This window comes from Podarcis pityusensis (assembly GCF_964106645.2).
Source record: "Podarcis pityusensis genome assembly, chromosome: 8".
Taxonomy (NCBI): Eukaryota; Metazoa; Chordata; class Lepidosauria; order Squamata; family Lacertidae; genus Podarcis; species Podarcis pityusensis.
Window position 1 is genome coordinate 33,515,999 of NC_138033.1, and position 61,840 is coordinate 33,577,838.

The 61,840-nt window shown below is 44.9% G+C and overlaps 1 long non-coding RNA gene across 1 annotated transcript; it reads right to left on the reverse strand.

Moving 5' to 3' along the window:
• Positions 1 to 39,048: 39,048 nt before the first annotated feature.
• Positions 39,049 to 40,536, reverse strand: LOC308482966. The gene is made up of 3 exons (XR_013989525.1): positions 40,506 to 40,536; positions 40,096 to 40,140; positions 39,049 to 39,135 (listed from the first exon to the last, which is right to left on the reverse strand). It is a non-coding gene; the product is annotated as an uncharacterized lncRNA (long non-coding RNA).
• Between the last annotated feature and the right edge of the window lie 21,304 nt (positions 40,537 to 61,840).

The following is a 61,840-nucleotide window of genomic DNA, read 5'->3' on the forward strand; positions in this document are numbered from 1 at the left end:
GCCTCCTGGATCCGGCCCATGGACAGTCCGGGAATCGCCGCGTGGATCGGTGTGGGGATTTTTTTTAAAAAATATTTTTTATTAGGAATTTCAACATAACAGTTTTAACAAATTTTAACAAAAATACATCATCCCCATTCACCTCCCATTTTTTCATCTCCCCCCTCCCTCCCACCCCCCCGAGACTTCTCTCAGTTCCTCTCTCTGGTTTTTCGACACATAGTTTTATCTGCATATTATAAAATTGTAAAGATCCTCAGTTTATCTGTCTGTATATTACCAATAAAGGATTTGTGAATGCTTATTCAAAACCTGCCAAGGAGTCCCATTCATTTTGTTGTTTCTTCAAATACTTTATAAAAGGTTCCTATTCATCTTTAAAGTAACAGTCATCCTTGTCACGTAGTTTGTGTGCCAATTTTGCCAATTCCGCATAGTCCATCAATTTTTCTTGCTACAGTTCTTTAGTCGGTGTTTCCTCATTCTTCCATCCCTATGCCGCGGTGTGGGGATTCTGATCATTCGGGCTGCGCCATTCCCCTCCCTCTCACACACACACACCGGCGGTGCCTCCTCCCTCCCTCCTCCTGGCTTCTCCCTGCCCTGCCTAGAGGAGGAAGGGGGCTGGGCTTTGTTGAGCCGTGATTGGCTGAATGCCATTTTAAGCATCCCCTCTCTGGAGCCAGCCCTTTTGCGCCGCTCATCGTCCCTCCGCTGCTGCTGCCAGCCCCTGCCACTCTCAAGGCACAGGTAAGCAGCTACCGGGGCTCATCCGGTGCTCTGGAGAAGGGAGGGGAGAGTTGGTGGTGGTGGGGATTCCCCCCCAATATAGTCCAGCCCCTCACAAGGTCTGAGGGAGAGTGGACCGGCCCCCTGCGAAGAAAGTTTGCTGATGTCTGTTCCAAAGGGTCATCTAGTCCAACTTCCTGCAATGCAGGAATCACAGCTAAAGCAGCCATGACAGATGGCCATCAAAACTCTGCTAAAAAAAACCCCTCTCATGAAGGAGAGTATACAACCTCCCAAAGGAGTCCATTCTATGGTCAAACAGCTCTGTATAAATTTTATGTAGTATTTGAAATTTATTTATTTATTCTTAATGATTTATATCTCACCTTTTTGCTGGACGCAAACGCAGCTTAACACAAATTAAAATGACACAGATAGAATATGAAAAGCTAAAAAGATATATAAGGCAATCATTAAGAAGTAATTTAATGAAAACCATATATAACAAGGTATTCAAAGACAGATAATGAAAATAACACAGTGCTATTAAAAGCCCTTTCCTTAAAAAACAGTCGGTTCAACATTTCTAAGCGGTGCATCTCTCCATACTATATTTTGGTAAGGAAAATGCTGTCATGCTTCAGTTCTGGTCGCTGAAAGGCAGCTGCAACAACTGCAGCGACAAGACAGAACAGCAGGCAGGCGAGTGAGCAAGCAAGTGGTGTGGGTGCTGGGCAGCCCAGGTGAGCAGCTGAGAGAGATGTTTAAAGATAACCAGTGGTGGTGTAGTGGTTAGAGTGCTGGACTAGGACCTGAGAGACCAGGGTTTGAATCCCTGCTCAGCCATGACGCTCACTGGGTATGACCTTGATTCAGTCCCTGCCTCTCAACCTAACCTAGCCTACCTCACAGGGTTGTTGTGAGGATTGAATGAGGAGGGGTGTACCATGTTTGCCACCTTGAAGGAGGAGGAGGAGGAGGAGGAGTTTGGATTTGATATCCCACTTTATCACTACCCTAAGGAGTCTCAAAGCAGCTAACAATCTCCTTTCCCTTCCTCCCCCACAACAAACACTCTGTGAGGTGAGTGGGGCTGAGAGACTTCAGAGAAGTGTGACTAGCCCAAGGTCACCCAGCAGCTGCATGCGGAGGAGCGGAGACGTGAACCAGGTTCACCAGATTACGAGTCCACTGCTCTTAACCACTACACCACACTACACCTTGAGCTCCTTGGAGAAAGAAAGGGGGGATAGAAAGGCAATGAAATAAATAAATAAATAAGCATAGAAGTGGATCATCTTCATTAAATTTTGCTGCAGTGGCATTTAAAGGAGGGGAATTGCTTCAGAGAGGGGGTTTGACAAACCACTCTCTTAACATTTCCCCTCCTCTGTTAATGAGCTACAGAGGGAAGGGGACGGGGTTTGGGGTGAGCTGTGGGGTGGAGGGGTATATGGTGAGCAGGGACAAGAGTTCCAAGCATAAATTACAAAAAAGTCTCTTACAAAGAATAAGCACAATTAAAATCCATCCTAGAAATAGAAAACTACCTTAAAATTCCTGCTGAAACAGGGAAGCCTTTGTCAAGCAACTGGAATGCAGCAGAGACAATGGGCTCACCCATAATCTTAGTCAGATATGCAAGATTCCAAAGCAGAACAACAAAAAACAACAACACAACCCATATATTGGGGCACAAGCATTTTTTATATATAAATAATGCCAATGTGTAGATCAGAGATGGGGAACTAGCAGCTCTCCAGATGATGCTGGACTAGTGGGAGCTAATGGGAGTTGGAGTTAAAGACTTTTGGAGAGTCAGAGGTTAGCCATCCCTGGTTTGCATACTATGCATGCGAAGTTCAATAATTCTTGCTACAGAATTAAAATTTCATCGGGTGCAAGGTTATCAGTAAATGGCTTGGGATTCCGATTCTTATTACTAATTCAATTTATATACCACTCTTTATCAAAAGATCCCAGGTACAAGATTAAGAACACATTCTGACTTGAAGGAAGCTTTTTTGACAGTATAAAAGGGTTGCCAAGAGCTGAACACGCAGTAGCATGCAGGCACTGGGGTTTTTTTCTGCTCCATCCTTTCCACGCAGCTCTCTGCCCTTACTGCAAACCTCTGCTGCAGACGGAGGGACCCTCAAGACCAAAAATGCGACCCGGAATGTGAGGAAGGGTGCATCAGGATGGGAAATTTGCAACCACTTGTGCACACCAGTAGATGCTTCCTGCTCTTTGGTTTGTAGGCTTTGTGAACAACACTATCTGTTGATTGGTTCTGTTTCTGGACAGGCAGAAGACCCTGGTAACTGCCATCAGGCGAAAGTGAAGCATGAAGTTGCGGCCTGTGGCTGCATGTTATTTCAGAGGAAGCTACATGCATCCGAGGCATTGCAATTCTAACATGAGGATGCATATGTGAGGGGTTGAGCTAATGCTTTCCCTGCAGGAAGTCCCTGTTTCAGTCCCCAGAAGTTCCAGTGGAACAGATCTCGTAGGTAGGTGGGCTGTCCTTGGAGAGTCACTGCAAGTCAGAGCAGAGAGTACTACACTTGATAGTCCAGTGGTCTGATTCAGTATAAGGCTTACTAAAAGTCATCTGTTTATGAGACAGCTTGTCTTTGCACAGAGTTGCTGGTAGGCCTGAGCTGAGGTTGCAGCTGAGGTTGCCATTGACCAAAGAGCAATCTGGTGTTGCCATAAACTGAGAAACTCACTAGTAAACAGAGTTGCCACACACATATACACACAAAACGCACCTAAAGGTAAATTAAGTGGGGAGTTTTTCGTCAGATGAGAAAACAACATTTTTAAGTCTTTCCCCAACATGCTGTCTCACTACAAGCCTTATTTCTCCTTGGTAAACCAAAGTAGCATGCTTTATTGCTGTCACCATTTTTTTTTTAACTGAAGGAAACTGTAGTTTGACTAGACTTTGAAAAAAATATGGGGAGTCGCTTAATGTATCATTTCAAATTGATTTCTCTGGGCTCTGAGAATATTGCATCCCTCCCCCCGCCCATTCCAAAACATCAATGTGATGCCTTCCAGATGAGATCAGTTCATTATTTATAAAAGCAAAACTCCCTGTATGTATTAAATATGAAAACATTGTATCAGTGGTGGAGGGGAGGGGGGCAAGAAAGAGATTCACAAGGATTAGGCTCAGATGTCTTGATGCTTGTCTCCTAATGCATAGCATTTGCATTCATTATAGATCCTTCTGTACCTCTAAACATGCAAACTGATCCGCTGAATGGATGATCAAAGCAGGGAAATGCAGATCATAAACCACGCTGTGTTCGCTTAGGAACTAAAAACTCTCAAATGAAAAAATAATTGTCGGATGTCCAGGAACATGAAACTTGGAAACGAAAACTTGCCAGAGAAGGCGTGAGGGTGGCGGTGGTGGGTGGGATGAAGGGGGAGTCCCGATTCTCGTCTGGAGACAAACACAACCACCAAATTGGCAGTGAGCAGATCTGAAACCAGCTCAGGGAAATGGTTGTCCTAATGGGACAAGGCTTGCATCCATTTGGAACCGGAGGCCTCAGCCTCTCTCTCCTGGTCTAGGTGTGTTTCAGAGGCCCTGGCATCTTTTCTTGCTTGTCATTTATCTGATGGTCTAATGTGATCCTTAGGATGTTTTGGAGATTTGCCCTTCTGTGCCCTTTCTCTGTGCTTTCCGACCTTTCCCAGTCAGATACAAGGGCACTGGGTCAATTTGTTTTCCTTGTACCGTTGAAGTAGATCTTACGTGTCTTTTCAAGATTACTCTCCCCCTCCATCCCATTGCTTCCTCTACTGCTCCTTTCTGGGTCCCATGGCTGCCTCTATGACTGATGACTTTCCCATCTTTTTCACGACCCTTTCAGTCCAGGGGTCGGTGCCAAAAAAACACCTCATAAGGTACAAAAGGTTTGGATATCTACATCTTATAAAAGTTGTGGCATTTCCAAAACTGCTAGTCTTGTGAGCTGCACTAGTGGGGCATTTTCAGGGTGGGAGATTTCCACCAAATCCCTTTCCAGAATCAACAACCAGCAATTAAATCATAGGTACATGGATGAAGCAAACTGTATTTGTTGGGGAAATTGTGAACATAACTATGAGATGCATATTTTTAGGACACACCCTATTTTGTGATAAGTTGTTTTTAATGTTGTATTTTAAATAGTTGTAACCTGCTCTGGGACCTCAGGGTGTAGCCGGTGTGGGGGGGGGGGAGGGAAGCAGTTGTTGTGGGAATGTTAAGGAAGATAGAAGAGGATATATTGTTTTGATATTATCCCTTCTCACTCATGCTAGTGAATAAACAGCAGAGCACATTCCCTTCACAACTTATTGGAAGTATTATGATTCATTAGAATCCTTTAATTAAGCAATCTACTCTGGCTTGTCGAGTCTGGATTGTACCCGGTAAGTTTCGGCCTTACAGGGGCGTAGCTAGCTGCTCTGGCACCAGGAGCAGTGGAGGCGGGGCAATCCACCAATGGGGGCGCTGTGGTGATCCGCAAATGGGGACGCAATGGTAATTCGCCCGGGGGGGTGCAACGGCAATTTGCATATGGGGGCAGCGTGGTGAGCTGTCCACAGAGTCCACCTGGTGGATGCAAGCCCCATGCTGCCGTTTCAGGCAGCACGGGGCCCGAGCCACCATGTCACTCCGGCATGCTGCAAGCCAGGCCCCACGGTAAGTGCAACCCCCCACGGTGTGCCATTTTGTCACCCCCTCAGGGATGACAGCTGGGGCGGACCACCCCCACCCCACCCCCTTCCTATGCCCTGCCCCTTTGTTTCCCTCTTAAAATAATAACACAGCACAGTCTTCTTTAAAATTAAGAATAAAGTTTTACTCACATTCCGTTCACAGCAGTAATCTGAAAGCAGGCTTTATCTTGTGGCTACAGTGAAAAAAGTCTGAGCTACATCTCAGACTTTCTGCTTGTGGGCTCCATCCTATATGAAGGTTGAGCCAAGTGCTGGCCAAGAGCCAGGAGAGCGAAAATCCAAGACCAAGAGAGAGATACTTGTGTGGCCAACCATTTTAACTGGTCAGCTAGATTCATGACCATCCACCTGGTCACACACAGGGGGAGGACGCTCCAGAGCAGGTATGACAGGAAGTCCTCCCTGTCTGGAGCCACAAACCCCTGTGTGTCCATTCTAGGCAACAGGAAAATGTTGGACTTGACTGCTCTAGTAATAATACATCCCACAGCTGCCCCCCCAAACCAATAAAAATCAGTAAAAATCATACAAATTTGATATTCTGCCCTTCCTAACAAAAGCCTGCCCCCCAACAAAAGTCTGTCCCCCCTCCGCTAACAAAACCCCTGGCTACGCCCATGGTGAAGGGCAAATAAACAACAAGAATAATTTCAGATTATGCAATCTGGCCGACTTTGATGGGGTTTACTTTTTTTCTGAATGGGAGGGGAGAGAATGGGAACATGGTTGAAACTGGTCCTACTAGGTAAACGATGCCTTTCTGCACCATAACATATTAAACCTGGCTGTTCTATGTGGGGTCAATCCCAAATCAGACCATTTAAATTACAATTATTATTATTGCAATTGATACAATCATAATTCTTCTAAACCACCATCTCAAGGTGATTTACACGTAAGATAATTAAAGAAACAGTTTAAAGACACAAAAACAATAAATATCTTTAAAACAAGACTAAAATCCTAACAACTGGACCCTTGTGATAAAGACCCATTTATCCAGCTGAAGTCAAAGTAAATAATTATTTTCTTGCTTTGGGAATACTGTTGTGTTTATTTTTTATCAGTTGTGCAAACATTTCAAAAATTAACATATGAGCTCCAGAAAATCCCAACAGGGATGCTACTCCTGATTCCAACACCAAGCCACCCATCATTTCTCAACCATAATGTGTGTGTGCATGTGTGCATGACAGAGAGAGAGAGAGAGAGAGAGAGAGAGGGAGAAATAGGCTGGGATAAGAGGAAGTGCAAAATGATGTATGAGGAAAGGTTGAAACAAAAAAATAAAAAATAAAAATAAAATAAAAAAATCCTTCCAGTAGCACCATAGAGACCAACTAAGGAAAGGTTGTCCTTCTGTGAGTCTTGTGGGATGTACAGTGGTGCCCCGCAAGACGAATGCCTCGCAAGACGAAAAACTTGCTAGACGAAAGGGTTTTGCGTTTTTTGAGCTGCTTCGCAAGACGAATTTCCCTATGGGCTTGCTTCGCAAGACGAAAACGTCTTGCAAGTTTGTTTCCTTTTTCTTAACACCGTTAATACAGTTGCGACTTGACTCCGAGGAGCAACTCATAGAACGCGGTGTGGTAGCCTTTTTTTGAGGTTTTTGAAGACTTTGGTGATTTTTGAAGCTTTTCCAAAACTTCTTTTGCAGCCATTTGGTAAGTTAAACTTTTAAAACTTTTTTTGGGGTTTTTGGATTTTGGGTTGGGGTGTTTGGAATTCAAGGACTTGGTGTTGGGGAGGGGTTTGCAAGAATCTGGAAGCTTGTGTGGTTTTTTCCTGCATTTTTATGATTTTCTGTGACCATTGGGCCACTCTGCTGTTTTTTAAAAAAATTTCTGGATTTGAATTTCTGTGTGGTGGGTGGCTGGGGGAACAGTTGAGGAGGGGTTTGCAAGAATCTGGAAGCTTGTGTGGTTTTTTCTGCATTGCTATGATTTTCTGTGACCATTGGGCCACTCTGCTGTTTTTTAAAAAAAATTCTGGATTTGAATTTCTGTGTGGTGGGTGGCTGGGGGAACAGTTGAGGAGGGGGTTCTTCAGCAAGAAGCAAAGAGTGGAAGAGGAACCTTCTTCGAGTTGTCCCCCAGAGTCTTAGAAAATGTACTGTACACTTTGTTGATTTTTAAATGTTTTTCTGTCATGTTTAGAAACTTAATTTATTGTTCCTTCAATTTTTGAAATGCTCTTTACAGTATGTGTGACTTTAAAGAGCACTTAATAAACTCTTGTTGTACCAAATTTGGCTTTGTTTGGACTTTTTTTGACCATAGGAACGCATTAATTGAATTTCAATGCATTCCTATGGGATTTCGTGCTTCGCAAGACGAAAAATTCGCTAGACGAAAAAACTCGCGGAACGAATTAATTTTGTCTTGCGAGGCACCACTGTATTCATTTTAGCATAAACAGATCCAGCTTAGTCTGCGTCTGTGGTACATTGTGTAAGCAGACAAATGGAAATTGGCAGATTGCAGACCCCACCTGAGCTTGTTGCGCTGGAAATGCTGCTCTTTCCTTTCTGCTCGCTGCTTGCATTTTCCTGCATCCGAGTCTTTGAAATGCAGCTGTAGCCTCAAGACGTTAGCATAGAAGCCACTTTCAAAGACCTTGTAAGGGGACAAACTCCACAGAATGCTGCTGGCAACAAGAAGGGGAGATCGTTTAAAATTGAAGCAAGGCTCTCTTTCTCCCTCCCTCCTCCCCAATCTATTTATTTGCAGAACGCCCAAGGAAATCAGTTAACTCAGGAGAGAAAAGAGAGCAGTTGTCATTAGAATGTACATTAACCAGGAGTGGGGACGTTGCAGTTTCTAGATGAAATGCATTTGGGAAAAAAATAAAAGCAAAGACTGGCACCAAGAGCACCCCCCCAGCACTCTAAAACCGAGGGTTTTTGACCTCTGCTTGGAAATGAAGAAGTTGTAGGGGAGAGAGGGAGTCGTGTAAATTATTTCTATTCTCTGCTCTGTGACAAGAGGAATCAGCGAGAAGCTGGGTGTGGAATTGGGCAGTGAGATATTTTGCCTCTGGGAAGCACCAGAAAGTTGAGTGATGCAAGATGGTGAACTACAAGCATGCCCCTTTCCTACAAACGATTTCTTTCTTCATTTAGCCTCCTCCTCTCTGCTGCTGATTTTGCCCAGCAAACATCTCTGGCAGATGCTTAGAAGCGTCAGATACTCGGCCACCTTGATGCAGGTGGGTGGCACCTGGCCAGGTAAGCTCCGCTGGGTGTCGCAAACCCCGCCCACCTGTTGGGAGGGGGTGAGCAGAACTTAGAAGCGTCAGATACTCTCTGTCTTGGATGAATTATATCTAAATTGTTGAAACTCAGAAATGCCACACCAAAATTTCTTTCGATGCCCAAATGAAACACCCATTCATTGCAAAGAGATAACAAAGAGATTTTTAATCACAAATTAATTGATGTGGGTTAGCACACACATAAATTCATTTAATCCTAACACCCTAAATAGATAAGGGTATCTATCCTAGTAGGTGAAATAGAAGTGGTGGAGTAGGACAATTTGTAATGAGATAAAGACTGCTAGGATACCTCAGTTGAGCATGAGATTCTTAACCTCAGGGTCATGGATTCAAGCCCCACATTGGGCAAGGGATTCCTTGGCCCTCATTATCCCTTCCATCTCTACAATTCTGTGATTCCATGATTGCAAAATTTACCTCTTCTGGCTCTAGTTAAACTGGTCCTGCAGCTTTGTGAGTGTAAGTATGTGATGAAGCTGGGGCAAGAAGTTAGGATCAGGAATTATGTGCCTTAAAGTGAATCCAGCTCTTTCACACAACCAAACAATGGAACCCTTACCTAGACTTCTTGCTCTGCTAAAGATGTTCCTGGAGAACATTGTATAGATATGAAAGGAGCATTGAAGCCTGGATTGTGGAATAACAAGATACTGCAGGATTTTGAACTAGATGAGCCTTTGGATCCCTTGCAACTCTACAGTTCTATGAAATTCTATCCCTTAAATAAGTTTTTTCTTAATTCTCACAGGTGTGCATGGGAAAGGGAGGGAGTTTGGTGATGCAATGAAAAAGGATAAGAAGGTGGGATAATCCCCTGATCTCTTCTGGAAAATGTCCGAATTCAAAAGGCTATGCAAAGTGGGTGTCTGAGATGCCATCCTGTTTACAATCACGATCTATGTGTGGTTTCAGTTCTCTGAGAACCTGGGCTACTGTTGTGCTCTTAACTAGCTGAGTTAACACCTAAGTGGCATCTGTATTTGACAGAAGAGATTTAAAAAAATATTATTGATTATTTTTTCCATTTCCAGACTGCTTGCTTTCTGAAATACTTTGAAGCTGTTTGCAGTTGATAAATACATCGGCATATATACACAGTAGGTACAATGAAGCCATGTCAAATGATTCACATAGCAAAATATACAATGCCCCTATCCATAAGCATAATATCAAAGTGCACTTCTGCCTGCCTGTCCAAATACACCACTTGGTATGCCAAGCTACCCATTCAGACTCCTTGTTCTCACTATGTGACCAGCGACACAAACGTGAAATGGAGAAAAGGGTTTGCAGCTCCACTGTGTACTCTGCCGTAGTCGAAGGATGCTGTCCCTGGATATATTTTTTTTACAAAAAGAGAGTTTGCCAGTGTGGAGGTAATGTGCCTAAAAATTTACCCCACTACTTACTGGTTTGCCCAGACTATGAGGACTTAAGAGCAGCCTTGTGCAAAGATGTAAATCTCCCAGTTGGGAGATCGTTTGGGCATTTGATTAACTTTTTACTAGGGGACAGGTCCCCCTACACCTCTGCAAAGTGGCTTGTTTTTCCTTCAGAACAGCAGTTTTAAGGAGAAAAGTGAGGTGTGCGCGCAATAAGTTAAATTATACAGGGCAGAAAACTCTTACCTGACAGAATGCCTCTTTTTAATAATTATTTTAGCTGTGTAATGTATTTTATTCTGTTTTATGTATATTAGCTTTTGTAATGACTTTGGCTATACAAAATAAAAAAAATAAAAATAAAATAAAATAAAGAAATACAACCAGAGAACCCTGCAAGGCTGTATAATATTAAATTTCAATCAACACACCTGCCTACAATCACCCACCTAATCTCACACACCATCCATTTCACAAAACCACTACAGCCATTCACCACCTCAGAGACTACCTCTGTCAACCACGCTACATAAACTGCTCTCATACCCAACAATATTATAAACCACATGCAAAGGGCCACTGCCAAGCTTCTCCTAATCTCTGAAACATTAATGGACTCACACCTCACATCCTCTGAACTATGTCATCTCCTTTCCCATCTCTCAGCTGAGGAAGGTCCAGACCTATGCTAGAGCAAGGTCTTGCCCCTAGAAGGTGTAGGACGTCTTCCACCTACTCACTGTCCAAACTACATTGTCATAGTTAGGACCTGATCAATAGTCAGCCCTGGTAGCAAATATCCACCTCACACTCAAGGTGGTGCCTGTGAAGGTCACCATAAACTCCAGCTTTTGGAGCCAACCAGATGCTGGGCTCTCCTTCTCCACCAGCAACTTGGTGTGCTCAGTTTTATGCTCTGTTGCTGCCTTGCTGGTGAGTGTGCCATGCCAGGGCTGCCCACCCTTGGCTGAAAGCTGCAGGATGAGAGTCCTTTTGCTGTGGCCCTGTGATGCGAAGTTTAAGAACGTAGAATCGTACAATTGTAGAGTTGGAAGCGCCATCTAGTTCAATCCCCTGCAATGCAGGAATCAAAGCTAAAGAGTCCATGTCAGATGGACACCCAACCTCTGTTGAAAAACGTCCCATGGAGGAGAGGCCGTCACCTTTTGAGAGAGTCCACTTTTTGAGACTGTCCACTGGACAGTCAAGGAGGAGGAGGTAACAGTGGCAATGGTGAGGTGGTCCCAGGATTTTGGCCATTCAATAACCATGGCCCAATGGGAAAACTTATGGAAGATCAATTGGAAATTCACAAATTGTTACATGATTAGAGAGAACTTTCAAAAAATGCAACATCGATGGTATCTAACACCATGGAAACTTTCAAAAATGCATGAAAATGTGTCAAGTAATTGTTGGAGATGCGGAGACTCAGCAACTTTCTACCACATGTGGTGGATATGTAGGAAAATACAGGTATTCTGGGAGACTATCCATGCAGAACTGCAAAAAATGCTAAAGATCTTTTTCAATAAAAAACCAGAGGCCTACCTCCTGGGAATAACAGATTTGGATATTCCACAAAAGATGAAGGGTATCTTTTTATATGCGACGGTGGCAGCAAGAGTTTTGATCGCAGCAAAATGGAAGAGTAATGAAATCCCCTCTATACAAGATTGGATCCAAAAGCTGACAGAATATGCCGAATTAGATGGTCTATCAGAAAAAATGAAGAATAAATCAAAACAGGAATTTGTTTCAAAATGGGAGGTTTTCAAAGAATATCTGAAAAATAAATATAGTAGTTTAAATTCTGTTGCAGCATTCGAGGAACTTCAGTAATAGTTGCAAGGTAGATATAAGAAATTAGATTTATTGAGAATAAGTTTAATTATGATAAAAGTGTGTATTGGCAATAAGTAATATGAAATTGAAATATGGAATAGATGGGAGGTTGGGTCTTTAGTGTTAAGACCAATATATGTTTTATTGTTTGCTAAGAAAATTATGTGTCTATAGTTATTCTTGTGTGTAATTTGGTATTTTTTTTCTTTTTTCTTGTTGTATCAATAAAAATCTTTTTTTTTTTTTAAAAAAAAGAGAGTCCATTCCACTGTCATACCGCTCTTACCCTCAGAAAGTTCTCCCTAATGTTTAGCTGGAATCTCCTTCCTTGTCATTGGAATCCTTTGGTTGAGGTCCTACCCTCTGGAGCAGCAGAACACAAGCTGACTCCATCTTTCATGTGGCGGCCCTTTAGATACATGGGGAAGTGACAGATAGGTAGCCGTGTTGGTCTGCCATAGTCAAAATAAAAAAATCCTTCCAGTAGCACCTTTAAGACCAACTAAGTTAGTTCTTGGTATGAGCTTTCGTGTGCAAGCACACTTCTTCAGATACACATCTGTGTATCTGAAGAAGTGTGCTTGCACACGAAAGCTCATACCAAGAACTAACTTAGTTGGTCTTAAAGGTGCTACTGGAAGGATTTTTTTATGGGGAAGTGAGAGAGAGAGGAAAACCACAGTCTTCCATCAGGAGCCTAGCTGAAGGGAGATTCTCCTGTGGGGACAGATAGGACTTTTAATTATCCTTTGTGTGCTGAGTGGTTTATCAATTTATCTGCTCATTGCAGCTGTTAAGACTGTCGAGATGTTGGTCATGTAGCATACAGCAGAGAGGTTCAGAAAGGAAATAGGTAGCGTGGGGGTGGTTATCCAGCATGCCTCACTGCTGATGCCAACTGTTTAGTCCAGTTATGAACCAAAGTGCAGGCTTTTCACATTGTCACATGGCATGGGGTTAGTTGGGGACTGAGAGGAGGGTGTGACACAAGGATTTAAGGCAGGGGCCTTATGTGAGCACCCCCAGGCTCACACTTTCACACAAGTCCATGCAAACAGCTTCATATACAGTGGTACCTCGGGTTACAGACGCTTCAGGTTACAGACTCCGCTAACGCAGAAATAGTACCTTAGGTTAAGAACTTTGCTTCAGGATGAAAACAGAAATTGTGTGGCAGCAGCAGGAGGCCCCATTAGCTAAAGTGGTGCTTCAGGTTAAGAACAGTTTCAGGTTAAGAATGGACCTCCAGAATGAATCAAGTTCTTAACCCGAGGTACCACTGTTCTGTTGAGAGACTTCTTCTCATCCTCTTCCTGCACAATTTTGTCTGATCCCCCTTAAAAGGCAACAAACCAAAGAAGTACATAGAAAATGAATTTTGAGGCACCCCTGTAAGTTTTTCTGGTGATAACCCTCCAGTCCTTGAGTAAACGTTCTCTGCAAAATTTCCTATAAGGTATTTGTTGTTGTTCCTAAAATACATTTAAAGGAACAAACAGAAAACTGAATGTTGTCAGTGTAAAAGTTTTGGGCTATAATGTTCACATTTTTAGCTCAGCGTTGGTTCTGGAGGGTTCAAAATGAAAGTAGGGCCGGGTCCACCATGAGGCAGAGTGAGGCCCTCCTTCAGGTGGCAGATGTTGGAAGTCAGCAGCAGCCCACACCAATCATCTCTTTGAGACCCCACCCTCTGTTGAAGACCAGAAGTATTTCGTGCATCTCCTAAATTAGCCTGCTGCTTTCAGGTGCACTGAAGCATAGGTGCCAACTCCATGGGGCCCTGGGTGCCCGAGCACCCACAAAATTCCCCATGAAGGGGCTGAGCACCCACAAATTTTGGTGTTAGGGCCATGCACACTGCATGGCACCCACGGCCCCAGGCACCCACAATGGCGGGGCCAAGTTGGCACTTCTGCACTGGAGGAACATTATCCTGTTTCTAATGTTGAAGGATGATTCAGTTGCCAAGCCATTTAGCTTCTGTCTGTGGAAGAAGGGGGCATTAATTTGTCTCAGGCAGCCAAATTTCTTGAGCTGGTCCTGATTGAAAGAGATTCGTAACAACATTAAATAATTTGTGGGAGCATCATGGAAAAGATTCAGAACTGAAGGTGAAATGCGTAGGGGGAAAAACCTATATTCAGGTTTCACTGAAGAAAAATATGGCTTCTAGGCTCCTGAGGCTTGGTCCTCCAGTGGCATTTTATACACCAAAGTGTTCTCCATTTATCCTGCTTTCGGAATCTATGCAACCATCCGACAATGTGCTACTGGGCTAAAAATGCTCTACACCCAACCTTTCCTACAGCTAGTAACGCTCACTGTACCTTTCTGGCAAATGTCTGCTTAAATCTAGTGTTATGATAGAGGAACAGAAACTTCCCTCTCTCTGTTTTCTCTGCACCATGCATAATTGTATAAACCTCTATCATGCCCCACTTACCTTCTCCCTCCAAATGAAAAAGCTCCATATTTTGGTCACTGTTCAATCACACACACACACACACACACACACACACACACACACACCAGTTCACCGAAACAGGGACCTTTCATGGGGGCAAGCTTCAAAAAAGCCCCCTCTTCCATTTCAGTCTGGCCAGCCCATCCCATCACCCCCTCCCCTGTACCCATTGCTTTGCATGTTCTAGTCCATAAGATGGTCCTATTCTCTTTTTGTGTGACAAGCCACCTGATTAATGTGGAGCTATGGCCCAGCAATCTGTCAGGCCCAAGTGCAGGGGAACTGCCTTCTCCCTGGACCTGTTGGCTGATGAGGGCAATTTAGGTTGATTGAAGAGGCCATCAGCTGTATCAGGGAGGCTTTCAAATAGATTTGACTGATGGGATGCTAATGGGCATTCTTGGAAGTTGCACTGCCTGCAGATGTGGGAGGGGGCACTGGCAAAAAAGAGAATTTTGAGAGCATTCTGAGGATCTCACTAAGCAAAGTCCTGGAGCTGGGCATGACTACCAGCACCACCTGGAAGGCGCACTGCAATTCTCAGCTATGGGCTTCTTGAGCAGCATAGTGGCTCCTACAAGTCAAGGACGATAAAGGCATGGTCCCTTAACCTCTTTGGGCCTCTTGACTCCACCCCCACCCCACCCCTAAAGATAAAAGTGTTATTCACATAGTTAAACTATGGAACTCGCTCTCACAGGAGGCAGTGGTGGCCATCAACTTGGAAGACGTTAAAATAAGATTAGATAAATTCAGATAGGAGAGGGCTGTTCAGAGATGCTACTAACCATGATGGCTATGCTCTGTCTCCATAGCCAGAGGCAGCAATGCTTCTGAGTGCCAGTTGCTGGAAACCGCAGGAGGTGCTTGTGGGTTTCCCATTGGGGCATCTGACTGAGCACTGTGAGAACAGGATGCTGGACTAGATAGGCCATTGGCCTGATCCAACAGGCTCTTCTTCTTATGTTCTTATTTTGCCTCCCAGATAGGACCACTTCCAGGTAGGCAGGAATCTCTCTGGGTTCCCAGACTGGATGGTCCAGTACCTGAGCCAGCTGCGGGCTGGTGGCATCTTCACAACATCCCTGCTCTGTGGCTATTATTGCCAGCCATTTCACAGAGACACACCATGGATCCATAGCCAGGATCTGAGGGCCAAGTTGGTGGGTGGATGTGGCCACCAGGCAGTTGACTATGGTTTTAGCATGTTGCCTGGGTAGATTTCTCTGACAAAGACTCTTGAGGCAAGCAAGGTGCAAGATGACTCAGAGAAGCGTTGAAATGGGCACAGAGCCGGAGCCCTTCTTTTGCAGGGGCTGCAGCCTCCCAGCTCTGACTGGCATACCCGGTAAATAATCACGCCCTGACTACCCAGCAATGGAATTACTTTTGGATGCTCTGTCAAGCACAAGATATAAATTGTGTGATGCTTTTCTAAATGTGTCGGAGAGATTGCCTCTTGAGTGACACCCTCCATTTAGAGATGTCCACTAAGGTGTAGAAAATTAATTTGCATTTTTATTTTTTTTATCTGCTTCCTCTCACCAAAACGGGGTTGGGAGGGGTGAGAATTCAGTCATGTGGATGAAGTCAGAGAGCTAAACCTTCCTCCACTTCAAGATGATAAAGTTGATGTTTTCTCTCCTTTGCTTGTTCTCTTTTTCTGGGTCTGATTTTCCCTCTCCTTTTTCACTGACTACTTTCTTCGTCTCGGGACTTACGGAAACATCCCTGAGAATTAAAAAAAGAAAAAATACAGTTGGCCACCTGTAGCTCTGTGAAACCTTGATGCACATTTGACAGCTTTCACCCCATATATTCCCCTCTGTAAGCATTTACATTGCTGTTGCTATCTCCAAAAATATGAATTATTGGATGTTAAGCATTATAATTCCAATCCACTAGAAACATCTCCTGTGTAGGCACGGTGAAATGAATCAAGCCTGGATTCATTCTTCTGAGCCACGGCCTGTGAGTAAAAGACAATCCCAGTGGGTTGTACTGTACAGTTGTACCTTGGTTTTTGAACAGCTTAGGTCTCGAACGTTTTGGCTCCCGAACGCCGCAAACCTGGAAGTGAGTGTTCTGGTTTGCGAACTATTTTTGGAAGCTGAACATCTGATGGGGCTTCCATGGCTTCTGATTGACTGCAGGAGCTTCCTGCAGCCAATCAGAAGCCATGCTTTGGTTTTCAAATGTTTTGGAAGTCGACCGGACTTCCGGAACAGATTCCGTTCAACTTCCAAGGTACGACTATACTTGGGATCCAAAGCCCATATTCCACAAGGCCAACCTGGCGACCTCCAGATATTTTGGACTACAACTCCATGACAGTACTGGCTGGGACACATGAGAGCTGTGGCTCAAAATTCTGGATTTGTGAGGGACTAACTTCCATGGTAAGAGACCTAGAACTTGAAGTGCCAACAGGACCCAAGATGGGAGGGAAGATGAGTGACGTTTGATGGTGTCTTCTTTATTTTTTGAAGAAAGGCTGGCCTTTAAATTCTGAGATCTTCACTGTGCTTCAACCTGGCATTCTAGTTATTTGTGTATAAAAGTGATATACCGCTTGGGGGGGAAAAACCGCTCTCAAAGTGATTTACAAAAAGAATAAAATTATCAGTAAAAACTGCTATATAAAACATTCAAGTAATAACTAAAATCAGCAATAGGCTGAAAACAGATTAAAAGCCATGTCAACGTTCTACGTATCTGGGTGGGCTTGTCTAAACTAAAAATTTCCTTTAGCAGGTGCCAGAAAGGGTACAGTACAGGGATGGCAACTACCAATAGGCAGGGAGTTCCGAAATATCACTAAAATATCAATTTCTTACAAATGCACTAAAATATCAATTTCTTACAAATGCAGAACAGATATTATTACAGCGGCACCTGCAACTTCCAGTTTTGCAGGTCTAAGTGGTTGAGTGGGCACATACGGGGTCAGGTGAGGTCGTACATAAACTGGTCTCAAGTTATTCAGGGCTTTATATACTAACAGTAAGACCTTGAACTTGGCTCTAGCATGAACCAGGGCATTCTTAGCATAGTGAGTGGAGATCTGCTTTTACTGCTGGTCTTTGCCTCTGAGTCTACACATTTTTTGAAAGCAAGAAGCTGACAATGTAACAAGAGTCCTGCTGGATCATCCAGCTAAGGGCCCACCCAATCCACCATCCCGCTTGCATCCAAAGGCTGCCAAGCAGCAGCCTCCAAGAAGTCCATGAGTCAGTTGAGGAAGCCCCCTTCTGCTTATGCCCACGGCACAGCTGCCATTTAGACAAAACATATACTGCTTTTTGATCACAGAGGGTCTGTTTAGCTGTCATAGGTAAAACAGACAGCATTGGTCTCTACCCTATGGCTTTGCTGGCTTGTATAATTTATTAAAATTAATAATAAATATTTTTTGTTTCTGCCTTATAGCCATCTAAATTCATTTCCCCAATTTTGGGGCCAGTGAACTACAAAAAGACAGAGAGATGGTGAAATGGTGTAAGATGGGTGAGAATCCAGCAAAGAGAGGCAAATCCCAAATCAAGATGGGCTCCCGATAGAGTCTGCTTTTGCTCGCAGTTTTCTCTGATTAAAACCAGCTTGTTGTTGTTTTCACATCGCCAAGGATCTCCTGCACGCATCTAATAAATCGCAGGCACACCATACGGTTTCCCAGACTCTAGGGTCTCTCTGGGTAGTCTGTTGCTTCCCATATACTGCTGGAATATATTTGCCAGCATTTCAATTAGGTCATCAATAACCCGGTACAGCTGCTGAGGGAAGAACTCAGATGTTCATAAATGTTATAGTCCATTAAGTTCAGATACTTCAAAGGCAGTTTGGAAAGAAAGTAATTTGTTCAAGTCGGGTGTCAGGATTGCTGGATGCAAATTGCACTGATCCCCACCCCAAGCCAAAGACTGGTGGAACAGAGGGACTGAAAAGGTCAGGTGAAAGCAAGGTGACCAGTTGTGACAAACAACACAGATCAGAGGGTTTGAAACAGAGTGTGATTAGAGATCAGTTTGCACAGGCAAACACAAAAACACACACAAAAGTTGTTCAGATGTTCTTGATCAAGACCTTGCCATGGAGCGAGGCAGGGAATTCAAAGCCCATGAGCCAGAACTGGCCTCACAAGCCATTTCTGACAGCCAAGTAGCCCCCTGACAATGGTCCATGGGGTCACGAAGAGTCAGACACGACTAAATGACTAAACAACAAGAAAAGTTAAGATGGGTGATAAAGTTACCAGTAGCTACTAGCCACGATCAGGGCTATTCAGAGGGGGCCAATTGGCCTGGGGTTCCAGCTCAGAGAGGCCCCTCAGACATGGACATTTATTTTTTTTACATTTGATGAGCTTCACAACTTGCTACTATGTGCATCGAACCAAACATTGGACTAAACATTAGGAAGAACTCTCTGGTGGCAAGATCTGTTTGAAAATAGAACAAACTACCATGGGAAGTGGTAGACTCTTCTTCCTTGGAGATCTCTAAGCAGAGGTTGGGTTGCCTTCTGTCAGGGATTCCTGAGCTGAGATTCCTTCATTGCTGGGTGCTGGAGTAGACGTCCCTTGCGACTCACCTCTACAATTCTATGAAAATGTGAAACCCTCTCTCAGCTCAGAGTTGCACATGTAAGCAATTAAGAGATGTGATTTGGGGAAAAGGCTTGACCCCCCCCCCCTATTTTTGCTACCCTATATAAAATTTGCCACAATAAAGAGTTTAAAATGTTCAGGAATGTTAATAAAATATATTGGTTCTGATGGCACAAGATGGAAGTGTCCTCTCAGACCAGCTGATTATATAAACAACCCACCCCTCCCTCTCTTGCTGGTGCCTTCTTTTGTTTTCAGTGTATCACCATTTTTTTATTTTCTTGTGGCCAGGGGCCTCAAAATCTGGAAGAAGTTCAGGCCTCTCTGGACTTCTGAGAGGGCCTGGCTAGGATGGCTGTCTTCTCTGTATGCTAGATGCTGGGAATCACAAGTGAGAAGAAATCTGTTGCATTCAGGTCCTGCTTGTTAACTGCCCATAATGGGTATCTGGTTAGCCACTGTGAGAACAGGATGCTGAACTACTTGGTCCTTTATCCTGATCCAGTGGGACTCTTAAACTGGTGGCCATCACCACAGCTTGCGGTAGCAAATTCAACAGTTTAGCTATAGCTGAATGAATTACTGAATGTCTGTTCTTGGACACAGTTGCTTGGAGCACCTAGAATTTTTTTACTGCTTCTTTGTGACCCGAACAGTCATCTACCAAGCCTGGGGTGGGTGGGTGGGTGGGTGGGTAACTGAAGTCACCCATGACTACAACATTTTCTCCCTTGAGGGCCACCTTCATTTTGCTTTCTGCCTGAAGATTAGCCTGAGCATTAGTGGGTGACACTGGTGGATCTTAAAGATGATGCTTGATGCTTCTCTATGGCATCTTTAGGCTAGTCTGGGAAGCCCCTCCTGCCTGAAACCCTGGAGAGGGACTGCCAATCAGTGCAGACAACCCTGAGTCAGATAGCCCAATGGTCTGACTCTGTATAAAGCAGCTTCCTACGTTTCAAGCAAGCAGCATGCATTGCCAGCCCTCAAAGATGGCTTCTTGCCCACCAGCTACAATCGATGCTTCTGTCTCCTTCACTGGTCATGTTCCAGTTGTCTAGTTGTTCCCATCAGCCCCTGCCATAGGTAGATGGAGGTAAGTCTAGTAGGTAGTTGCCACCAGCCATCACATTTTATCAAAGGTAAAGGTTGGAAATGGCCTCTCTAAGATACAGTGGGCCCATGGCACGCCATGATTTAGTGGCCTTACCAGCAGCACCATAAACTGATTCCACACATTTAGCATATATTTTTGCTGGGGGGGGGGGGGCACTTACAGTTTTGGAACTTCAGTATCTCTGTGCTTACCTTTTTTCTTTCTTTTACAGTGCTATCCAGCCATCAGCTTTCAAAATATTCCAAGAGATGAAATGATGGCCTATGGGGCATGTTATAACCACACACCCACCCCTCGTGTGACTGATCAGCCTTGTGAAGAAGGGGGCTGGCATTAGTTTGTGACAGAAGAGCATCATAGAAGGATGCTGGCATCTGGCGGCTGGAGTGCCTGAGGAGAATCCTGGCTGACTCGCCTGAGCAGAAGGATGGCACCAGGGGCTGAAACGTCTCCAACTGTGTGAAGTTGCCAAGAAACAGCCAAGAAACTTCTGTGGCAGAAGGAATCTGGACAGGGTGTGGATGCAATCTGAAGAAATGGCACATCTGTCCTAAAACTCAGGTAAAGGAGTCTGGGTCCTTTCTAGACATGAATGACCTCAATATTTCCATCTCTCTTTCCATCCCTGCCACTGTGACTGCAAGTCTGCCCCTAGCCTTTGGATCCTGGAATTCCCCACACTGCTCAGAAAAGAGGACAAAGCAAAGCATAACTTTTGGACAAATTTGTGGAGGAGAGGGCTATCGATGGCTACTAGCCATGGTGAGCTATGTTCTTCCTACATGATCAGAGGCAGTAATGCTTCTGAAAACCAGTTGCTGGAAGCCACAGGAGAGAAGGGTGTTGTTGCCATTGGGGCATTGGGTTGGCCAATGTGAGAAGAGCATGCTGAACTAGATGGGTCATTGGCCCAACCCAGCAGAGCTCTTCTGAACAACTGTGGCTTTCCAGCCAAGACATTGGTAGGATGTCTGACTTTCTAAACATTGGTGAGTTGCCTTTTTCATGCTGTGAGGGATTGCGCAAAGCTGGAGACTTAGCAGAGTTGGGTCCCAGTGATGCTGCAACGTGGGAGAGTCAAAAGGGGGTGGGGAAGAGGCAGTGAAAACTGGAAGCTGGGAGTCTGTGTTACATGGAGTTGACATGACATAGGATTTTAAACAGAGGTTGGATGGCCACCTGTCAGGGTTCTTTAGCTGTGAGTCCTACTTTGCAGGAGGTTGGGCTAGATGACACTTCGGGTCCCCATCAAATCTCTACTTCACTGTTTCTGTGACCCAGGCAAGCTTAGCTTCCAGAGGTGTGGGGTTTGGGTTACAGAGCAAGAAGGCAGATTTATTGAGCTGGGGAATGGGCCTAGGGAAAGCTTTGCTTCATCAACCCTCCCTATGCCAAGACTGAGGCTGGGAGATACTTAGCTCCCTTGAGCACTGCAGAGACTCTGTGCAGTCTTATCAGAAAGGGAGTTTTTACACACCCTGGTTGAAACGTTAGGTCAATGACCTATGCAACTTAAAGCTTATGAGGGACCCAAAGACTCTCCTTGGATAAGCTTCTGTGGAGGAGAGATCTTGACAACTGTTCTGGTCAAAGGTGGTTTGAAAGATGTCAGCTTAACCCAGAGAGATCAGTTTGTAAATTTCATGCTATCACTCTGTATGGGGTGGGGTGTGTGGGAGGGGTGGGAGGGAGGATGGGGTGGGAGTGGGTGACTGCTTTATTACAAAGTGAAGCCAGCCAGCCCAGCTATGCCCTGGGCTCCTTTGGGTGGAAGTGAACAACAACAACAACAACAACGGTGCCCAGAACCTGACAGTATTCCAGGTGGGGTCTGACGAAGGCAAAATAGAGCAGTACTATCCAGTGTTTTTTTCCCCCTTAAAAATGTTTAGGGGTACTCTCATTTTCCTACTCATATTGAAATACTGTCCCTCAATGAGGCCAAACTTATTCACAAACTGTTTAGGGGTATGCGTACCCCCGTATACCCCCAGAAAAAAAGCACCGGTACTGTCACTTTCCTTGATCAGGACACCATACTTCTGTTGATGCAGCCTAGAATTTCATTAGCTTTTTTTGCTGCTGTGTCATGCTGTTGACTCATGTTAAGCATATGGTCTGATAAGACCCCAAGAACCTTTTCACATGTACTGCTGTCAAGCTAAGTGGCCACCATTCTATATTTGTGCATCTGGTTATTCCTGCCTAAGTGTAGAACCTTCAGGTTGAGGAAGACTGGTCTAACGCATCTCCTTCACAGGAGCACAGCTGGCAGGCTCCTGGGGAAGAGAAAATGATGGTTAAACCAATTTGAGGTGGTGGGTTTCTGGACCCAGTTCAAGGTTCTCACATTAGCGTCTAAAGCCCTATATGACTTGGGCCTCAAATATGTGAAAGAGACTCCTTTGAGCATTAAGATTACCAGGGGGAAGGATCCCAAATGACACAGGCCTCTATGTGGCGAGGTTACCTTACTGATACATGACTCTGATTTCCAAGATGTCTCTTTGCAGAATCTATTTTATTATGATGTCTTGCAAAAGTGCAGGGAACCTGTTCATTTCCTTCCAACTGCAATAAACGTTCCACACAGTTGGTGCTCTTACTTGCTTTACTGTTTATTTTGCTTGTACATTGTTATTTCTGAAAACGCAATAAACACATCTTTTTTTATTTATAAAAAAATCAACAGAGGGGCCCCTCTTTCCTGTGGCAGTAAGTTGTTTTAAACTGTTTTAATGCTGCCATTTAAATTTTGTAACCCACCCTGGAAGCTTATGGGTGGGCAAGAAATCAAATGACTAATAATAATAATAATAATAATAATAATAATAATAATGATGCGTGGCTGTTATTAAGGTGTTTAATTTTAAAAATGCACCATCTTTCATTTGAAAGTTAATTCTTGCTTTCTTTACAAAAGGTGTATCTGAATTGGAACTCCCCCCGCCCCCATGCTATCCTTCCAAATGCAAACAGGTTTGCCTCCTCTTCTGTTGTCTGCTCCTTTGTCTGGTGCAGCAATTTGAAGTGAGAGAGAAGGCGAGGCTGGCTCGAAATGCACTTATTTAAATGCCTGGTTCATCAGTGTCACTGGTAATATTACAGTGCATCTGTTTGTGTGTAATTAGCAGACAAAAGTAGCGAGGAGGATGCTTTGGAAATGACTCATTAGCAGACTACTAACGAAGATATGAGCCCGGCCACGCGGCTTGCAGCAGAGCGCAAACAGATGGGCTGCTCCCCCCCCTGCTGGAGAGGGTAGATTCAGAGGTGAGCAACTGAAATGGGTTGTTCATTATCGGCAGCTCCAATTTGGCTCGGATTCTGCAGCGCTCATCGGAGAGGAGGGCCTTGATGTCCAGCTTCCAGTACGATGCAAGAGTTCAAGGAAGGCACGTTCCAAGTTTTGCAGATGGGGGGGACTGCATCAACCAGAAGTCTTTCAATACTGCTGTCTACAGAGACAGCCCACTGATGAGGCAGGCTGAAGAACATGCCTCAGGCAGTAGACGTGCAAGAGGTGTCACCCCTTTGCCCCACTGCTTCCGCCGCTGCCAGAATGCCCCCCTCTCGCAGGCAAGAGGGAGGGGTGGAGAAGACAAATGGCAGCACCTTGAGGAGCACCCTGGCTCTTGCCGGGTTCAGCAAAATCCAGGGCACTCCTGTGCACAGATTTGTTGCTCGTCTCCTCCCACCCAGAGTGGAGTAGACAAGTGGCAGTGCTTTGAGAGGTGCCCTGGCTCTCACCGGGTTCAGTGAAAGTTGGGGTGTTCCTGCATGCAGCTTTGTTGTTTTTCTTCCCTCATCCTTTGGAACGAGAAGACAAGTGGTAAGGCTTTGAGGAATGCCCTGGCTCTTGCTGAGTTCGGCAAGAGGGAGGGGCATTCAAGTGATGGTGGAAATGGAGGTGACAGCAGGGAGGGCAGGGAGAGGCACATTCCCATTTTGCCTCAGGTGATGATATGGGATGGGCCACCCTTGGCTGTAAACTAAGCCAGCATTCCCTGATCAGACATCCTACAGCTATTTTGGACTACAAGTCCTGTAAACCCCAGCCAGATGATGGGAGCTGTGGTCCAGAACTTATGGAGGGCAACCGGATTGCCGAAAGCTCTGCATATCTCGAAGGGTCGTTTGCATGGCAGATGAGAGTTTCTGGACATGCTGTAGTTTTTCTTATCTAACAGAATTGTAGCTAAATACCTATAGCTGCTGTACAGCTCTTTACAGCCATACATTGGCACCTGGGAGGGCCTGAATAGAATCATCCAGGTGTGTGTAGAAGTAAATATTTAGCAGAGAAAGCTTTTCATGTCATGAAAAGGTAGCAATGGGTTGTTTTTTTTTAAATTGCTGTCTGACCAGTGCATGTATATGTATATGTATATGTATATGTACACCCACCCACATTGAACTTAGGCTAAACATTGCCCTTTAAAAATCAAAAGCCACAACTGCAATCCAATATGAGCAATGTCTTAGGATGCAAAGATACAGGAACAGGAACCTGTCAAGCTGGCTCTATGTTCTTTAAGAATAATAGAATTGCAGAATTGGAAGGTACCCTAGGATCATCTAGTCCCACCCCCTGCAATACAGGAACCCCAGCTAATAAATCCTAACAGATGGCCATCCAACCTCCATTTAAAACCTCCAGTGAAGGGGAGTCCACCAATTCTGAGGGAGCCCATTCCACTGTCAAACGGCTCTTCCTAAAATTGAGTTGGAATCTCCTTTCTTGTCATTCAAATCCATTGGTTCCTGCAGGGGCGAAGCTAGCTGCTCCAGCACCCGGAGGGGTGGGGGCGGGGCGGCGACCCGCCCACGGAGTCCACATGGCAGGCACAAGCCCCTTGCTGTGGTTTCGGGCAGTGTGGGGCCATATATCACTCCCAGGAGAGACGCATGGCTCAGGCATGCTGCAGACCAGGCCCCATGGTAAGTGCCGCCACCCACAGTGTGCCATTTTGTCACCTCCTCAGGGATGACAAGAGGGGTGGGCTGCACCCCCTGCACCCCTCGTCCTACGCCCCTGGGTTCATGCCCTCCCATCTGGAGCAATAGAAAACAAGCTTTCTGTATCTTCCACAGGACAGCCCTTTAGATGGGGTGGTGGGGTGGAACCCCTGCCCTGGAAAAGGAGGCCACCTTGGCTGGCTGGGTGAGTCAAATGCACCAGCAGCTCCTTTCGGGCCACATGTTGGCTCTTTCTGGTTCACCACCCCAAGCTCATATGGAATTTTTCTCCTTTTTGAACCTCCCCCTACCGACTTCTCTTTCCTCCTTTCCTCCACGTCTCCAGTCCTGCTGTGCTCCGTTTCCCTCCCTGAGTCTTACAGGTGCTTGAAAAAGCATTAAGCTTTTATGTGCTGCAAAGAAGGGGGGGGGGAGAGAGAGATGGGAAAGGAGGGGAAGAGCCGGCTCCCCTTCGGCTTTTCGGGAGCTAGCTCGCAGCTGCCCAAGTTCAAGAGACAATAAAAAAGCAGAAGGTGATTCAGAAGGGCTCTGGAACCCCCCTCTACAGCCCTGCTTAAAGACGCAAGGGCAGCCACTTTGCACAACGCCACGTCCTTCTGCTTGGGCCGCTTCTGCTCATTTGCCTCATCGCTTTGCCATCAGTGAAGCATCGAGCGAATTCCAATCAGGCAATTGGCTTCCTTAGAGCTGAGAGAGAGAGAGAGAGAGAGAGAGAGAGAGAGAGAGAGAGAGAGAGCCAAGCACAGTTTGATCATCTGCTTAAGATGGAGAGGAGAGGAGTCTCCAGTCTGACTCCCGCCTTGACCTTTCAAGCTGGAGCAAGTCACCCCAAGCTCTTCAACGCTTTAATGCTGCCCCTGATACCACAAGCACTTCTGGGAAAGCCTGGGAAGTGGAAGGATTTCTGTTTAGGCCCTTGTTGTCATTGGCTGGGCTTTTGTGTTTGCTGTCAGCTGTCGCTCGCAAAGGCAGCATCAAAAAGAGGGCTTCTCACACAGTTGCCAGCAGTATTGAATTTTTCCAATTCATGCTGGACCATTTTATTACTTATTAATGTGCTCCATTTCTATCCCACTTTTCTATCCCACTCCATTTCTATCCCACTTTTTTCTCCAAGGATTTCATGTGCACATGGCTCTCCTCCTCCTTTTTAATTCCCACAACAACCTTGTGAGGTAGGTTTGGCTGATAGAAGGCAGTGACTGGCCCCCAATGTCACACCAAGTGGGGCCAAGTGGAGATTTGAACCCTAGTCTCCCAGGTCCTAGTCTGACACATTAACCATCTCTAGATGAACCAATCCAGCAAATGTTGCACTCTGTATCCAGAGTGTGACTCATCACTAATGGTTTTGGGTGGGGCTTTCTTTCCCACTTTTTTAGGGGAAAGGGAATAATGAGTAGACCACTCCCAGTATGAGGGTCCTACCACAGGTGCAGCAAAGGTTCAAGTTTACTAAGTGAGCTCTCTTAAAGAAACCCTCAAGAATTAGGCTGGCTTCCTCCCCTTTCAGACAGATCAAGAGGCTTGGGGTTGGGGGAGGGCTCACAGCTGCTGATGTCTTTAAAGACCTCTAAATGCCCATCCCACTTGCTTGTCTCCATAGCCCCTTACTTTCTTCCTCCAGGTAATCTTTTCTACTCTGACTTATCTGCTGAGGAACTGCAGACTGTGTTCTAGGGCACATTCTGTTGATACTGAACACCAACCAGGCTTAGTGAACCCCATGGCCTTCACGAGGAATCTCTGACCAGATGTTCAAGAACCGCAGGCTTCCCTGGAAGGGAGCATGAGAACCACATTCCCGCATCCCCTCTTAGAACCCCTCCAGGCTTTTTTGGCCAATATTTTCTGCAGCACACATGCCCCAGGCACCCCCAATGTGGAACCCGGCATGTCTGACTGGGACACGGGGAAACTTAGCCTCATGCTTAGGGATGATGGCTGGGAGATGAGTGGAAATGGTGTTTTTCTGAATTTGAAGGCAGGGAGAGAGTTACACCACAGTGTAGCCCTGGGAGAAGGGGGCAGCAAAGGAGGATCAGTCCCTGAAATGCTGTATAAGGCCAGGGCCAAACTTCACCATGTCCTGCTGAGTTATCTGGGTAGATTCTTTGATAATTCCCTCCACCTGCCAGCTAGACGTATTACTGAGTTCTTCAGTCTTTAAATCCCTCTAAAAGTGCCATTAAGCTCCTCATTTTGCTGCAATTTACAATTAGTTTACATCATTAAGCATGGTAAGAGTTGCTGCCTAAGCAACCATGGCCCCTATCTGTCATTGATTATTGCTCCATGTTGCTAGATGTTTCTGCACGCAAAACAGAGAAGAGGGAGGTTCTTTGGACACACATTGCTGATTTATGGCAGGCCGGGCTTGGAGGTACCAAAGGGAAATGCCACAATCGCTTCCATGTGTGGAAGTTACACTGCTAAGGACATTCAAAGAAACCTGGAGCTCCAGCATCCCTTTGGAGGCTATACAAGGCCTCTGCCCCAGTTCTAGAGGGAAAGCCTTCTTGGGGAGAAAGTTCCCTCTGCCTGCTTCCTAAATAGGGATCTGTAGTTTTTGACCGCTTATCTTGAACCAGTATCAGAAATCCTGCTGGTTTCTCCTCTCATGTGACCTCCCTGGTGCATCATCTCCTAGTCCCTCTGACACCTTACCTCTCTCTACGCCTCCTGAGCTTATAGAATCATAGAATCATAGAATTGTAGAGTTGGAAGGGAACCAAGGGTCATGTAGTCCAACCCTCTGCAATGCTTATTCCTCAACCTCCTTGACCTTCCACTTATGTCACAGCAACTCCAAGGTTGCAGGTTTGATCCTCATATGGGACAGCTGCATATTCCTGCATTGCAGGGGGTTGAACTAGATGATCCTCAGGGTCTCTTCCAACTCTACATTTCTATGATTCTATGATTCTTTGTCACAGAAGCAGCATGCAAAGGGCCATAGCTCAGTAGCAGGACATCTGCTTTGCATGCAGAAGGTCCCGAGTTCAAGCCAATTTATCAGATGGAGGGTTGGGCACAGTGCTGCTACATGCTGACATTAGAGAACTTGAGTGTTGTAGTGAGTAGAATGTTGGACAAGGACCTGGGAGAGGCCAGGGTTCAAATACTCACTCAGCCATGAAGCTCACTGAGAGACCTTGTATGCCAGTCACTGCCTCACTGCCTAAATATTCTCACAGGGGATTGAAAACAAGGCAAAGGAGAACCATCAATGCCAACTAGAGCTCCTTGAAGGAAAAGATGAGATGTAAATGCAGTAGATAGATGATAGATAGATAGATAGATAGATAGATAGATAGAGATAGATGATAGATAGATAGATAGATAGATAGATAGATAGATAGATAGATAGATAGATAGATAGATAGATGATAGATAGATATAGATGATAGATAGATAGATAGATAGATAGATAGATGATAGATGGCCTCTTCCCTCAGCACTTAACCATTTATTCACAGTTTGGGGGCTTCTTTCCTTCTCTCTCCCCCCCTCCCCCATATTGACAATACTGAGTCAGATGGTCTGACTCATACATTCCTATGGAAACAGCAGGGAATGGGCATTCGAAATCAAACTGAAAGTTGGTGATGGCGAGGTAGATCCTGTGCTCCTACCAATATAACTCTGAACTATAGAGGATAAAGTTGATGAAGCTTCTGGATCTGCCAGGAATATTCAGGACTTGCCTCGTTAGCCAACCAGGAGTGAGAAATGTCATTAGCTGCATTGCAGCTCTTAATGGAATGGAAGTGACAGGAGAACCCCCCTGAGCACCTTTCATATCCTGACAGGAACAGCCCTCTTTCAACTCTGCTGTATGAATTTATCATGGGGCATTTGATCAGCCATAGTTTTATTCTGGGCTCTCTAAAATAGGCCAAGTAACTAATGGCCTTTAAGAGAAGTGTAGGGGTGTGTGTGTGTGTGTGTGTGTGTGTGTGTGTGTGACTGAGAGAGAGAATATGAATGAATGAGAACCTCTTTCCTGATCTGACTTTAAGTATGTTTCATCTCCTTTGATCTTAAAATAAGAAGAGAAATTGTACTCACCTTCACTTTGTGTCATCCTGACAAGCTGTTTAATAGGAGATGTGACATTTGCCAAACTTTGAAATGTCTTAGGCTACAGCAGAGGTGGAGAGCATCTGAGTCTGACGATACCTAGGTATTCTGGGATTCCATCAGTCCTAGCCAGCTTAGCCAATGGTCAAGGATGATAGGGGTCAACGTCCTGAGGACCACAGAGTCTTCAAACTGCATGAAGAGTCTAGACTAATCATTCCCAGACTTTTTGGGACACCACCCATGAACTCATCCCCAGTGCCCCTTACCCTATAAAATGCATTATTCAGAATGGTGGTTTGCATGACCCATTAAGGAAGATAACAGCACAATAAAAATCAAAACAGTAACAATTAATTGCCCAGTTATGCAAAATCCAATTGAAACCATTTAGCTTAATTAATTCAACAAAACTGATGAACTTGATCCAGTGATACCAGCTTTTCAAAGTCTGATAGTCATTTATACCTCCAGTACCCCCAGGGCACCTTCTTTCCTCTAAGCATCCCTAGGTAATCCCACCTGCATCTCAGAAGGCAGTACTGCCTACTTTGGGAACCACTGGTCTAGAGTCTAGACCCTCACATACATTTTTTTTTTTATGGCTTCACCTTCAAGTACAGTACTACAGATTTATGGGAGGGGGGCTAAATCCCCCAAAACTATTTTTGTTTGCATCTAAGATTGTGGTTCAAAAATACTAGGGTTTTTTTATAGTGCAATTGTGTTGGGAAACCAGCTTAACCTTCCAAGCCTAGATTAAATTCTAACACTTACTGGATCTGGGGATTATTAGGAGTCTGGCATGCATAAACTCATACATACGTGATAGCATACAACTCACACATACAGAGGTTATAGTGATGCAAGATGATAGTGATGCAGCACCTTCAACATGTCTGGTGCTTCATGAAAAATAACAGGATACATCCCTGCCTCCAGGAGCTGACATGATAAAATTATATACAGTACGATCATGATTTGCATTGGGGAAGGGGGTATGTTCTGGGGATTGTAAAGGTAAAGGGACCCCTGACCGTCAGGTCCAGTCATGGACGACTCTGGGGTTGCGGTGCTCATCTCGCTTTACTGGCCGAGGGAGCCGGCATTTGTCCACAGACAGCTTCTGGGTCATGTGGCCAGCATGACTAAGCTGCTTCTGGCAAACCAGAGCAGCTCACGGAAACGCCGTTTACCTTCCCACCGGAGGTACCTTCCCTTCCCTTCCCTATTTATCTATTTGCACTTTGACATGCTTTTGAACTGCTAAGTTGGCAGGAGCAGGGACCTCAGGGATGCTCTTGCTTGGGCTGGGAGGCTCTCAAGGGATCTTGTGGGGCTGTCCTAGTTCCCATAAGATCTTGCCAAAGCATTCCAGAACTTGCTTGAGAGCATCCCAGAGCCTGGTAGGCATTTAATTTGTGTGATTTCAACCAAACAGCCTTCAACCATGTAAGGCTGAAATCTTCACAACAGCCCTGTGAGGTGGGCAAAGCTGAGAGACAGGTTACATTACGTTGCTGTTTATTTATAAGCTGCCTTTCTGCCAAAAAGGCTCCCATGGTGGCTCCCAAAAATAAGTACAGACATACAAATGCAATAAGGCAAACACAAAATAATGAGAATACAGACAATACAAAGGATGTAAACGAAAAAAACATTTCAATAGTATTGAGAAGCAAACAGATTCCTGTTCCTGAAAAAAAAGACAAATAACATTTCGTACAAAAATGTTAATAGAGGACAAGAATTCATAAGCAACATTTTTGCCTTATCAGGTCTGAGTGACTGGCCCAAGGTCACCCAGTGACCTCCATGGTCAGGTGGGGATTTGAACCCTGGTCTCCCAGATCCTAGTTTGACATTCTAACTACTATGCCATTGCTGAACCTGTATAGCCCCTCTGGGCCTGTGTAGCACTCCTTCAGTTATAGCATTCGGGTCCCCAGGATTGTAAACTCTGTTCCCAGGAGAGAAAATCTAAATTCTAGAAAAACTCTTTTTAAAGTTACTAAAATTTAATTACTAAATTGCTTTTTAAAATTACAAAAGGTAATCTCATTCCACAAAGATAATTGCACCTATACACATAAAACATAAAATGAATGTCACAATACAAATAATACATAGCCAACTTAAAGCTCAGGAAGCATAAATTTGTGACTTACTAGGTATCCTTGGTTACTGTTATTACTCATAAGAGAAATGTCAAGTAACAGAAGTGGAAAAAATTGTATAAGATTGACCTTTATCTTGGAATTTTATAATCTAATGATTAACAAACAAGCTCCATTTTTGCAATAAATATATTTTGTGCTTGTCCTTCAGGTATCATTTGTGGAAAGTTTTGTAACAATGCTGTCCCAAACCTTCCCGCACCATTGCAATATGGTTCATCTGATAACCAATTCTTTATTAAGTTCTAGCTTAATTAAGTTTTATCCCCCATCACCCTCCTTACGATTTAGGGGATGTCCTGCCTGAGTCCTCCCACTTTTGCCTTGCATCTGTCGACCTCAACTTTGTCTCCTGCCTTTTCGTCTTCCTTGGGCAAATGGATGCCCCAGAACCATTAAGGTTTATGACGCGTTTGTCAATAAAAGGAAAGGGAATGACAAATCTCCCCCAATGAAGTATGCTCTGAGCCGTATAAGAAGGGGTGTTGCACATAATGAAAGCGGACAGTTGATCAATAAGAGGGAACCATTCATCTGGCAAAAGAGAGGCCGGAGTGGCCTTCTCAGAGCCAAAGCCATTTTCCTGTCCTTTGTCAGGATTTGTTTTCTTGGCTTTTGCATAGGAACATAGGAAGAGCCCTGCATCTGCATCAGGACCATGACCCATCTCGTCCAGCATCCTCTTCTCGCAGTGGCCAACCAGATGTCTCAGTGGAAAGTGCCTTCTACCAACTGCGGTTGGTTTGGCAGCTCCGGCCCTTCCTGGACTGGGAAAGCCTGGCCACAGTAGTTCATGCCTTGGTTACTTCAAGATTGGATTACTGCGACATGCTCTATGTAGGGTTTCTCTTGGGCTTGACCAGGAAGCTGCTCTTTGTGCAGAATGCTGCAGTGCGATTGCTGACAGGAGTGAGGCCTGTGCTCAGAGATCTGCGTGGGTTGCCAATCTGCTATTGGGCCAAGTTCAAGGTGTTACTATTAGTATATAAAGCCGTTTACAACTTGGGACCAGTTTAACTGGAAGATTGCCTTAACTGCAAGAATTGGCCCTGTTACAGATACCACATAATGCCCATTCCATATTTGTAAGACATGGATCTTTTACTGTGGCAGCATCTACACTTTGGCAGCATCTACACTTTGGGATACCAGGCAGGTGCCTTCGCTGTACTCTCTTCAGTGTCTGCTGAAAACCTTTTTGTTTAGACAAGCCTACCAAGATGTTTAGAAAGTTGTGTCCATTTTAATCTATTTTTAGTCTATTGCTTTTTAAAAAAACTTTCTGAAAGTCTTAAATGATCATTGTTAACTTTTATTATGTTTTATCCTTTTCGTAAACTGCTTTGGGTTTTTCTTTTTACAATCAAGTACTGGGTGAAATTTATGAAATAAATAATAATGGGAAACCTCCAACAGCGGAGGCACTGACATCATGGCTAGACGCCAGTCATAGCCTTATATTCCATGAATTTATCTAAACCTCTTTTAAAGCTGTCCAAGTTGGGTGGCCATCACTACATCTTATAATAGCAAATTTCATAGTTTAGCTATGCACTGTGTTAATAAGTCCTCCCCCCATCCTGATATCACGAATGCAAATATTTCTCTAAAGGCAGCTGTGGCTGGGAAGTGGCTTCGGTGGGCTCATCAGACCTCAGCTTGCAGCCGCTCAGTGGCATCATTATTGCTAAAGGAATCGGGGGAAATTTTGTCGCTAAGAAACTTTGTCACTTCAGCACAACACAAAGCACGGCCTTAACATATCTGCCTGTCAGCAGAAAAAGGAGAGGGAGGGGAGGGGAATTGAGGCAGAGGAGAGGAGGTAGCTTTTGAGGGAAGTCTGTAATGAAAAGGTTAGGTGATCTATTGAGGATAGAAGATAGGATGAGAGGACATCATGTACCGCTCAATTTTAGCGAAAGTTGCATTTAACAAGGTAACCTGGGGAACCAGACCTGAGGAGCTATCGTTTGCTGTGGATGAGCTATTGATTGCGGCAAATGAAGGACAGAAAGGAACGAGGGACCAGTGGATGCTGGAGGTGACTTTGGGACCACAAAGAACATCCCAAACTGAGAAGATGCTAGTCTTGCAGAAGAGGGCAAGGTTGGCTTTGGGCTCTGTGAAATGAAATAATTCTGATCCCACATATAACTTCCTAGTGCCCTATCAAGCAGATTTAGGTAGATATACATCCAGTGTTTTGTTTCCGGGGGAAATATGCTTGTTATTACATGGAGTGGTTTGAGATAGGAGGGTGGAAATCAGTGAACGCCCTGTGGATGGTGATTTGAAGTCCATGGAGAATCAAAATGAACACATTATTTATTTACACTTGTCTTCCCAACCAGATGTTTTGGGAAACAATTCCCATCAGCCCGAGCCAGCAAATGATGGCGGAATGGTGTTAAAGCCTGGGGTCTGAGGAATCCAAAAGAAAGACTAGTTTGAGACAAATCTTGCTAACATTGCCAGGAGATGGGCCCTGAGACAGCTCATCTTGTCCATTCCACCCCGGCCTGACCACTGGCTGTTCTGATCAAGGCTGGGAGAGGCTTCACCAATATGCTTTCTGTGCCATCACTGAGGGCACTTATCCCACCCTGGCTCCACAGAGGAGTGAATTCTTCCTTTGCTCCCTTGGAGTTTACCGGCAGCTGCTCAGTTCAGACCAAGAGGGATGCAAACTCTGTTAGAAACAGTTCATCTCTAATTCTAATATAAATTCAAGAGGATTCCAGCAGGGCTGTGTTTGCTAATTTGAATGACTGACAGCCAAGTGTTAGCTGGAAATGCTCTTCGTTTCAATAAACTGTCACGCTGACTCTTGAAAGGAAAACAATTGTACCTGTCACATCACCTGAGATAACCTTCAGTGGCGAGAGTGTTCCTCTTTTGTCAGGGCGATAAAGCCGGTGTTGATATGTAATATACTGAGCCCGTCAAACAGCCTTGCGGATTGTCTCTCCATTTGCTAATTAATTTTATCAGGCTCGTCATCTTTTTTGCTCAAGCCCAGGCAATCCTAAGCCTTGCAGAATTGATTTTTTTTTTTTTTACTAGCTGAGGAATGGTGGAGAAACTTCTTTGTGCTAGGCAGGCAGCTGAGAAGATTGCTGAGAGGCTGCTCTCTGTGTGCAAAGTTGTGGTGCAGCAGGAAACTCTCCAGAGCTCCCAGCACTCTACGCTTGTGTAGAGTGTAGCAGAGCCCCATAAAGCAAAAGCAGTGGTCCTCTGAGCGGGTGCTTGAGAGGTGGTCCTTTCCTTATTGCAGGGCTACCTGGACTCCAGATGGTGGCTGGAGCAGCATTCTGAGCTCATTGCTTTGTAGCCGTCCTAGCAGAGAGCTCTCCATGGTCCTGACCATCAGCAAGTGAGCCTGCAGTGAGCTTCTGACTTGCCAGGACATCCCTGTGGGCTTCAGCTTGGAACTGGACAGTTTGGCAGCTTGACTTGTAGTCCAGGCAGGGAGGATTATCCTGGCCAGAAGCTGTCCCACAAAGCTGAGAAAGAGCCAACTATCTGTCAGCATTTGGGCCTGTGAGGCTTTCTGTAACCACATTGTCCAGGAAGGATGATGGTGTTTTGGAGGCCCTGCTAGCTAACTTCAAATTAGCTCTCAGATTCTCCAGATGTGCTTCCCGCCTGCCTTCCAAATTTATCCATAAGCTCCTTAAAAAACACCATTGCTCTGGGACTCATCTGGATGACAGCTTTTTGGACTGTTGATTTGGCAGTGCAGCACACAAGCTGGAGCATTGCTGGCCCCAGCTGGGACACCTCTGTGGGGAGGACGGTGGGAAACTGCTCCCATCTCAGCAGTGACCCTCAGTGAGCAGCGACAGCAGTGTGCTAATTCTTGGAACTAGATTCATCAGTCATTCCCCCCTCCCCCCTTCCTTCCTTTCTGATTTCTGCTCCTAGGAAAGTTTTTGCCAGCTTTTCCTATTTGGTTTTTTTTAAAGAAACTGTCCACTTGGAAGATTTATGGCTTCCAGGGTTTCACTCCCCCCTCCTACTTGTTCTTTCTTTGCTTTTGCATTGCACAAAACATCTGCTTCCATTCAGTCCTGTGTCAGCCTCCTGCGCATGTTGCTGTCGCAAAATGGTGCTTGCTGCCTTTTACAAAGCAGCTGGAGGCAGGATCCAGGAGGAGCACCTCGTACCGCAGCAGCAGCAGATTCCTCATCCAGCTGGTGAAGCAGGCACTTTTGCTGTGCAATTGTCTACTGCACAATGAAGAGTAGGGCGGGGGGGAGGGGTAAGACCACAAAATTGCTATGGTTACAGTTGCTAAATGTATCACTGGTCCTAAGAAGCAAAGATGTATTAAAAGTCGGCTGCAGGTGCATGAGACCTAGATGAGACAGAGGGACAAGTAGAATTGGTGGCTTGAGGATAGTTCAGAGGCAAAGGTGGAAGAGGTTCAGATGAGACTGGAAGGTGGTCCAGGAAAGGACTTGAAGGAGCAGAGTAAATGAAAAAGAGAGAGTGAATGGAGGAAAGTTTCTCTCTCTCTCTTCTATCACTAGAACTTGTGTACATTGCAACAAAGCTGAATGATTGAAGATTCAGGGCACATAAAAGAAGTACCACTGGAATGCTTCTCAGTACCAGTTGCTTAAAACCACAGGAGATCCTGCTTGCTGGTTTCCAACAGGCATCTGGTTGACCATTGTTAGAAGAGGATGCTGGACTAGATGGGCCATTGGCCTGAGACATCAGGCTGTTCTTACATTCATGCATTCTTATGTTCTTATAGGACTTAACTCTCAGGGGTCCTTTACCTTTAGGTTCTTATAAAGGAGACTAATGCTGCCTATGATGGATCAGATGAAGGTGCATCCAGATCATAGAATCGTAGAGTTGGCAGGGTCCCAAGGGTCATCTAGTCTAATTCCCTGCAATGCAGGAATCTCAACTAAAACATCCATGACAGATGACCATCCAACCTCACCTTAAAAACCTCCATTGAAGGAAAGTCCACAACCTTCTGAGGGAGTCTTTTCCACTGTTAAATAGCTCTTACTGTCAAAAAGTTATTCCTGCTTAGTTGTAATCTCCTTTCTTGTAACTCGAAGAAATTGATGCCTCTGAGAAACTTGCAAATAAACCAACAAGGAGATAGCCCTTCCTTGTCACTTGCCCGTAGCACCTGGGGACCAGAAGTAGAGAAAGCTGCTGAAGATGGAGGTTGCATTTCAATGACTAATAGTTTAGGTGACTAATAGTTATGCATAGACACATCACCCCAATATATGAAGGCAGGCCATTGTATCCCAGATATGAGGAGTGGAGGAGGCTTTGGAGGAAAGGAAGAGGAGGGTCCCTATGTTTGAGCAGGAAGGTAGGAGACAGAAGATGCACATGAGAAGTGGAAGAAAGGAAGCCAACACCAGTTGGGAAATCTGGAAAGCTGGGCCTGGGACCATGATATCAATGCAAAGGCATCTTGGGCACAATGTGGCTCCTGTCCAATTGGCTACTGAGAGAACAGGATGCTGTACTGGATGGGCTATTGGCCTCATCCAGCAGGGCACTTCTTATGTTCTTATCACAGTGGTGGCCCTACCATTAGGGAGGGTGAAGCAGCCACTTCAGGTGGCAGATGCTGAGGGTGTGGAGGCAAGATGTTGGGAGGTCAGAACTGGGTGGGCCATGGGCCCTTCCCTGCCCTGTTTCAGCTAACCTGTGCAGTGGAGGATGCTGACCAGGGCTCAGCATCAGAGGAAGACTCAGCTGACAGTCTGTTTGGAATGGAAGAGTGGTGCATCACTGTGTCCTTTGCCTTAGTCTGCAAAGCATATTGGATCAGCTCCAGAATGCTGAGTCATGGCTGGGAGTGAGCCAGCTGACATCCTATTCCTCTCCCTCCCTCTCCCTCCACTCCCCCAAACCATAGGGCTTGTCATGTGACCTCTATCACACAACCCAGGAGGGGCACATCCTGACCCTTGGTGTAATTACATTGATGGTGGCTGCTCCAGAGGACCCTGCTGGCTTGCAAAGGGGAGAGAAAACTCATTGCAATGACATGACGTTTTTGTCAGAAAGCTGAAACTTGATCAATAGCTGATTAATCTGGTGGAGAAATTAATGTATTAAAAGTTGTGATTGATGTCAAATACATTTTCTCTTGCCTATCGATCTTCCCTTACTTTTAGGCTAGACGTGCCAAAATGGTAGAGCCCAGAGACGGCAAGAGCCGCAAGTACATTCATCTCCTTAATTCTTATGGGTATAATTTACTAAGCACTGCAATGGACTGAGTTAAATGTGGTGCCATTGATCTGACTGCTGAATTGTCTGATTTGATTGGCGCTATGTCCAACTCAATAGAAAACACTACTGGGTCAATAAGTAATGCTAGTAATTGGATAGCTGTTTTCTGAAGAAAGATTGCCTGTGTTTAATGAAAGAGAGGCCACTCGCTCCCCTTATTCTCTCTCTACAGGGATTTCATGAATTTATTTTGGATTTGCTTGTGTGTCAGGAGAGATCTTAAAATGCATCAAAAGGCAGCTTGGTCTAACCCCAATGCTGAGTGTCTACCTCCTCCTCCATCACCAGGCCGTCTTCCATACTATATTTCAACAGCCTAAATCATGGTGTGTCACAAGCAGAGAGAAGGTTTCTTTGTTTATTGCATTTTTATCCCACCTTCTTCTCCTAGGAGATCAGGATGGTGTACATTGGTGTTCATCCCTCATTTAATCCCCCAAACCGTGTGAGGTAGATTTGGCTGAGGGGCGGTGCCTGGCCCCAAGGTCACCCAGTGAGCTTCATGGTCAAATGGGGATTTGAACCCTGGTCTCCCAGGACCTAGTCTAACACTAATCACTACACCCCATTGGTTGATGCTTAATAGCATTTGTCTTAGAGCTCTTCAAAGGGTCATAGCAGGACACACTCTGGACATGGGGTTGTCATCTATTGGCTTTTACTCACCCACTGATATTACTAGACCAGCACCATTAATTTCAATGGGTCTACTCTGAGTAAAACGTAGCTGAAAACAACCCCCGTCTTTTTTTTTCTTCTGGCGTGATGGTAGTCATCTGAGCATGGAGGGTCAGTATGTGTATCCTGTTAGCATTTGGAGTTAGAATGCTGACCGAAGATGAACTGAATGCTAAATCCCTGTTGGAGGAGCACACTTTACCCTGGATATAATCTGAGTTTATAAAAATAAGAAAGGTATGTTTATTACAGGAAATGATAGAAATGATCCTAGTTCTAGCTACAATGAGCCTTTCTTGCTCTTGAACTGTAGGTGAAGAGAGATCCAAAAACAGGGAGGGAGGCAAGGATGGGAAGTCAGGTCAGCAACCCTAAGAGTATCAGTCTAACACTGGAGGAAGTTCAATCAGTCAGCACAGGAAGTACAGCTTGGAGGTTCCTCTCTATCTACCCTTTCCATGCAGTCAGCCCATCAGCCTACAGTACAAGTTGAGTTGCAACCTAACACTTCTAACCTGTCCTTTGTCAGATGACTTACCTTGGGTGATTTAGACTTGGTCCTTCTTTCCAGCCAAGAAGCTATCTGCCCAGAAGCTGATGCAATATCTGTTGTCAGGGGCAGGGCAGCTGGATATGGTCTGGAGAAAACAGCCTCATGGGTCAAATGTGAGAGGGCTGGTGGGCCAAATTTGGTCTGAGGGCTGGAGATTCCCCGCTCTTGTTCTGGATTGCTTTTTATTTCTTTTTTTAAAGCAGGTCTGCATTTTTAACTAGATAAATAGTTTACAAATGAGTTTGTAAAAGGAAAATGTTTGATATGGAAATGAAAACACTAAACCAGCAGCATTTCATTCCAGATGCTCTATTGAGAGTGAAGAGCGAGAAGCACCACAATAGGAAGGATATTGATAAGCTAGAAAATGTGCAGAGGAGGGCGACCAAGATGATCAGTGGTCTGGAAATGAAGACTTAGGAGGAATCGTTGAGAGCGTTGGGTATGTTTAGCTTGGAGAAAAGAAGACTAAGAACCACCTTCAAATATCTGAAGGGCCATCCATGGAAAGATGGAGCAAGCTTGTTTTATGCTGCTCTAGAGGGTAGGACCTACACCAATGGATTCAAATTATGGATTCCAACTAAACATCAGGAAGAACTTTCTGATGGTAATAGCTTTGGAACAGTGAAACAGACTCCCTGAGAAGGTGATGGGCTCTCCTTCATGGGAGGTTTTTAGCAGAGGCTGGATGGCCATCTGCCAGGAATTCTTTAGCTCCGATTTCTGAATTGCAAGGGGTTGGGCTATATGACTCTTAGGGTCCCTTCCAATTCTACAATTCTGGCCTGTGCATGGGAGCTCTGTGGCCTAGTGCATTGCACATGGTTGATCACACAGAGCATTTGCAAAGTTCCAGAGCCTTTGCACTGAAGCCTCAGCGAGAGAGCCACCCAGGAGATCATGTCCCACAAAAATTGCTGGAAAGAGGTGCCCTTTGAGTTCCTCATATGAGGCCCCCAAAGGCCACCACCACTTTTTCTTTTTGCTGCTTTGAAAACCCTCTCCCTTCCCTGCATTTCTGAATGAAGCCCAACAAAGGCATTTGAAAAGACCTTCCATATTAGTGTAATAAAGTGTTTGTTTTTTAAATCATCATCATCATCATCATCATCATCATCATCATCATTCTATTTTGTCACTGGATGAAAAACTAGGAGGCTTAAATTTACCATACCAGTCATTCCGGAAGCAGCACATCTGGGAGGTCATTTTTATGCCACTGTACAGTAAAAAGGAAAAAGGCAAGGCATAATGGACATCAAAGCCTGTTTCCATTTGCTGCTGCTGCATAGATGGCCCTATCAACACCACTTTCTAAATTATGATAAATTGGAACACTCTGGTGAGCAGCATGGGGTTGAGAAAACTGTGGGGAAATGGCATATCTGGGAGTTTTCTGCTTTTTAGTGGTGATGATTGTCACCCGCAGGTGAAGTGTGTTAATTATTTATTTCGGCTGATGGCTCTCCTTGCTCTCTAGCTTGAATGTGATGTTTTTAAGAAATCATAATGGACACTGATGGCACCAGTGACCTTTGGAGTGGGGTGGAGGGAAGTGAAGGCTCTTTTTAGCACCCCCCATACCTTCCAACGCACAGACTCAGCTCATAGGCCCTGGTAGTGTTGGTCTGAAGCTGCCTGTCTCAAACAGCCCACAGCAGCCACTTAATTGGTGTTCAGACAATTGTGACAACGTGCCTGGTTGTGACAGCAAGAAAAAGCTCTTAGAGGTGTCACTCCCCTCTCTGGGCTGCCTCTCGCCAAGAGCCGAGGCCTTCATTTACCACCAGCGAGGCAGCCTCCTTGTCCGGGCCTGTGGAAATGTCAACTCTGGTCGAGCCTCTCAAAGGAAGGATTTCCCAAGAAAACGCACAGTCTTGAAATCAATTTACTTCTTGGGCTTTTTGCAGTTTCTTCTTAAGCTGTTAGCTGGGTCCAGTTGGGAATTCATCCACCAGGCTTAAAGAACTGTCAGTCTGTAGCTTGTCGGGCTGCAGCAACCTCTCATTCCTTTCCGTCCTTGGCAGTCCAAATGGTGGCGGTGTTCCTGTTAGTGTCAGACAGCGGTGCCTGGGCTGAGTGTCACTGCGACTACAACAGCGACAAATATGGTGCCTTAATTGCAAACAGGGAGGGGGATAGGGAGAAGGCTGTTACAAGCAGGCAAGGAAAAGAGCCACTCTCCCATAAAAATTACCTCCTCTGACACACTCGTTCAACCAAATGACTGGATTCCTCCTCCACCTCAGTCTGTTAAAAGTTACTTCTTCCTATTAAGACTTACACAGGGTTGAAGAAGTAGAATTACAGAAACTGTTACCTATAATGTGTATTACAGAAATACCTATTTACACCTTACAGCAAGGAAAACTACCAACAACATTCATCTAGTTCTGGGTAAACATACCTAAAATGATTACATTTCCACACACCACCAGAGTGTTCCAGAGTTGGGAGGACCTGACTGTAAAATCACACTGGAACATCCCATGAAAATTAACTCTGTTCAGATAGGAGTGTGCATAATCTGTTGCTTTTGTTTCCTCTGAGATTCTCAATTCCTCAAGTTTTATTTCTGATTTCCACACTAGTTTGCAAATTATTATTATTATTATTATTATTATTATTATTATTTGGGGGGAAAGTCATGGTGAAATTTCATCAGCATTTTCATTCACATTTCTCCTAAGACCACATCTGTACTATGCATTTTTATTGATTTTATACAGTAAAACTCATGGACATCCAGTGAAGGTGAAGGTTGGAAGATTCAGGAAATACTTTTTCATGCAGTGCATAGTTAAACTACGGAACTCATTTCCACAGGCAGTGATGGCAACCAAGTCAGATGCCTTTAAAAGACTATGAACAAATTTATGGAGGAGAAGGCTATCAATGGCTACTAGCCATGATGTTTATATATTCCCTCTATTATCAGAGGTACCATTCCTCTGAACACTAGCTTCTAGGGAACACAAATGGGTGAGGGGAACTATTGTGCTCATGTCCTGTTTGTGGGCTTTGCAGGAGCACCTGGCTTGCTACTGTGAGAAAAGGACTATGCAGGTTTTGGTCTGGACCAGCAGCCTCTTATGTCTTCTTTATGAGATTGCCTGTCAAGAGGAAAAGCCAGGCTCAAAAGACTCCATTCGAGAGCAACAATGTCAGAAAACATGAATTTGTGAAATGCAGATCAAGCATATTCTCTTCTCTTTTCTCCACAATGCTGCTCACTCACACATGAATGCTCATTTTCTGAAGGCTGGTTGTCTCCCATGCACACACTCACTGCTTGACCGCTGCAACATGATGGCTTGCTTGTATGAGGGGCCACAAGGGAGTACTTTCACATCACTTCAAACCCGACGCTGTTCAATAAGTCACTTCCCATGCTCAGCAGCTGCCCATAATGTTAGCAAGTACACAGCAATCAAGGGAAGAGATGTCAAGGATTGGACATGCATCATTTATTTATTTATTGCATTTATCTCCCTCATTTTTCTCCAAGGAACTCAAGGTGATATACATGGTTCCCCCCCCCCCCATTTAAACCCCACAACCACCCCTGTGAGGTAGGTTAGGTTGAGAGACAGTGATTGGCCCAAGGTGAGCTTCATGGCCAAGTGGGGATTTGAACCCTGATCTCTCCCAGCTCCTAGTCCGACACTCGGACCACCACACCACAGTGGCTCTGTGTGAACCATGCTCTAACTCTTGTCCCCATCACACCCCTGCTGCTTAAGTAACACGTCGATTGCCAGCAGTAGAAGATTTTTGTATCAGATGATGGTCAGGGGAACAGCTGGCTGGGCATCATCACCAAGGACCCTCTTCTGCCACAAGCTGCCTGTTATCAGTGGCGTAGCAAGGTCAGGTGGTACCCAGTGCGGAAAATTTATTGTCACTTATTAAAAGAAGGAAAAATAAGATACAGTTGCAAGTGTTATTTTCTGGTTTATTTACTTAACATTGTGAGCATAAGCACTTAAAACATTTCCCCCCCTAACTTTGTCCTCTGTGCTTGAGAAGAGCTGTGTGGGCAAGGGTGGGACTGTGGCTGAAGCCTGCGCTGGGCAGGTGCCTTGCTCGCCAAGCCTGCCTCACCTTTCCCTCACTAAGCCACCGGGGCGAGAGAGGGGTCTGCTGGCGTGCCTTTGCCCGGGCAGGAGCCACCACAGCTGTGCGGCGAATATAGGCAGGGAGGCAAGATAGTGCTCTGAGTGTTCGTCGCTTCCTTCTTGGGCTCCATGGTAGTGAGTGGGGAAGAGGTGGAAAGGGACGGAGGATGGGAGGACGAATGAAGGCAGGCGTGAGCCGCCTTGTGCTGTGCTCCTGAGGGGACTTCCTTGGAGGAAGCCCCGTGGGTGACTGGCAGCTGAGCCCAAGGGGGACGCTGCATCCCCTCAGCTTGAAACCGGATGCACCAGAACCGCTCTTGCCTCTTTGCCCTGTAGGTATGGAAGGAGGGAGGAGAATCCCAGAGAAAACAGGCTCATGACACATATTTTTGCCATTTTGTCACCCTCTTCAGTGATGACACCCGGGGTGGCCTGCACCCACCGCAGCCCTCCTATGCCACTGCCTGTCATGGGTCCCATGGCACCAACTGGGATGAGGTGGGGCAGGCGAGATATGGCAGAGAAGTAGAACCCAAAGGCTGGGGGCAAGGAAAGCCCAAGCAGAGAGATGTCCACTGCTTTGTTGCCAGATAGCAGAGAAGGAGAGAGGGGCCTCTCTGAGTCAGCCTCTGTTCTGTCCCTTGAGAGTGATGTTCCCACGGTAGCCAAGGAGGAAGCTGGCCAATCAGCAGGCCTGGCTGAGTCAGAGGTTGATGGAGAGTTCGAAGGAATGACTCAGGTCCTGTTTCCAAGGATGCACCACTGATTGTCAGTGTTGAGGTAGAAATTCTGCAGACTCATTATCAGTGAGGCCAGTTTCAGCCTGACCACAAAACCCGTTTTGGAGGAACCTAGGCTGACTGTGAAAAACAACTCCAGATAAGGTGCAAGGAGGGCTCTGCATGTATAGTTTTAAAAAAAAAGAGTAAGTGTTTTCAAGGACTATGGTTGGATGATAAATAGTGAGATGCTAGCTAGGGTGGCAGAAGGTGGTTGACTACAGAACAAACAGTCAAGATGACATATTTTTCCCATATAGGGTGTGTGGTAATGGAAATGCTCTTGCAGGCTCTTTTGGACCCTTTCTTGGAATACATTACTGAATAAAGTCTGAGTAATTGGGGATTTGGTGTGACCCTTAAAGGAAATTTTATCCCATGCTGTGAACAGACCTGCCTGCCCACCCCAAGCAGGGCATGCTAGCAAGCACAGTCTTCTTGCTAGAGGTGAGAATTGTGTGAAGGACTGAGCCCACCCTGCTCTTCAAAAGTCAAACAGGAGGGGAGTGTCAAGTGCTGGGAATGTCTTAGCTCCCACCTAGCCATGAATCTGAGAACTTATGAATCATGTACCCTGTACTTTGAACTCGTGCTCATGCTGAAGGCATGTGCTGATTTCTTGACTAAAGCTTTCTGGTTTTCTCAAGCTGAGAGCAAGAGCTCCATGCCTGACAGAGGGAGCCAGGATATCACTTCACACCCTCAGAGGTGCTGCTGTCCCCCATGGATGGCCACATTCTCTCTCCTCCCTCAACTGCCACATTCCCATTCAGAAGAAACCCGCAACCGGCTTTCTAGGCATTTTTGCTGGGAAGAAAGCCTTCCCTCCCAGCCCTTGTCTCCTTTGATGGCATTCAGCTCCGAGGCAGAGGTGTCATTCTCATGCAAGAGATTTTTGCTGCTCTTCATAATGTTCTGTATTGCAATTGAAAGGGGAACAAGCCACAGCTTTGGCAGCAGAAAATTGAATTAGCTTGGCAGCACCATGACACAAAATAAGACAGATATTGTACAGAAATATAATTGAAGCCGTATTATTCAGCCATCCTGCGAGGTTATTTGTCAGCATATGGGCTGCACGTTACAAATTAAAATGGCTATTGATTCTAAAGTTGTTTTAAAGTATTTTCTACCTCCAGCTCCTTTGAAACAATTATCTTGAACTGTCACCAAAAAGCTGAATCTCGGTTTTAACCAGGCCCTGGGAAGATAATGTATTTTCACTACATCTTGGCGCTTGGCGGACAACTCAGATTATACGCTTTTAATAGGTTGCTTGTTCTGCTCGGGACAATGGGGAGAAATGAAGATGAAATGCCATGATATGGAGGGTGCTGGCGGAGGCTGGGAGGAAGCAGGGTGGAACGCTGCATAGTTTGCGCTCAAGGCAACCCCCCACCTCCCGCCAAGCCAGAAACTATTGCTCTCTGCTTGTCTCCCTTTGTTTTGCTGAACAGGAACAGCAGGAAGATGGGGAGCTGCCTTATACTGAGTCAGACCCCTTGATCCATCTATCTCAGTACTGGCAGCAGCATCTCCGCAGGGTTTCAGGCCAGGATTTCTCCCAGCCCAACTTAGAGATGCCTTGGGGGGTTGAACCCGGGACATTCTGCATGCACAACAGGTGCTCTGACACTGAGCAGAGGTCCTTGTCCAAGTTTTGCAGGACTGTGGATTTTGTGGAAGGTTTTGGTCTCATGATAACCATTTAGGGGTGTCTTGGTCTAATAAATCTCCAGGAGGCAGTAAGTTTCTTCAGGGTCTGCTCTAAACATTTTGGTGCCTGAGGTAAAAAACCTAAACTCACCAGGAAGCAGAGGTGGATTATGGGGAGTGCAACCAGGTCAGTCAAACTGGACACAGAGCCTTGAGGGGTGCTACAAGTATTATGTAGAATGGAAGGTGAGAGGCGGGGTGGGGGTACTGAATTTTGGTGTCACACAGGGTGCCACTGAAATTTGAGATCCACCACTGCAGGAAGTTCCCCTATGCAAATTCTCCTATGGCAATGAGTTTGCTCTGCACCTCAGCTGGGTTCTTCCTCTGCTTCTGCCCCTCAAAATTCCCCCACCTCTAATTCACCATCTACACCTGAGCTGCATTTCTGGGGAGTTTCTTCCCACATGGGCATCTTACTTAAATTATCATTATTTATTACATTTATACTCCCTTCCTCCCAGAAGGGTGGTTATCCCACTCTTTTAATATGTAATCAACCCTGTGAGGTAGGCTAGGCTGAGAGAAAATGGTGAGGGCTTGCGCAAGTCCAACCAATGTGCTTTGTGCCTTCAATCCTATCCACTAGGTGGCTACACTGGCTACTTTTTCAAAAAGCAAAGGCTGAAAGTCTCACAAGGTCAGCCTTTCCCAACCCAGTGCCCTCCAGATGTTGTTGACTACAACTCCCATCATCCCCTGTCGTCTGATGGGAGTAGCAGTCCAACAGCTGGAGGACACCAAATTGGCAAAGGCTGATGTTAATGAAAAGGTCTGTCCTTGTAGTAAGACTATACAGAAGTCTAGTGTCCAGATCAAGGGAAATAATGTCACCACTCTATTCTGTTTTGGTCAGACTCCACCTGGAGTCCAGTGTCCAGTTCTTAAACCACAGTTTAAGAAGGATATTGACAAGTTGGAATGTGTCCAGAGGATGCCAACCAAGATGATAATGGATATGGAAAAGAAGTCTTATGAGAAACGGTTGAGGGAACTGGATATGTTTAGCCTGGAGAAGAGAAAACTGAGAGGTGATATGAGAACCACCTTCAAATATCTGAAGGGCTGTCACATGGAAGATGGAGCACGCTTGTTCCCTGATGCTCCAGAGGGTAGGACCAAATGAATGGATTCAAATTACAAGGAAGAAGATTCCAATTAAACATTACAAAGAGCTTTCTGATGGTAAGAGCTGTTCAACAGTGGAACGGACTACTTTGAAGGTGGTGGACTCTCCTTTGCTGGAGGTCTGGAGAGTTTGAATCTGCCAGGGATTCTTTAACTGTGATTCCTGTATTGCGGGGGGTTGGACTAGATGACCATTGGGATCCCTTCCGACTCTACAGTTTTATCATTCTATATGTAGGGCACCAGGTTGGCAAAGGCTGATGTAGATGAAAAGGTTTGTCACTGTAGCTATAAGGGGGCCGACAGTGGACAGCTAAAAAAAAGGGGGAGAAGGGGAGAACAAATCTTGTCCCCACTTCATGGTAACTGACTTTAATAAAGGTAAAGGGACTCCTGACCATTAGGTCCAGTCGTGACCGACTCTGGGGTTGCAGTGCTCATCTTGCTTTATTGGCCGAGGGAGCCTGCGTACAGCTTCCGGGTCATGTGGCCAGCATGACTAAGATGCTTCTGGCGAACCAGAGCAGTGCACGGAAATGCCGTTTACCTTCCTGCTGGAGTGGTATCTATTTATCTACTTGCACTTTGATGTGCTTTCTAACTGCTAGGTTGGCAGGAGCAGGGACCGAACAACAGGAACTCACCCCGTTGGAGGGATTCGAACCTCCGACCTTCTGATCGGCAAGTCCTAGGCTCTGTGGTTTAACCCACAGCGCCACCCGCATCCCTTAACTGACTTTAATACATGCTCTTTAATACATGCAGGATTTTGATTAGTACCCCCCTCCCACTTATTACTCTATAATTTACACACTGGGTTGAAGCAACAAAAGTGCTAACAGACATCATTAAACTTTTACCCATCTAATGGCACCTGAGATTTACCCCCCCCCCACCTGGTTGGATTACCTTGCCTCATAAGAGGAAGAAAAGGGAGAGAAGACACAGGCCTTGCAGGATGCCAAATTAGTTTTAAGAAAGTATTAGAGCCGAGGATTCTAAAGGAAGATAAAGCTTGCAGATAGCAGCTGCTGGGTAGAAAATAATGGAGTTCCAGAGGCAGTTTCAGGGTTTGAGTGAGCGCGAGAGAAGCAGGTGGAATGTGTTCGACAGGCACGGGAGGACGGATAAAACAGGGCCCTGACAGGCTCTTTGAAGAAATAAATAGCATTTCAGAAGATGGACAGCAGCAGGCTCCACACCGGAATTGTTGGTCCCTGGATCCCTTTATAATGGGAGGAAAGCTACCAAAATGCAGGCATGTGGGGTGTAGGGCCCACAGCAGTAGCAAATGGCTAAAGCTGCCCCACATAGGCACACTGGGCCCCCATACAACTCATTCCTCAGTGCCACCTAGTTCTTTAAAAATAATTAACCAAGGAAGGGGTAAACACTGCAAATAACATCACATTTAGTTTAGGAATGAACAAATCTTGCCATTTAGGGTTTCTCTAAACATTTGCTATGATAGCCACCTTCAAATATCTAAAGGGCTGCTACATGGAAGATGGAACAAGATTGCTTTCTGCTTCTCCAGGGGCTAGAACCTGAACCATTGGATTGATTCAAATGACAAGGAAGGAGATTCCAACTCAATATTAGGAAGAACTTGGCTATGGCAAGAGCTGACAGTGGAAGAGACTCCCTCAGAAGGTGGTGGACTCTCCTTCTTTGGAGGTTTTAAGTAGATCCATAAGCAGGCAATAATGGTCCCAAACAAACATCTGTCCAGCATCCCACCTAAACTGTCACATAGAACCCTACCTTTAGCCCCAATTTCTGTCTCCCTTTCTTGCCAAACACTGCAGAGAGTGGGGCTACAACTTCTGTTGCATGTAGAAGGTCATAGGTTCACTCTCTGCCATCTCCAGGTAAGTGCTGCCAATCAGCCTAGATACTGAGCTACCAGTAGTCTGGCTTGGTATAAGGCAACTATTTGTGTGTTCTTTTCAGCACCCAAGACGTAGACAGATGTGGCTGCAAGTATCTTCCATGATGGTTTGTTACTAGGTAAAGATTAGCCTGGTGGACCATTAGTCTGGGCCAGGCTGTACCAGAACCTGGAAACTGAGAAGACCGTGCTTGGACTTGAATCAGGCATGTCCAAAGTCTGTTTCGGGGACCTAATCCGGCCCATCAGTTGGTTTAATCTGGCGCCTATGGTAGTTTATTTCCTGGGGTAAAATCCTAAAAAACCCTCAACAACTTCAACCCTAATAAAAGCTCAACAAATCCTTAAAAAAGCCCAACAACTGTGGTTGGCCCTTTGGTTGGCCCTCACGGCCCTTCACTTCATCAAATCTGGCCCTCTTTGAAAAAAGTTTGGACACCACTGGACTGGATAGAACAATCTGCATGTAAGCAAACTGATAATCTTGAAGAAAACAATCCAGTCTCTTCTCCTCCAAGCTGTCGTCATAGTAGTTATAACCAAACCCTTCTCATCTGGAGCTCAGAAAGCCAGGTTGATAGTGATTAACTTTGGTTCTTGTTTCAATTGATGTCTTGCAAACTTTTAGCCAGGAATAAACTCTTGTGATTAGCCAGGACTTAATTGTGCATTAATCCAACTCTCAACGTGCAGAGAACTAATGAAGTAATTAAAGGGACTTCATCACCTCTCACCAAGCTCGATCAATACCTTATCGTGTTTTTCCAGGGCAGGAGAAGAAAAAGGAAATGCTTCGGGAGGGAAGATCATGAAATCCAGAAAGCCCTGGGTGGGTTGCCTTTGAAGTTTGCTTTTTGAAAGGGTGAAGAAAAGTCTTAAGCATTCTGTGGGAAATGAAGCACCAGGAACAATTTGTAAATAAGAATGCCATATTTCTGGGCATTCAAAAAATAAAATTCACCTGTCTCATTACAATCATTTATTTCTGTTTTAGCAATCACAATGGAAAACCTGTTGAAGTTTTTCTTTCTTTATGAGACAGGTATCAAAGATATTTTCCTTTAAATGATGGGTGAATGACCCATAATATTCTTAGATACACATTCTGCATCATGGCACACACCTAAAAAACCCATGATGTGTGAAAGCAGCAGACATATATCATTGCAGGTGCACTCGCTGATGGATGGGATTGGCTGCTGCTCTCTGCCAACAACATTTTACCAATTTCCAAGCCTTGTTTCAAATTCTACCCCTTGAAATGAACATCCTCACCATACTTGTGCCCTTCCTTCCTTCCTTCCTTCCTTCCTTCCTTCCTTCCTAGATCCAGTATAAAGCCTGTGATTCTTGTATGTGTCAAGTAAGCCCATAGGGTGTATTTGAGGGTGAGGAGGGCCCCCCTTTTGATTTACAAAATAAACTGGAGAGAGAGAGAAAAAGGCCAACATCCAGACTCTGCCATGTTTCCACCATTCTTCTCGGGGTCCTCTGAGCCTCTTTTCCTTTGAGTTAAAGCTCCTTGCATAAAGTTTACGACTCCGGCTGGGGTATTTCCAGCAGATTACATTCAACCCAGCCAGCGTAGTGTGCACCAAGAGAAGCCAGTAAATCAGCGGCTGGCCTCATAATCGCCTCAATGGGTCTCTGCGCTGAAGCTGAGCCCCTTGTTAACAGCTGGCATCTGGTGAACAAAACAAAGATTTGGCTTTCCAGACACTTTGCACATCCGTAAAGAGGGAATGGTGGGCCCGCTCACTTTTGGAAAACCCTAGAGGGAGTTATCTTCCTAATTTTGAAAGGCTCCTATTTTTCCAAGTCCATATTGCAGATATTTTAATATCCTCACATCCCCAAGGGCCTTGAGATTACGGCATTGGCAGAGAAGAACTTTTGTGATGATTTTCAATGGAAATTTTGTTATTCACCAGCTTTTGCACTTCCTGGATGTTCCAATGCACCACTCAAAGCTGATATGTTTAAACCTTTTTAATATATTCATTTTTTCAATTTTATTGTTTTGCTACTTTGGTATCTGCTTCCCTGGGCACCTTTGGGAGGAAGTGTCAGGTAGGAATTTAATAGTCAAATAAGTGTGTACCAAAATGTGCTTGGAAATACATATTTTGTCAGTAAATATGTTTTGAAACATTTAAAATCTGTAGCAGGGTTTTGGGTTTTGTTTTTAGAAAACAGGCAGATTGTGCAACAGACTAATGGAAAAACACAAGTAGCATGGACCAGGGACAAACGCAACCCTCTTGTCAACTTATCTGAATTTTATTCTGCTTTAACCTAACCAAGGAGGTCTGTCCTTAGTATCCAAGGATGGTGGCTTCACTTTTTCACTGCATATTCATGATTTGTGCTTGTGATGGTACAGGGGCAGTTATGTGTGAGCCTGCTTTCAATACTGTTCTTGCAAAAGTTTTATGGATGACACTCTGCTTTGTTTCAAATCAGTGCACATCCCATAACTTCTTGCTGAAACCCTGTGCCTTCTTATACCATAAATGTTCTGGTTTATTTTTCGTCCCACTTTTGTTGAGCTCTAGCACATCAGTTCCCTCCAGCTGGCAATAACGCAGCAACTCTGGGGAACCATCACAGAACAACTAATAAAGTAGAACAAAGTGTGAGTGGTCCAGTATAAACCCACCGCCAAGGCAACAATTGCTGCATCAGTGGTGTGTTGCAGAATATACCCACAATAGCCTCGACTGGAATGCTAATCTCTGTGCACTTTACAGGTCTCTGTGTGCCGAAGCTGCCTTCTTTCCCTTTCAGCAGAGATGTCTCCATCTTGAATTTGTCTCAGGAATTAAATACGGGTTGCAGAGATCGCTTTATGTTTAAGCACTCCGCCCCCCATTACACAAGTGCAGAAAGAGAAGGAACCTGGTTCAGCTGCTCCGATTCTATTTAGTTTGAAGACAATGAAATAATTCTCTGGGTTTGTGGTTACAGTTGGCATATGATTTGCAAAATGTGTCCTCGGTAAATCACCTTTCCACCAACATTTTTATATAAATCAACTGAACTCTGAGTTGTTTGCTGTGCTTTAATTACTGAAGAAAGAGAGCACGGCACTCTGATATTACCCAAATCCTTTGATTTATAATTACCACCGTTTGTGTACTTTGCATTTCAGTCCTGTGCGCCAGAACTCAGCTTTCCAGCCTCTTGAGCTAAGAACTTCAGCCTTAAATTAAATGTAAATAGACTGATATCTTGCTTTCTTTCTCTTTCTCCCCCCTCTGTCTCATTTTCCATTTCAATTCTCACTGCAAAGCCGGCTTAGAAGATGGAAAGGGGGACAATGTAGAACACCTCCTTTGAAAAGATGAAATCCTTTAATACAAAAATTCTTCCCCCCCCCCTCTAAGGGTGTTTACTTGCAAACTCAATACTTTTTGAACTTCAGTGCCAGATGTTGGAAGCAAATTTCTAAATTGGGACAGAGAGGGTTGCACACTGTTGAAGAGGGATCAGGGAGTTGGTCACAGTGCATCCTTGAAAACCCCAACAGTCTCTACCCCATGGTGTGAGTTAATAATTTCTGCACCATATGCTGGCTGGCTACTAGAGGAGGCAATGCAAACTGTGAAATGATGAGCCTTCTTTGCAGCCTGCACTGGCACAGAGTAGGCACAATTAGGTGCACTAGTCAGTGTTAAGTCGGTTTCGGAGCAAGACTTGAATACCTGAAGGAGCGTCTCTACCCCCATCATTCAGCCTGGACACTGAGGTGCAGCATCAAGGGCCTTCTGGTGGTTCCCTCACTGCAAGAAGCGAGGTTACAGGGAACCAGGCAGAGGGCCTCCTCGGTAGTGGCACCCGCCCTCTGGAACGCCCTCCCATCAGACGTCAAGGAAATCAACAACTTTCTGACTTTTAGAAGACAGTCCTGTTTAGGGAAGTTTTTAATGTTTGATGTTCTATCGTGTTTTTAATATTCTGTTGTGAGACACACAGAGTGGCTGGGGAAACCTAGCCAGAATGGGCGGGGTATAAATAAATAAATAAATAAATAAATAAATTATTATCATCATAATCACTTGCACTCTAGTCTTCATCCAGCTTGCTTCATAGTTCATAGCTTCCCAGAATGCCAAGCAGCCACTCAGGCACCACAGTGCAGAAGAGGACTCCTGAAGTGACCATGTCAGCCACTTGTTTCATCTTGCTAGATCAGGACAATGACAGGATTATCAGCTTTCTCTGCTGGAAAATCTCCCAGGCTTTCAGAAACACTCTAGGTTCCCTCAGACTCTGAGGGCAGGCCATCCAAACAGGCCCACCACCCTTACAGGGGAGAAGTGCAGCTACAAATCCCAGCATTCTTGCATTGCAGGGCATTGGACTAGATGACCATGGATCCCTTCCAACTCTACGATTCTATGCATCTATAAAACCAAAACTCCACCAGATAGTGGTCTGACCATGATAATTGAGGGCATTGCCTTTGGCAGAGCTGCAGCCTGTTCTGGCTGGCCCTCTCTGTCCCATGCATTTGGACTAGGTGACCCTTGGTGTCTCATCCCGTTCTACAATTCCATGAAATAAATAAATGTGGGAGCTAGAGGAGTGCGATATAGCGGTCACACCCACACGCTGCCCTTGAGAGGGGATCGTCCGCACATCTCAATAGACTTTGAAGTTCTGTCAAATGCTCAGCTGCAATTAGGATTTTTCTCACATCTGCAAGGTATTGGAGCACTTCAGCATCCGGATTTATCAAGACTTTATGGTTCTGACTCTAATCTTTCCCTGTCGATTTTGACAGCGGGGAATTTAGGAGGAGACGCAGCAGCCGTCTTGCACGTGGCTCTCATTGATGAGGCTGGAGGCAGGTGGCTGGCTTGGCAGCCTTGGGCCGGCTAATCTGGGAGTTCATGACTCTGTGATGGCAGGTTCATTATGGAAGTCCGTGAGTATGTGTATAAGAGCAGCACAAAACCTTCAGGATAAGGAAGAATAAAACACATTGGGTTGCAGTCAACTCAGTTTTACTCAGAATAGATCCATGGAAATGAACTAAGGCTGCAATGCTAACCCCTACTTTCCTGGAAATAGGCTTCACTAAACTCAGTCTACTTCTGAGTAGACAAGGCCAGGATTGTGCTATTAGGTGGAAATGCTTCTGCAGACCAGTTGCTGGAAGCTACAGGAGTGAAGAATTCTCTTGTGCTCGACTCCTGTTTGCAGGATTCCCTTGGGGCATATGGTTGGCTACGGTATGAAGAGGATGTTGGAGTACATGAGCTCACTTTGGCCTGATCCAGCAGGCTCTTATGTTCTTAGTCGTGTTCATTCATTTCAATGGGCATGTTCTGAGTAGGACTAGCATTTGATACAACCCCATTGCGGTTGAATCTGGTCACTGGCTCAGCTATCTCAGCATAGTCTGATCTGATTGGTGATGGTTCTTCCGGGGTTTATCAAAACTAGAAAGATTTTTTTTTGGTATCTGGGAGGGTCTATATGCGGACTGCAGAAACAGTTGCACAAATCATACAGCATGCCTTTGCTGTCAAGATCAGGACATTTGTTCCTAGACAAGGATTTAGGACATCATCAACATCCTTTCTAACCCTCTGATGTCAAAGGAATGGTTTGTTCATCCTGTGGAAGAAAGTGATGAAGAGAGAGGCCACCAAACCCTTGATATTTTACGTTTACTTCAGTGAGCAGGTATTCAATTTTATTTATCCACATATTTTAAAAACCTGTATCCCACTTCCCAGAAAAAGAGCTGAAAGTGGCTTACAATAAAATGTACAAACTCTTCAACCCTAGAAGGGCTTCCAGAGCTCAAAACTGAAAACAGCAGGCAGCATGTTAAAGCAATAAAACAAAAATGCTCTGTGTGGCTCAACTGCCCAAAGGGGAATTTTTTTTATAGAAGTACAAGTCCCCAACAATTCTTATAGCAAAATTAGCATGTGCACACTTAGACTGGAATGGAAGCCGCACAGAAAGAGCCTGGTTGCAGGATCAGGCTGGTAGCCCACCCAGCCCAGTGTTTTCACAGTGGCCAACCAGATGGCAGAAAAGAGTGAATCAACCCTTCCCACGTTGTGGCAATATGAAGTTAGGGAAAGTATTTGCTTTTTTTAAACTCCCAAGTGATAAACCCTGCAATTACTTGTAGCCTAATAAATCATCTGTCTTTTTGTGCAAAAAGAAATAACAAACTAATTAAAAAAGTTTCGTCCTCCCAAAATGGGCAATCAATACCTTATCTTAGTTCTGTAGAGAGAAATTGGAAACATTTCACAGTATGGAGAGTCTCCTCCCCCTCTGAGATTGTATTGTTATAAGTTGGGGGGAACTCCCCTAAAACATCTGGATCCAGTAAAGAGTTAGAATTTAAGCAAACCTCTGACTTTCTGGGTCTAGTGTGGGCTGGTTTAGTTTTTATGTGTTCACAAATACACCTGGAAAGAACCAACAAGAAGTAATCAGCGGAATGGCTGAGCCATTATCCCATTAGAAAGGCCATTAACAGAGACTCTCTGGGTGGGATGGAAAATGGGGAAATCCCCTACTAGAGGTGAGAGATAGCAGAGACAAAAGGCCAGAATTTCAGGAGGAAGGGGCAGAACCGCAGTGGGTGATGAGGTAAGCAAACAGGAAAAAAGTGTCTCTTTTGCAAACTGGGGGGGGGGGGGCAGAGCACAATGCGGACGGTCTGTTTTATACTGCAGAGTGTGTCAGATGTGATGATTGGAGCCTCTTGGAATCAGAAGTTGTAGCAATAGCAGGAGCAGGACCCTCTTGGGATATGAATGCTCTGTACTCTCTCCACCTAGACGCAGCTTGCATATATGTGTAAATAAACCATATATCATGAAGACACAACAGATTCCACTGTTCCAAAAATAAACGCAGACCCTGGTAAGATTGTCTTGTACTTTTAGAATCCCATCCTGCTTGGAAATGGGGTGGTGTGGGGGTGGAGGGGCATAGTTTATATGGGATAGGAAAGGCAGAAAATGTAGGAGAAAGGGGGCAGAACAATCTAATGACGTCCCCTCCCACTAATTCATCTGGAGTACAATCCATCCTTCAGTTCTCCTAGTGCTGCCTCATAGAAACGAATGGAAATTGTGCTGCTATGGTTGTTGCCATGTAGGAGAAAGTCCTGGGATGGAGCCTGTGCCAGGGGAATGTGTTCTCTGTCTCCTGGGCTTCCACCCTTCACGGAGCCAAACTTCCCTGCCAAATTCATACGTTGCTCTTTCCTCTTTTGACATACTGGAACTTAATGCATAAGTGCATTCCTTTCTCCAAATTGAGAAAGTTGAGTCTCTTTTCATGTATTTGAAATCCCTTTGAACCTCACCCAGCTCTTGGCTCCCTCCACCCTTCCCTTCCAGAACATTTTGTTCTCTCGCTCACAAAGATCTCAGGAGCGTTAATATTGTTGTTGCAGTGACTGACAGTTGCTGCGAATATGGCTGGTGGAAAGTGAAATGACTGTGCTTTGGAAGCTGTACAAAGCCACGGTGCTCAGTCACATCTGCCAGGGAAAGGGCAGGATTTGAGAGGTGTCCACCAATTTCATGGAGAGCTTCTGATCTGCCCCCATACCAAGGGAGACTATTAAAAGGCAGCCTCTCCACCACCACCACCCCATTTCTTCTTTGGTGCTGACTGAGACATTTTCAATCCCCATTCTTTGTCCTCTGGCCTCTTCCCCCTCGTTTTCTCTCCAGTGGAGGTGAGTGTTGCAGCTTGGTTATCTTGCAGGAACAGCCATTGGGGAAATAAATGCAGGACACAGACGCCAGTGATGTACATCAGTTGGGTGTGAGGCATCCAGTCTGCAGTTCCTTATCTCATCTCTGCACCTTCTTCTGAAATGATGCTGCCGAAACTTTGTTGGGAAACTGTGATTAGCTTTGCTGGTGATTGGCTGTCACAGAAGAAAAAACACAAAGGGAGATGGGGAGGCACCGTATTAAGTAAAATAAGGCCACCCCCACACTGTACTTTTATACCGCTTTAACAGTCATGGTTTCCCCCTAAGAAACTCTCTGGAGAGAAGGCTTCAGGCACAAGGCCCACTGGCAAACCAGCTCTGCAGTACAAACTAGCAGTGGTGTGCAGCGAATTTTTTTGTAGCGGGCCAGGGGTGCCAGCTTGCAAGGTAGATTGGGGAAAATGTCACATTCATGACGTTGTGACGTCCTGACATCTCATTCAAAGCCAGGCAGGTTTTGGGAAGGTGGAGGGTGGGTACTTGGACCCTTTAGGGGACTAGCATAGCCCCCCTAGTTCACTGACCAAACACCACTGCAAACAAGTCTGCAAATGTGACACAAAGGCTGGCAACTTATTTTTTTTGTTAGGAAAAATATCGGCAATTAAAATGAATGTGTTGCTAAAAATACTATTTCTTTTTCAATCAATACCAGTCATCCTGAAAGATGAATGTTTTAAAAAATGGCAGAAAGAGATTTCAAAATTTATCCTGGGGGTGGGCCAAAAGGCCAAGGATAAAGCATAAAATACTTACAGAGGTAAAAAACAGAGGCAGGTTTACCCTCCCAGACCTTAAATTGTATTATGAATCTGCTTCTTTGGTATGGATCAGGGACTGGATGAGATTGGATAAGCAAGAGGCATTAGAACTAGAAGGACATGACAACAGATTGGGCTGGCACGCATACTTATGGTACGGGAAAGGGAAGGTACATAGAAGTTTTTATAACCATATAATCAGGAAATCACTAATGAGAGTATGGGAAAGATACAAAGACTTATTGGAACAAAAGACCACCACATGAAGCATTACTGCTCAAATCACTTGGAAAGAAAGGAAAATGGCTCACATATGTTGATTTATTAAAGGACCATGATGGAAAATGGAAATTAAGAGATTACAATGAGATCAAATACCACTTTCAGAGTTGGTTGCATTATCGACAACTATATGAAACATATAAAGAAGACAGCAAGAAAGGATTCAGTTATACAAGTTCTAGGTTTCAAACGGAAGTGATCGAAGGGAAAGTGAAATTACTGAAGGTCGCATACAGCATACTATTAGAATGGGAGACTAAAGATGAAGATGTAAAATCAGTTATGATTAAATGGGCACAAGATGGATGTCATAACATTATGATGGAAGATTGGGAAAAATTATGGAAAACTGATTTAAAATTTACAGATTGCTCTCTACTGAAGGAGAATTACATGAAGATGATGTACAGATGGTACATGACACCAGTGCAGTTAGAGAAAATGTACAAAACTAGTTCAAATATATGTTGGAAGTGTAAGGAAAAGGAGGGGACATTTTATCATATGTGGTGGGATTGCAATGCAATTAAAAAAATTTGGGAAATGATATACAACAAATTGAAGAAAATGTTCCATTTAACATTTGTTTAAAAACCTGAAGCATTTTTGTTAGGGAATGTAAGGAAAGATCTGCCAAAAAAGCTGAAAAACATTGTCATGTATGCGACAACGGCCGCGAGGGTTTTAATAGCACAAGGATGGAAGACTGAAGAAACCCCAACTAAAGAATCATGGCAAGAAAAATTGATGGACTATGCAGAACTGGCAAAACTGATATATAAGCTACGGGACAAGGATAACTGTGACTTTAAAGATGAATGGGAACCCTTTACAAAGTATTTGAAGACACAACAAAGCGAACTGGACTCCTTGGCTGGCTTTGAATAAACATTCACAAACTTTTTATTAATAATAATCAGCTAAATAGTTTGAGGATCTATACAACTTTGTAACATGCAGAAAATAGCACTCTCAGAGAAACCAAAGAGTGGAACTGAGGGAAGCTAGGGGGTGGGGGTGGGTGGGTTTTGTGTGGGAGGGTGGGGGGAGGGAGGAAAAATGGGGGGGGGGAATAAGGATGATATGTATTTGGATAATATGTTTTGTTTTAATTTTGAATAAAAAACAAAACAACAAAACAAAAACAAAGGCTGGCAACTTTTAACTCCTCCATGTGGGAATCCCTTGCAATGTCTGGAGAAGATCATTCAGGTCGTGTATCCACAGCAGTGGCCAGAGGAGGAGGAATGACTTCTGGGAGGAGCGCAGAAGAAACACCATAGTGTTCCTCTCTTCAGTTACAAACTTTATTGAAAAAAGGAAAACAATTACCAAGCATAAAGTGCTGTTTTTCAGGACAAATACATGTGCAGATGTTAAGTTTCAGCTGAGAGGTGACAAATGATATTTTGTTTGCTTGTTAAATTTCTATACCTCCCTTCATCTGAGGATCACAGGGTGGTTTGCAATAGAAAAACACAAAAATACAGAACATAGTAACACACAAACACACCCAATTAAAAGCCCATGGATTGTTGGCCAAAGGCCTGTGAGAAGAGGAATGTTTTTGCCTGGCACCTAAAGATATATAACAAAGGCACCAGGTGAGCCTCTCTGAGGAGAGCATTGCACAAGCCTTCCTTGGGACACATATGAAATCCTGGGAAGATTCCCCCCTGTTTTTATATACATTTCTCTCCACCCTATCCCTGATCCTTCAAAATGTCCACAGATTTCATATCTATAAACAGCCCTGAGAGGGATATGTTTTGCAATATACTTCTAAATCACAATAACTGGCAAATGTCTTTTGGGAAACTGTGTAAGAAGAGGGAGTACAAACAGAGTGGGGGCTGCTGCTGCTGCTAAAAAGTCATATTTTTAATTAAATTGTGGGCATTTTTAACTGATAAGAGGCTCCTTTGGCTGGTGGTTAATGCCATTTAGCTGCATTAATTGGGATGTTTATACTTGGAGTTTTGCGGGAAGAAAAAGATACTGGAGCTCTGGAAATGGATCAGAGAGGCTTAAAAACCTGGCATCAGTCCAGCTCAGTTGTCCGCATTATGAAATAGAAACTATCTTATCAGCTTGCATAAAACAGCTTGTTTCGGGAAGATTGCAAGGACCGCATTTAATTAACTGAGCTTTGGGAACAGTAGAGTCTTATTGTTGAGAAATGTGCCTTTGCAGGGAAAATAAAGGCATTTTCATTTAAGGGAAACAAAAGCGGGGTTTATCAGAACATTGCTTAATTGTCAGGCAAGCTAAAGAGCTTTGCTTTTGCCATAATTTATGAACTCACATTTATCAGTGCACCAACAAACAGGTGCTTCTCTTTGGGCTGAGGAAAGGGAGGGAAGCCTCGCTGCAAATCGCAATAAAACAGGCCAAAATAAATGAGCGCTATTTCCCCATAAATCGTGTCCTCCCTAAAAGAGGGCACGTGTTGCAGTGAGACCTGGAGACTGACCTCCTGGTTGTGGGTGGGTCTATTGGATAGCCACAACACCCGATTGGTAGGTCCCTTGTTGCTGGGTTTAATCTGGCCAGTGGGGTGAAGTCTAAATGGATTGAGGGACCTATATAAACCCATGCATGTGTCCCAGAGCTTCCTCTTTCGGCTCGTGCATCGGAACACTCGCCCACCTCTCCCTAATTTTAGGGCATTTTGTGATTGACCCTGCTATGCCGTCGTGTGTTGTCTGTCGTTGGGACAGGGGCACGGCAGGAATTTCCCCCACTTGGATGATTGGCTGTAGCCATTTGGGTTTCACCTGCTGCGTAGCAATTCGTCACAACTTGTAAGGTTGTGGATAGGCACTGGTTCATGGAATAGGGATGGGAGAACGGTCTCGCCATCCCTATGTGAAGAGTATTCTGTTAAAGGAATCCAGGGACTCAACTTAGTTTGGTCAGCCCCCGAAAGGGAGTTGTACCCGTGCCTGAGTCCAGGGGAGCATCTGGGGAGTGAACAGAGTCTGTTCTCAGGTTTTTCACCTGCCTCAGGTATTCACCCTTGGCTGACCTATGATAGAGCTCTGGGTCAGCGCTACCTGCAAGGGTGTAGGGAGCTAGTCGAACCAGAGCCTATGTAATCACTCACTTTTCTGTAATCAATAAAGTTGTGGCCTAAATTCTGCCAAAAACCAAAACTAAAATTTGAGACAAATGTGTCTTTATTTAGGGGGGAGATTTCTGGGTCTGAACATGCAAATGTTCCATGCCTGCCTTCATGCAATACATTGGAAGCTGCTTTATTCCTCCAGGTGAGACTGCTGGTCCTTCAGCCTTGCTCCTTTCTCTCCTGTAACTTGGCCTGCACACATTTCTCTTTACTCTCTCCTCTGCACATCTTCCAGCTGGTCAATATCCTTTTTAAACAGTAATGCCCAGAACTAGACTCAAGGCAGGGTCTGACCAAGCCAGCTTCAATGTAACTTGAGCACAGTTTCTTTAATTAAGTCGCATCGAATCCCAGGTGTATACCATACATTTGCAAAGCCTTCCATTCTGCCTGGGTTTCTGGGGGGTCGGGGACAGGGTGGGGGAAGCAACCAGGCAATTCCATCACCTCCTGGTCTCTGCCCATTGGCATGCACCCACAGCGGGTGACTTCGATGCACTTCAACCTGCGCTGATGTGTGGGCAAATTTGCAATGGGCAGCAAGAAATTGTATGTTTGCAACAAACAGCGACAGTGTATGCAATTGTGAGATGGCTAGAACATCACTATCAATGATCCTGATAAATAATTGCATGAGGTGTAAAATGTGGGTGGAAGGGTGTGTGAGAGAGCTGTCTCTTGATCTCTCATATTTATATCCTGGGATGCATGTTCAGCTGAACCCAAGGACAGCAGCACTCTGAGGTAGCAAAACATAATACCTACATTGGCTACCAGTACATTTCCGAGCACAGTTCAAAGTGGTGGTGCTGACTTTTAAAGCCCTAAACAGCCTTGGCCCTGTAAACTTGAAGGAGCGTCTCCACCCCAATCGTTCAACCCAGACACTGAGGTCCATCTCCGAGGGTCTCCTGGCAGTTCCCTCCCTGTGAGAAGTGAGGTTACAGGGAACCAGGCAGAAGGCCTTCTTGGTAGTGGTGCCCTCTCAACAGATGTCAAGGAAATAAACAACTACTGTATCTGACTTTTAGAAGACATCTGAAGGCAGCCCTGTTTAGGGAAGCTTTTTATGTTTGAAGTTTTATTCTGTTTTTAGTCCTCTGTTGGGAGCCGTCCAGAGTGGCTGGGGTATAGTAATAGTAATAGTAATAATAATAATAATAATAATAGTAGTAATATAGAAGGGGCCCCAATTATTTATGTTTTCCTCTTGCAGGCAGATGTTTGGTTGTCTTAAATGTAGGGCACCATTACAAAGTTGTGATTCTTCACCAGCAGTCTGAAATAGTACAGTCCACCTCACTTCCATGATGTCACTGTACTCCACAGGGGCGTGCATGCATTTTGGA